The 72,089-nt window shown below is 37.4% G+C and overlaps 4 protein-coding genes across 5 annotated transcripts in view; 1 reads left to right on the top strand and 3 right to left on the bottom strand.

Moving 5' to 3' along the window:
• LOC149839284 (uncharacterized) overlaps positions 1 to 1,651 on the bottom strand; it is a 4,129-nt gene extending 2,478 nt beyond the window's left edge. The window contains exon 1 of the mRNA XM_090004068.1: positions 780 to 1,651. Coding sequence (XP_089860194.1) covers positions 780 to 1,506 — 727 coding nt within the window. The 5' untranslated portion in view covers positions 1,507 to 1,651. The remainder of the gene's footprint in view (positions 1 to 779) is intronic.
• Positions 1,652 to 16,125: 14,474 nt separating this feature from the next.
• Positions 16,126 to 38,797, bottom strand: LOC149839283 (double-stranded RNA-binding protein 2-like). Of its 2 annotated transcripts, XM_090004066.1 has the most exons (5): positions 38,716 to 38,797; positions 37,585 to 37,685; positions 36,843 to 37,090; positions 24,625 to 24,844; positions 16,126 to 17,690 (listed from the first exon to the last, which is right to left on the bottom strand). In XM_090004066.1, exons 3-5 carry the CDS (start codon positions 37,086 to 37,088, stop codon positions 16,333 to 16,335), a joined length of 1,824 nt encoding a protein of 607 aa, XP_089860192.1. In that variant the 5' UTR covers positions 37,089 to 37,090; positions 37,585 to 37,685; positions 38,716 to 38,797; the 3' UTR covers positions 16,126 to 16,332. The 2 variants fall into 2 exon arrangements, with proteins under 2 accessions (XP_089860192.1, XP_089860193.1); XM_090004067.1 differs by lacking the exon at positions 37,585 to 37,685 and having other exon boundaries at positions 38,716 to 38,788.
• A 6,657-nt stretch (positions 38,798 to 45,454) lies between these two features.
• LOC149839282 (uncharacterized) lies at positions 45,455 to 50,269 on the bottom strand. The gene is made up of 3 exons (XM_090004064.1): positions 50,127 to 50,269; positions 48,414 to 48,523; positions 45,455 to 45,821 (listed from the first exon to the last, which is right to left on the bottom strand). Exons 1-3 carry the CDS (start codon positions 50,224 to 50,226, stop codon positions 45,582 to 45,584), a joined length of 450 nt encoding a protein of 149 aa, XP_089860190.1. The 5' UTR covers positions 50,227 to 50,269; the 3' UTR covers positions 45,455 to 45,581.
• Positions 50,270 to 51,899: 1,630 nt separating this feature from the next.
• LOC149839281 (agamous-like MADS-box protein AGL61) lies at positions 51,900 to 52,481 on the top strand. Its single transcript, XM_090003962.1, has one exon. It carries the CDS (start codon positions 51,900 to 51,902, stop codon positions 52,479 to 52,481), a length of 582 nt encoding a protein of 193 aa, XP_089860088.1.
• Positions 52,482 to 72,089: the final 19,608 nt, after the last annotated feature.

Raw genomic sequence — 72,089 nt, 5'->3', positions numbered from 1 at the left:
TTTAAGCTGTTTTTTATATTTATTAAAAAATAGCCTATTCAAGTCAGTATCGTATCAATTTTCTGACAGATCCGATACTGACAACACTGGTTTGACCAATAAATTACAAATGATCAATTAGATCCCACACAAAAATATAAGTTCCAACAACCAGATTCTGACACCTTGACGAGTTACTTATAAACATCTTACATTTTTCATTTCAGTTCACCATTTTGAACATGTTCAATTAATAATTTGACATAAAAGGAAGAAAATCACAGAACACGTGAGGGAGAATCAGCTCCCAGCTTCTCGGTTCCACAAAAGGCAAAAGTAGTCGTTATTGGAGTTAGATAACGGAAACTTCATAACAATCCAGAGACACTGAATGAAAGGGTTTCTATAGATCCTAAAATCACAGCAAGTTTTAAATCCCAAAAATAGTGACAGATATAAGAAACCAACCCCATAATTCCAATCATCCACTTACGCATGCAATCCTAGTCACAACTTCCAAAATCAAATATATAACGAAGCCAGTATCACCAATGATAAGTAGCAAACACTCATCAGCCTAAAACCAAAAATTGCATCAAAGACTAACCAAAACCCTACATGACGATCAAACAACCGGAACTCTAATACACCATCAATTCAAAAACAAGCTCACCCTTCTCACCATAATATACCGTCAATTCAAAAAACAAGCGCATCTTTCTCACCAAAAACTAAACTAGAAACGACTAGCAAATAAGGAGAACAACACTAACAAAGGAAATTTACAAATCAATCGATACCTTCCACCTCCATCATCCCTGCGCCAGAATCGCCCCAAAACAACGCACGGGCATCTTCCTCCTCCTCGTCGAACTCATCTCCATACCCATACTCCACATCTCCCCTATACCCCGGCTCGCTCCCATACCCGGACTCATTGCTCTGCGGATCAATCACACCTTGAGACGGACAATTCGAAGAGCAAAAATTCTCCCCACCACCAAGGAGCTCCTTCCCCTCCCTCCTGTAAGAGCCCTTCGGCTCGTCCGAAACCCAATTGGCATCGCGATTGAAGAACAGCTCGCCGCTCGAATCGGTCCCGACCAAGACGTGGAAATCTGACGCAGAGGCGGCGGCGACCGCCGCCCAGCTCCGATCGCCGCTGCTGCGCCCGGACACGGACCGCGATCCCCGGCGCTTCCGCTTCCACGGGCGGCGGAAACCCAGCACCATCTTCTTCCCCTGCTGGTTGGGCTCGTTGTCCTCCATGAGAGTCAGGTTGGGGATCTCTAGGAACTCCATATGGGCCGAAATTGAAGGACGGGGGTTCATGGGTCGATCGGATAGGCACTGTTTCTTGGTGGGGAGGGCGAGAAACGCATTTGGGGCATCGGGTTTCTGCTTTCTCGTGGCGTTGGTGGAAGATTTGGGGTTCCGGGGATCGGAAGAGAGGAAGAAGGGCCTCCAACTACTGAGTTTCAGGGTGCAGGACTCCAAGGAATGGCGGGAGAAGGGCTTGTATGTCATGATGCCGAAGATGGTGATGACGATGAAGATGACGCAGATAAATTTCTTGTAGACATATTGAAGGGGTAGAGCTTCAAGGGAGGAAGAAAAAAAAAGACTAGGTAACAAGAAAAACAAGAGCTTTGCCTTTGTGAGTTGCCAAATAGGAAGCTACCAGGAGCAAGAGGGTGAGGGGGCGTTGAATAAATAAATAAATGAGTAGTTTTTTTTCCTTATACCGACTCACTTTTTACCTGATATATCTCTTCTCAAAGTTCTTAATAAAGACAAATTTTTTTTCAGACAATGCTCAAACGGGGATCGGTTGTGATTTACTGTTAAATTCAGTTACTTAATCCGAGTTAATATCTTAAAATGTTGAAAAATGTTTTTCATTGCTTTTATTTTTCCACTGAGCTCAGTTAGGGTAGTTATGTTAGTCTTTTATGTTTCAAAGGGAAATCATGTGTCTTTGTAGTTGCAGCTAACGGTTTGTTTTGATGAAACTTAACCAAAAGTTCTTATTTGACGATTTTCAGAAAAAGTTGGATTTATATTAGAAATTTCAGAAAAGATGATACTTGACATGGATTATCATTCCAAGGGTGGGTATTTATCAGGAAATTACCCTAAATAAATATCCGCAAGTGGGGGCCACGCGTCACGGGGGTAATGTCGCCTATTGTTTTTCATTTTTTAAGTTTTTTTTTATAAGTATCTAACATTTGAGATGGGATCTACGTAGTTTGTTCAGTGGGTATTGACTTTTAGAATGCCTGATTATAACACAAGCAGGTTTTTCAAAAGCTTCAAAAATCAGTAACCCACAATTAGAGCTGGGAAATCAGATGAGCTTCTCGTGGCTCCGCTCATGTTTGGCTTGTAAAGAGCTCGTTCGAACTCACGAAATAGGCTTCATGAATTCGATCATGAACCACCAATGTAAGCTTTGGATGGGCGCATCATTTATTAATAGTAAATATATTTTATATCTAGAATGAAGATAAATTGAAGTGTTTGGCCTGCAAGCAATAAGTTCAAAGTTCAAATCTTTTGCTTATAAGTTTTATTTTGTAAATGAGTTAGTTTGAGCTTGATTTAGTAGGTTTAGGGTTAAAATTTATTGTTTTTGGCTTTTATAAAAAATATACATTTCTTGTAAATAAGCATGCTCATGTTCATATGCTCTGCTCGGCTCGAGACAAGAAACAAGTCAAGCTTGAACACCTTCTGTTCGGTTTGTTTTGCTGGCTTACCAGCCCTATCCACAATGTACTACATTTTCTGTAATTCACGTATTTTTCATTGAAAAGACACAAATCTAAGAGCTGATATTTACCAAATGTACCACGTTGGACACATAGGAAGCGACCTGACATCAAGGATCATGACCAAATTTAGTCCACCGTGAATTTTGCGGTGAGAATTTTTTTTACACGGTATACACACATCGGTCATCATTTTATCCAATTAAAAGGAGTCACAGGTAGGTCGGTTTTGGTTAGGACCCAGGTGGAACCCCCGATTTCAGGTCTGGTATTGGGTCTGGACTCGGGTCTAATCGGACACACCATAAGAGAAATCATATGCAGACCCGATAAGAACTACATGAACCATACCCGGGTCATACTCAGTAAAGTAATATTTTTTATCATTTTTACAATGAAGAATTGAAGGTCTTAATGGAAACTTGGGCTGGGCCTGAGTCTGGTATAAAATTTCACAAACTATAACAGGCTTCATGTATTAATCGGACCTTTAAGTCCTGACCCAGGTCTTAATGGGGTCTTCTTATTTATACCCTATAGGGTTTGGTACTGGTCAGGTCTAGGTAAACCTGACCCGTTGACACCCCTAGAGGTAGGGATGTAAATGTGCGAAACCTGATACTTGACCTGAATCCAAGTTTATTAAGCGAGTTTGGTTTAAGTTTTACATTCAAACCCGAACCCGGATTCAACTAAAAATCCAACCCGATCAAGTGTAAATACCGAGTTTTAAGCTAGTAAGATCCAGGTTTGGTTTATCTTTTCCAATCCAAATCAGTATTGGAATCTGATTTAGCCAAACCCAACTAAATCGGACTTGGTAATGCCTAGATCTGACCCAAATCCTATCAAGGGATCTGCCAAATCACAGATTGGCATTCTCACCATCCACAATGTACACAAGGAGATGAAGCAATGGACGGTGAAGATGTCAAGTCATTTTAAACAGCTCTCGGTCACAAGCCTTAGGATTATGCTTTCAATAAAAGAACATCCTTTTTAAAAAATAAACAAGAGCAACCCCATCTAGTTTTATACTTACATTACATAGGGGTGTCAACGGGTAGGGTTTGACCCGGACTCGACCGGTACCAAACCTTATACGGGTTAAGGTTTAGTGATAAATAAAAAGGTTCGATTAGAATCTGGGTTGGACCTGAAGGGACCGATTAATATATGAAGTCAGGTATCGTTTGTAAAATTTCATACCAGACCCGGGGCCTACCTGAGTTCTAACTAAGATCCATAACTTTTCAATGTAAAATGACAAAATTTATTATTTTATTGGGTATGATCCGGGTCTGGTTCATGTAATACTTGTGGGATCCAGGCATGGTTTCTCTTATGGTGGGTCAGATTAAACTTGGGTCCGAACCCGATACCATAATCTCAAATCAGGTATGGGTCTGGTTTCACTTTGGTTTGAACCTGACCCGTTGACACCCCTAACAGTACATAAAATCTGTTTTTTAACATTGCTCAAGAAAAATGCATTTTACTTCTATTGACTGAATACATTCTCGGTTCATAGGTGAACCGGTTTCTTTAAAAAAATGAAAAAAAATGAATGGAATCAGATGACACGTGTTATTTGAAAATAAATTTTTTTTAACTCTTTAAAAGAATATTAAAAAAAACTAAATTGAATTGGCCCTTTTAGAATCTTCGATTTGAATAACATTGATTCATGCACAGATTTACATTAGGCCCTGTTTGGAATCTCGGGGTCCATGGTAGGTGGAGAAGGAAATATGGAATCCACAAATCCTGATTTGATACTTCCCACTTGCTTGTTTGGGAGCACCATCAAAATTTCAGCACTTACCAAATTCATTTTGAAGTTATTTGGGAGGATGTGTGGATTTCATAGTTACCTTTTCATATATATGTTTCCAATTTTCCGTTTTTAAGAGGTTAGATTTGAGTCTCAAAAAAGGATGTGGATCCATACATAAAACAGAAAATACCATATTCTCATATAAAACAAAAAACATAAAAACAACAAAAATTATAAAAAAAAACCCTCCAGGAGAGAGGTTTTTTAGAGGATGAAGAAGCAAACATAGAATTACCAGCACAAATGGATCATTCATCCATTGATATCAAAACCTGGATAAATTTAGCAAATAACAAAAATGTTTTCCATTTTACGTGCCTCCTCCCTTTGTAATCCTATGAAAAAAAACTACAGTTATCAAAGCCTTTCAAATAGCATTCTTTCATGAAAAATAATTTTCCCTTGTAATACCCGCAAAATTTTTAGAATTTTGAAATAAATAAAGTGGGATCATTCTGGTACATTCAGCATAATTAATTGTCATTTTTTGACAAATTAATTAGCCATTGTTTATCGATTTAAATTCTCCATTATTTATCGATAATATTTTGGGTTTTTATTAAGTTATTTGACATTTAATTATGATTTATGAGGTTTTTAAAACATACTTGGGTTTGGATCTTATGAGGCAATTCACGAGGATCACCCCCCATGAAATCCAGTTCAAAATATTTGATTTAAACATATAGGATTCACTGGATCTTAAAATTTAATTGGTTTGGATCTAAAGAGACTGAATTAATAAACTAATATGATAGGGATTCATATCCATTTGCTTGGACCTGGTCCAAGTTAAAATTTTAAATTCGAATCTAGGAGGAGATCCAGATAAATCAATACATAGGATTGGGATTTGGATACATTAAGTGGATCCAATCTAAATCAAGTTTGAACCCAAGGGAGATCCAAAGTGATAAACCCATTAGTTTTGAAATTGGATCCATTTAACAGACCCAATTCAAAATAAATAAATACATTATATATATATATATATATATATAGAGAGAGAGAGAGAGAGAGACCTAATAACTCGTCTTAATAAAGATGACTACTGGTATAAGACATATACAAATATGTTAAATCGTCTTAATAAAGATGACCTAATAACTCATTCATATCTTATACTTACTTTGGAGGGGATATGTAGTACAAACTTCAATGGACACTATTATTAATTAGCATGCTCCTCAAGTGGCAATGACTCAATGTCCCCGGTCATCAGAGTTAGGAGGTTAGATCTAGCATAAATTTGTTCTAGGTTAGTAGTTTCGCACAACTTCTCCATAATGCATATGATGCATCTTAACTATTATGTATATCTTTTGGAAATTCTTTCTTGGTTATTGCATCGTCTCATTTAGGTATCATTTCAACTAGTCATACGAGGTATTAAAATGCATGAAATAATAAATCCTCATGCGGTCTCAAACTAACTCATCAACTTTTCTTCTGTGTATTTGTAGAGAGAGTAATTATTGAAACAAAAAATGCACATAGTTACCTGAATAGAACATATGCCTTGTTAATGTGAACTATTTTTTGAATGATGATATTTATCTATAGTGAACCATACACAACAACATTTTTGGGACTAGTAAGTTTTATGACAATTATTGATACATACCATGATTTTATTGAATGCATGATTCTTCGTCATATATGTATTAGTTCTTTACAAATATGTGACATTGTTGTAACTATCAGACTGTATGCATTCTGACCCTTTATCATTTCAGATGATGAGTAGACTATTGTTACAGGCGATTAGAAAATGGTGCAGACCAATCAAGGAACCACAATTTTGCTTAGTTTTGTTTCCTGAATGTGCTTGACATTTTGAAATATTACTTGTTAGACAATATTTAATTCAATCATGTTTTAGAATAAAATGTCTTGAAAATTTCATTTCTCTATCTATGAGTGCGAAAATAGACTCAGGTCTAATAAGACTAGGATCCAATTTTTGTTGTCATACACTTCTCTATAACTTGCCTAATGTTCACATAAATTAAACACATGCAAATACATTTGTTAAACTTATTTGATCCAAAGCATGGTTGGCAGTAAATAAGCAATGATAAACACATCTATAAGTTCACTAACTTAAATCCTTTGGAACAATTTTTTCCTTGTACTTTTGTTTTAACTTTAAAAAATGATCAATTACAAAAGTTTTCAGTTTTTTCCTAAAAAATTTCAAGTTAGAAATTTTGGGTTATGGTATTCACAATCTTCAATCTAAAACTCACAAGAATAATTCTTCACAAAATTTTCTGTGAAATATGTATAAATCAAAATAAATCTAAAGAAAAAAGAAAAAATGTGTTACCCAAAAAATGCACAGAAATTTCACACTAAACCAACAAAAAATCTATCAAAAATCTATAACCCCCACAATATAATACAAAATACCCCAAAAAGTTGAAAATCCAAGAGAGATAGAGAGAGTACCACCAAAATCTAACACCCACCTTCCTGCGTGAACACAACACTAAAACAGGGAACAATTCCATATTGAACTCCCCTCTTCTTCACTGAAATAATGGACTCTGACAATAAGAAATCCCAACAATTGTCCTCCTCCCTTGCTTTTCTGAAGATGGTGTAGAAGAAGATGAAACAATACCACACAAAGACAAGCAATCGGAAGCGATGGACGTCATTTTCCTCTTATGGTGACAACAAAAAACCAAACGAGAAGAGAATTAACGTAGAGAACGGTTGGGTGTGTGAAAATAGGGAAGGAAGGAGGGAGTTATTGTGGGAAATGGGGATGGCATCAGAAGAAAAGGGAATGTCGGTGTGGGCATCAACGTAGGTTTCATCGATTACCACCTATCCATGCTTTGGTTTTTCCCACTCCAGTTCCACGATTCAACTTTTTTCCCTCTTCCCAAACAGAGGGTTTTGGTGCGGATTCCATGAATACATTCTAGCGCCCTCCAGTCAGGAGATCCCAAACAGGGCCTTCAATTATTCTAGAGGGCTTTCACTTGAACATGTGTAAGTTATTGATCGATTAAAGCCAATCTTCCATTAGTAGGCATTCCTAACATGACTACACACCCTAATATGGTTTTTCTTGCATGCACAAATTGAGGTTCAATTTTCATGGGTGTTATCCCCCCTTGCAATGCCGAAGTCGATGGCTCTTTGGGGTCAAGGGGTGCCCCCTGGTTTACACCCCTTTGGGATGGTTTTTCTGTTAATATGAAAAAACTACAGTAAAATCAGTGTGCTCAACAAGATCTCTCTTTTAGATAGTGGTATAATCTACAACAATAGTGCTTAATTTCTAATTCTCAAAACTTAAACATTATTTCTTGTTGGATATTTTATATGTCATTACATAACTTTTTAATGAAACCTATGGATAATCAAGTTTGGTTTTGATTATGTTAATGAATTTTTATTTTGGTATATATTGCATGCAACTATGACTTATACATGATCTTATCTTGGTTTTACTGGTTTTGATTGCAGGATGAGCTCATTTGAAAACTTATATAAGTTGTATCAATTTTGATAAAAAAAAACCAACCTCAAGACTTTGGATTTACTGTCATTGATGTCTCACAATTCGAGTTAGGGGTGTAAACCTGAGTAAGCATGGGTGATGCAATGTATCATATTCCTTTTCTATAGTAGAGTCTCTTTAAGATGAGACCCTCAAGAGATAGACCTACTCACACTGACAATATGGAGAAATCACCTGAGGACCTGATAGAGATCGTGAAGTATGCAACATACATGTTTGCAATAGACTTCACATTGTTTCTTTGCCAATTAGGCAATTTTATATGCACGAGATATGTTACCATACTGAGAGGCAATGGTTGATAACCACACTCGTAGTAGCCTTTGAGATAGGATTACTTATATGAACTTTGGTCTTAAAAAATCAATGTTTATATTGGCACCATTTATCTATGTACCGAGTGAGCAAAGTTTTTTTATGCTCACAACGGTAATTAGTTTGAACGTATTATATTGAGGCTAGACCTCTAATACGTCTTTCAATATGGTCATAGTTAATATACTAGCAAATATGTATATGTTAAGGGAAAGTCGTGAGTTGCAAAACAACTTTTTTTATATAAATCTTGTTTTTGAGACATGTTTATAATTATTATGTTTCTTAAATTTTGTTTTAGTATCCATAAAATTTCTATAACTTTTATAGACTTGGTTTAATAAAAAATATTATCTAATGAGAGATGACCTTGTCAATTAAGAAAGTATGAGTAAAGGTTGGCATCAAGTGTGACTTATTTCTTCATATGAGAATAGAATCTTATATTATATAAATAAAAGGTCTCACCCTTGGAATAAGCAATGGAGAAATCCTTCTCGGTAGCCTTATGATATGTAACCAAGAGGCAAGCTCAAGTCCACCCCATTGAGTGTGTTCCTAAACTTTGAGTGGACACAAAAACTTATGTATAATTATCTTTTAATAGTGGTTCAAGTTAAAATAAGTTGTTCTAGCCTTATACTTTATTGTTCAATTAACGTAGACTTGAAAGCTTCGAATGGTGAAAGGTATAATTTTTTTTCTTCTTCTAGATGTTATTATTAATTAATAGTTATTCAAATTCATGGTTGGAACTTATAATATATTTGCGTTGGATTATAACCCAAAATCGGATAGCACTTGACATAGTTTGCGGAAGCCATAACTTCACAACTGTATATCAGAATTCAATGACATTTTATGAGTTGGAAAGCTTATTTAGCTCTCTTTTAAATTCTGTATTTTAAAGCCAAAAGAAAATTTATCATTTTTCATGTCTGAAATTGCATAACACTCAAATGGTTTTTGTTGTTGGCAGATTCAGTTGCTTATTTAAATAAACTTGATCTTAACTAAAATCATGTTGATTATAATTATATGTTTATTTTTAATTTCAAGTATTGATTATTTAAAATTTAATCCATCTAGATATGCTTAAATATTTTAATTAATTATTTATGTTTTTATATACTAATTTAAAACAATGATTTGGTCATAAAGTTTTTATTTGCATATTTAAATTGATGCATCATATGAATTATGTATAAAATTGTATAGTTTATCTCATTACTATAATTATTTTAAATTAATACAACAACTACGCCTTCATCCCAAAACAATTGGTGCCGGCGATATGAACCAAAAAAGAAAATCATTCTGGGTCTTCCACATGAATCCTTCTCCTCCAATCATTTCTATCCAATGTCATGTCCTCGGTGAGGTTCAAAGCATTCATATCCTTTCCTATCACCTCCATCCATGTCTTCCTAGGCCTACCCCGACCTCTTTTAACTAAAATATTTTCCTATTTCTCCATCCTTCTAACTGGAGCATCATTAGGCCTTCGCCGAATATGTCCAAACCACCGTAAACGATTCTCTCTCATCTTATTTTCAATGGGTGCAACGCCTACCTTCTTACGTATCTCCTCGTTCTGAATCTTATCTTTTATTGTATTTCCACACATCCATCTCAGCATACGCATCTCAGCTACACTCATTTTTTGAACATGATGTCTCTTGGCAGCCCAACATTCTGTACTATATAGTAAAGCGGGCCTAATAGTCGTCCTATAAAACTTTTCCTTCAACCGCAATGGCATTCTATGATAGCACAACACTCCAGTTGCACTTTTCCATTTCATCCACCCAACCTTTATCCTATGATTTACATCTCCACCAATTTCTCCATACTTTTGAATGATAGATCCCAAATATTTGAAACAATCATCCACCAGCATTTCTTGCTCACCAAGCTTCACTACACTCTCATCCCTACTTCATTGCTTACTAAACCGACATTCCATGTATTCTGTCTAACTCTTACTCAACTTAAAACCTCTTGCTTCTAATGTCTATCTCCATAATTCTAACTTAGCATTAACCCCAGCTCTAGACTCATCAATCAAAACAATATCATCAACAAACAACATACACCACGACACATTTTCTTGAATTGATCTCGTAAGCTCATCCATCACTATAGCAAATAGGAAAGGGCTTAAAGCAGATCCTTGATGTAACCCAACCGTTATAGGAAAATTGGTTGTCACCCCTCCACAAGTGCGGACATTGGTTACTACTCCTTCATATATATCTTTAATTATACTAATGTACTTGAGAGAAACACTTTTCTTCATCATTGTCCACCAGAGAACGTCTCTAGGTACTCTATCGTATGACTTCTCCAAATCAATAAAAACCATATGCAAATCTTTGTTCCTCTCTCTATTTCTCTCAATAAGTTGTCTAAGAAGATGTATAGCTTCCATAGTTGATCTTCCAGGCATAAAACCAAATTGATTCTCCGATATCATGACAACCTTCCTCAACCTAGACTCAATCACCCTCTCCCAAAGTTTCATAGTATGACTCATGAGTTTTATACCACGATAGTTTATGCAATCTTGTATATCACTCTTATTCTTATATAGAGGCACCAAAGTACTCTTCCTCCACTCATTAGGCATCTTATTTGTCCGCCAAATCTTGTTAAAAAGATTTGTCAACCATTCTAAATCTTTTTCTCTCAAGTATTTTTAAGCCTCGATAGGTATACCATCTGGGCCAATTGCCCTTCCTAATTTCATTTTCTTCAAAGCCTCTGCAATTTCTTTTTTTTGAATCTTGCGCACGAAGTCACGATTCATCTCATGAAAAAGAATGGAGAAGTCTCCAAGATCCTGAGCATGACTTTCATTAAATAGCTTATCAAAATAATCTTTCCATCTCTCCTCATCTTTGACTAAAACCCTTTGTGTTTCATCTTTGATACAAAAATAAAAAAAGATGTAATTGTTTTTCAAAACAAAATAATGAAATTATGCACTTAATTGCAAAGCCACAATGATGTGATTCCCCCAAATCCAGTCTCTCTATCTCTAATGAAAAGCATCACATTTTCATCATGAAATCAGCATAGTAAAAAATATTTTTCAGTATCTTTTATATAATTCATATTTTTATTTATATTCCTATTTAATGTAGGTATATGTTTATACAAGCCAACAATTTCCCATGTTTTATTTTTCAAAATCCAACTAGATTTTCTTGAGGATGAGATTTGTGACATTGGCTTATTATTGAAATGTAAAGTAAAAGATTACCCCTATATCAAAATGGTACTATGAGGAAACAATTTTTACCAAGTTAATTATATAATAATATATGCTTTGTTTTTTTCAGTCAGAAACATATCAAAGGACATAGACCCGAGCAGTTAGTGTAGTTGGACCGAGCTTCGGCTGTCAAAAGGGCAGTTGGGGTTTGATTCCCGTGAACGTTATCTCCCTTGCGTAAGCCGAAGCCGATGGCTCCTTGGGGTCGAGGGGTGTGCCTGCGTTTACGCCTCTCAGGGGTGATTTATGATCCTTATGAAAAAAAAACATAAGGAGGCGAGGCGTGGGCATGGGCTAATGGAGATGGGTTACTGGAATATGTGGGGCACTTTTCTGCCTCTTAACAATAGAAATTAGTTCAACCAAGGGGTGGCTCTGCTTGTCTGACAGGAGCAGTTACTGCATGTCACCTTGTGTTAAGATGCTGCAAGTTCGAATCCCAATGGTATGGTTGTATAACTGGTAGGGGTCGGACTAACCCCAGCTCTGTCTAAAAAATAGAAAGACTTTATAATTCATGAAAGAGAAAAAGATTGGCATCATAGTCACAATGTGGTTATCAGGATTTTATCGACAAAGGAAAATCTCACAATAAATAAAAAAAAAATCTATTTGTCAAGAAAATCTCCAAAAAAAAATGGCATATTAAAATTTTCTAGCGACAGAGGTGAAAAGCTTTACGCGAATATAGACAATATCTAACATAAAAAAATACATAAATATATAAATTTGCATTAATAAAGGAATAATTCCATGATGAGAACACGATATTTTGAAAATATTGCATTTTTTAGATTATTTTGTTTTTTTAATCTCGCAATAAAATCATAAGATTTTAAAAAGCATGGCTGATTGATCACAATAAAATCATAAGATTTTAAAAAGAGTGCCAATAACTCAAACACAACAGAGTAACACAATATAACAACCCACGTGATGACCACACCTAGGGATTAAACGGGTCAGACTCTGGCCGGATCTAGGCATTACCGAGTCCGACCTAATTGGATTCAAAGTCAGATGGAATTAGATAAAACCGAATCCAGATCCGACTAGCATAAAATCCAATATTTACACTTAAATCATATTCATATTCCAATTTGGATTTTAGTCAGACTTGGTCTCAGATTCGGATGCAAAGCTCAATACCGAGTCTGAATCCGATTATTAATTGGATCTGGATTTGGCTACTGAATCTGATTAATCGAATTCAAGTAGAATGTGGGGTTACTCCAACCCAATGACATCCCTAACCACACTACTCATTGTTCCAGTCGTTACTGCTCATTTTTAGTTTCTTTTTAAACTAGTTGGACCAGGCTGGATCATATCCTTAGATGTGGCTCCTAATTCCAAAACCACAGGACCAAAGTATGGTTAATTTGCTAAAATTTTCTATATTTTCTTTTTCCCTTTTCTCTTTTTTATTTTCCAAAATGTAACCAGTAACTGCCTAACTGGACATCTTCATCAACAAATACCACTATGACTCCCAAGTTCCACTGGGCTTTAGCTCCCATAGAAATGTCTAAATCAAAACTCAGGTATGGTCTGGGTGTGGTATAAAATTTTACAAACTATACCTGGGTCCATGTATTACTCGGACCTCCAGGTCTGGACCCAGGTCTTAATCGGGCCTTATTATTTATCACCATACCCAGACCCTATAGGGTTCGCTTCGGGTCGGGTCCGGGTAAACCAGGCCCTTGAGTCACAAACATGTCTCGGATCAGACCCAGTCAAGGTGACCCACTGGTTAACCTATTCATGGCCAATCAAACATAAATCCCAAAGTTCCCACATTGTCGTGTTCGGTTCTATCATATTCAGGTTGTGATCATTCCAACCAACAAAAGGAGGCCATGACTCGTCAAACCAAAGAACAATAAAATCCAAAGAGAGAGATTTCCAAATAGGTAGCCATATTTTGGCCTATAAGGAACTAGCTCTGATTAACTAAACAGAGAGTCATCCAATATCTATAGTGAAAATAAACTCCCCCTCTTCCACAATAACACAAGGGTTAAAAAACACGGCGTTAAAACACACATTGCATATGCATCTTAACCATGAGGGTAACGTTTAAATGCATCTTAATCATGTGGTCAATATTGGATTAGTAAAACACGGTTCCCTGTTCACCATTGATTCCTGAAATGGATGGTGAGATGAGGTGAAACATTGGCCTATGCTTCAATGCTTCGCTTCATACAAAGAGGGTAGTATATCATAAAAAATGTCAAAACTTACTGTATAAATTGGATTTACTTCCATGATCATAATAAGTGGTCTTGAATCTTGCCTTAGAAGCGACAAACTTCATATCCACTGACATTTTAAGATGACCAACATGTCACCGTATCAGTAGATACAGGGACAGTTTCACACTTTGGGAGACAAATCCCTTAACATCTTAAGCAGCTTCAGAACAAGAAAATAATTGGATGATATATGCAATATCGAATTAAGCAGTGCAACAGCCAAGTCATATAGACAATAAAGAGGGACATGACGGACTTAACATCTCTTCTCATATACCCCTAAATTTAGGCATTGTTTCTAAAAAAAGTGGACCTTCAACTACACATCAGAAAATCTCCAGACAAGAAATTGCCAAATTCTGCTTCTAGAGTCTCCAATATCTGGAGATTTTTGGATGAGTAGCTGAAGGCCCACCTTAACACACACACCACATATTAGTCTCTCTCTCTCTCTCTCTCTCTCTCTCTCTCTCTCTCGTAAGACAAAAGTCATTAAAAAAAACCTACCAACCTCTCTTTAGTGACTAATTGACTGACCTATTGACTGGACAACTGGATATTAATCGAACCCAGCTGGTGATTCAAGTGTAGAACATGCCCCCACTAGTGAACCGCACTCTTTCAGCACTCACCCCGAAAATGACTTCCATCGTGCTACCATAACAGACGCTTGAATCAAAACCAACTAGAGGCTCTTTGGTCAGATTTGCCTGTTTTACCTGACTTATTTCCTATAAAAGAGATTCTTACAATACCAACAATGTTCCTAGACTAACTAAACCAACATGGAACTAACCGACAAAAGAGGAATGAATTCCATAATCATTCTCAATAAAGTGGGTCCCACCAATGAGAAGAGCTCAACCACCACCACCACCAGAGCAGGCGCTGCTCCAACTGAGCAGAAAAGTCCTCTTAACAACATGACTCTGTGATACTGATATGCCTTACCAACAAAAGAAAGACAGCAATGCTAACCACAGAAATGTTGAGGGCACTCCCTTCAGGAAAAGCACATCATAGCTGGTCCCACCCAAGCCAATGGAAGCTAGAAAGACTACCGCATTTACAGAGAGGGTTTTTACGCTCTTACTTGACTGACCCATAAATATATCTTGAGAGAGAGAAATGTGTAAGTTCCAGACAATTAATCTCCCAGACCCCTTTAAAAAATATATTTATATCTTGAGAGAAATGTGTAAGTTCCAGACCATTAATCTCCCAGACCCTTTTAAAAAATATATTTACATGTAATTTTTACTAAATCTAATTGCATAGATGTGACTTCAATCAAGAATTTTTGTTAAACTTAATCAATCCAAAGCATGATTCGTAGTAAATAAGCAATGATAAACACATCTACAGGGATTAAGCATTAAACACGCAAATAAGTTTTTTAAAGGGGCTTGGGACAGTTTGGGAGATAAATGGTCTGGAACTTGCACATCTCTCTCTCTCTCTCTCTCTCTATATATATATATATATATATATATATATATATATATATATATGTGTGTGTGTGTGTGTGTGTGTGTGTGTGTGTGTGTCAAAACTCACAGGTTCAAGCTGTTTTCACTCAATCTGACTCTCCAGATGTGTTCAGCATAGTCAATTTGTTTCAGAACGACCCTTGGATCATGTTTTTTACACAAAAAAGTACCGCTTTTAAGTGATCAATTTTTTGGCTCATTTACGATCGTTGATTTTTGAATCACCAAAAACACCTGTACTCTTACCAGATTTCAGTGATTTAAAAGATGATTCCCACCAAACAGACTAATAAGCCATATCTATAAAGTTAAATTCACTTGAGAAAACATGAGCAATAAGACATTGCCCTTGATACCGTATGCATATATGTACCAGAGACATTATATATATATATAGAGAGAGAGAGGGGGGAAAATACAAAAACGAATAAAGAATTGGAAAACCTCAAAAGATCCCTAGGTCAGCCTAAGAACCTAGTATGGCCTATGTTTCCAATTCTGAACTGAATCTGCCAATTTCTAACCAGAAGATGACACGTCACAAAAAATAAAATAACATTAAAAAAACATTAAATCATTTTTAAAAATAAGCTGAATCAGCTTGGTTTCATACCGTTTTCTGGCCAATATGATATGAATCGGCCAATTCGCAACAATACTGACAACATTGAGTATGGCACAAACTAAAGGGTAAGGCTTCAAGATGCTACTAAGTGGAAAGAATTTGGCAACTAGAGTCTGAACGGGCAATGACTACAAACCAACAAGACACAAAAAGATGAATATGTGGAATAGCAGAGAAATGAAGATAAATGCTATAAAGAAAACAATAAAAAGAACTGATACAGAGTTTAATATTGATTATATCTGAAGCTTACCAAGCTCAGAATTTACTGCTGAGATGCTCTCTGGCTCAGCAGTTTTTTTTCCACCGGAAGATAACAGTTGTTCATCGTTTAACTTTCTCAACATATTGACAGGTGGTGCTGAACAAACTGGTGTCACAGATCGGATCTGAACAGCTGGGGACATGAAATTAACAGAAGGAACTTGATTACCTAGACCTTCTGCCCTGGGCTTCGATGAACATACTGGAATGGCTGATCTTATTGTCACAGGAGCAGCCATTGCATAAGGGCGTCTGAAACCTCTGATCCCTGCTAAAGAACCCACCTGCACTGGCTGGCAAGGTCCAAGATTAGATGGTATTGAGTTATACAAGTGTGGACTATGTGTTGGAATATGCCTTGGGCCCAAATTTCTTGTTCTAAACCCAGGACCCCTACATACACTCTCTGTATCTTGCAGAACAACCGAAGAATCTGTTGAACTACCATGTGCCCAATCGAACTGCTCCTTTCGACTCATCTCTCTTTGAATTTCCCGACTTTTTGAATGAATGTGCAATTCCTTAGGGAAAGAGTTACTGTGCATGGAAGATGGGCATGAACCTAATGTTCCTGACCTTAAGCTGGCAACCCCAGATTCCATATCTGAACCACCATCCTTATGAGTCTCAGCTTCTGTTTCCAGAGTTTTTGGCTCTATATGAGAATCATTTGAAACATGAGACCGGTTTACATTGAATGCATGGAACTTTGGGGCCCTCGAACTGAAATCCATATTCGGCCCACTTGAAACTGTTTCCTTCTCTGAAGAACCACCATGAAGCCATTGCTTATCTTCCATCTGGTTTTCATCAGGTATCTCCCGTATTGTAACTCGAGGCCTGTTTCTGACATGAACAGGAATGGGTACGCTAGAGGAATAAAAAGGGGAACAAGGTGCACAAGGCCCTGGTTCTTGTTCAATTGAAGAGAAAAATTGTAAATCATTTGAAGGGAACATAGACTGTATGATCCTAGGACTTGGAACCGGAGGTGGTCCTGGAAGGGCTAATAGGCGAATTTGCTGCTGCTGCTGCTGTTGCCACATTTGGAACATAGCAACTTCTGGAGAGAAGTTGGTATAAGACCATCTTTGATAGGGCAGGGGATAAAAGGATACAGAGCCAGACAGATTCTTATCTCTTGGACCAGACATGGGTTTCCTTCTTCCACGCTGCGTGTCATGTTGTGATGGATGTTTGTTTCCATCTGGGGGTTGCAAACTAGCTAATACACGAGCAATCGTCACCTGTTCTTGTTCCTCACTGGATTCAGACTCCAATGATGGAGATAACGAAGACGATGATGAGGAAGAAGAACCCGCATGTGGCACTACAAGCAATAAAATAAAATAAATTAAAACCACAAAACTAATATATTCACCATGAGAACAAATCAGCAGCTTTCACCAGACTAAGTAAAACAGTTCTTGGAAAGCTCGCATAGTATTTACTGCTTTTTTAGGAAACAGAAAACTGGAAAAAAAGGCATTTGAAAAAAAAAGTTTTTGCCCTTTAAGGAAATGAGTCTTCAATTACGAACAAGAATGTCCTCCAATAGATACAAAATGAACAAGCATAAAAGTGAACCACAAAGGGCACACTCAAAGAAGGCTCCCACGATATAACAAATTATTATTTTATTAATATCAAGTATGCAAAAAATATATCAAACAGTGGGGAGAAATCCCCTATTTATATACACAAAGAGGGAGAGAAGAGAGAGAAATAATGGGCAAGAGAGAGGCATCTCTATCAGTTAGACTAGATCTGATGGCTAGATTTTTAGCCTTGAGACCACAAAGGGCACACTCACAAAACCCACTAAGGGCACACACAAATAAGGCTCCCACAATATAACAAATTTATATCTTATTAAAATCATGCAAAAAACATAACAAGCAATGGGGAGAGATCCCCCTATTTATATACACAAAGAGGGAGAGAAGAGAGAAATAATGGGCAAGAGATAGGCATCTCTATCTGGTAGACTAGATCTAACGGAAAGAGGCATCGCTATCCGTTAGACTACATCTAACAACTAGATTTTTATCGGTTAGACCTTGGTCAACCTTGGTTGACTAGATTAAATACAAAAAGAAAAAGGAAAAATAGAATATATATGTATATGTAAGTATATAGTATTGCACATATATAAATATACATATATATATATATATAATGTATTTACATTTTAATACTCTCCCTCAAACTTATACTATAATGATCGAAAGTTTGCTTAAAAGAAAGTGAAACCTAAGAGCTGAGAGAGGTTTGGTAAAAAAAAATTTGTTAGTTGGTACTTTGATGTAACATGGGGAAGATTAATATTGTCATGTAGATACTCTTCTCGTACAAAGCGACAATCCATCTCGATACGTTTGATGTGCTCGTGAAAAGTATGGATGTTGGCAATGCATATCACACTTTTATTGTCACAACACATTTTTGAGGCTTGTGTTTAATTGAATTTCCATATCTGCTAGCAAACAACTTAGCCAGACCACTTTCATAGAGGTAGCCATGACCCAGTATTCAGCTAATGTAGATGAAAAAGACAAAAAAAGGCCTCTAGAGATAGAAGTGTTAATGTATCTAATAATTTATAGCACGGCTCCCATGTAAACAGAAGTTGGAACGTGAAACTGATTTGTTATGTATACAACGTGTGCTATATCAGGTCTAGTAATGGAAAGGTAAGAGAGTGCCCCAGGAGGTGAGTCCATGTATGCTTCAACTAAACTTTCATTAAGGAAAGCATCATTGACATTCATCAGATATATAACCTAGCTTCTAGTAGGTGTTACTACCATGGTTGTCAGTTGAGGAAGCCGGAGCGGGAAGCGAGGCACTTTCAAAAATTTAGGAAGCGGGAAGCGTGGGACTACTTAGAAGCGAGTCACGAACCATCTCGGAAGCGACCTAGGAAGCGAATCGGAAGCGACCTAGGAAGCGAGGGGGAAGCGAAAAAAGAAAAAAAAATAAAAAATAAAATGGAAAAAAGAGGGAAGCATGGGGGAAGCGAGGGGAAGCGCGCTTCCCAAAAAAAGGGGATGCTTCCCCACGCATTTCGGAAGCGCGATATTTCGCGCTTCCGAAGCACGTATCGGGGAAGCACGCTTCCCCTACTATAGGGGCGCTTCCGGTAACTCTGGTTACTACTACTAATGTCCTAATAGTGGTCATCCTAGCAATGAAAGCAAAAGTTTTCTTATAATCTATACCATATTCTTGGGAATATCCTTTGACAACTAATCTAGCTTTATACGTTTTTAAGGTCCCATCAATCTTGGTTTGTACCTTATATACTCATATACAACCTATGTCACATAGGTGTGGGTGCGGATGCAGTGATGCGATACTTTAAAAAAACTTGGGTGTGGGGGTGCGGGGAGCATTATATATAATTTTTAACAGTTTTAAGTTAGCACTATGTGTATTTGTGTGCATTTATGTATTTATATAATATAATATAGATAAAAATTGACTTTATTAGGGTTAACTGAATCTACTTTTGGATAGAAATGAACCTCAGTGTGGTTGACTTCACCTAACATAAAGAAAGTTGTGGCCAAGTGTCGCACCCACTTTGGGTGCGGGTGCGGTGCCCTGTTAGAAGAGTCTGTGTGACATGGTATACAACCTATAGGTTTCTTGACCTGTGGAATGTCTTGAAGTGTCCAAATGTTTGATTCCTCTAATGCTTCTAACTCTACCTTCATGGCTTCTTATCACTCAAAAAGTTCTTTGGCTTGAGCATAGGTCGAGGGATCTACATAAGAATAAATTAACAGGATGAAAAAGAGTCATAGACTCATAGGCAATTTTTTTTGGTATCCTTGAGGCTCTAAATGATTTTCTTGATTGCACTTCATGTTGGTTTTTTATATCAAAATATTTCTCAAGTGCACATAACGGTTTAGGGACACTACGTCAAGAATACTACAAGTAATTTTTGTCAGCATGAGATTGCTCTTCACTAATCACATCTTTTACAACTTCATTATTATTATCAAGATCAAACTCACAATCACAATCATCAACACCTTGCTTTGAAGTTACTTTCTTATATTTTTCACCATAAAAAAAATTCTAAGAACGTCATATTTCTTGAAACAAATAATTTTTCAGTTTTAGGGTCATAACACCTATAACCTTTTTGGTTATCAATATATCCAAAAAAATACAAGGAATGGCTCTAGGCGAGAACTTATTATTTTTATGGGTAAAAATAAAACATTTGCAATAAAAAATTCTCAAACTAAAATAATCAAGAATATAAAAAAAATCAACAAGAGAGAGATTTTGTAAAAATGAAGATGCCATTCTGTTTATAAGATGCACAAGGGTTAAAACAACTTCACCCCAAAAAACCTTAAGAATGGCAATAAGTTCTTGCAGTTTCTATAATATGCCTATGTTTTTTCAGCTAATTCATTTTGTTGTGGTGTGTATGAGCAAGATCTTTGATGTATAATACCATATATAGGTTAAGATATTATGTAAATTCCTTTTATAAAAATTTTCCCCTTGAATCAGTACAAAAAATAGAAATGTTTTTGTCAAACCTATTTTTGACTAAATTATGAAAGTTTTGAAAATGTAAGAAAACTTTAGATTTATGTTCAAGGAAGTAGATCCAAGTATATCTAAAAAAGTCATCAACAAAAATCACATAATATGTATATCCACCTTTTGACATAATTGGTATCAGATCCCAAACATCAGAATGAACTCACTCAAGTGGTCTAGTAGAGACAAAAGTTCTTTCATAAAAAGGTAATTTTTTCATCTTACCAAGAATACAATAATTACAAGTAAAATTATCAATGTTACAAAAAAAAATCAATTTTGAAAAATATGAAACTTTGGATACATTTGGATGTCCTAATCTTTTAAGACTAAATATAATTTTTAGACATTACAACAAAATGTATTCTTGGGCATCTCCAAAAAGTTCATGTAGTAGAGGCCTTATTCTCTATGGTCTTTCCCAATCAGCTTCTCTAATTAGCGATCCTGCACCCAACAACCATTCGATAAGAAGAAGATATTACAACCATGTCCGACATTTGTGAAACAGATACAACAAACAACAACAACTACGCCTTCATCCCAAAACAATTGGGGTCGGCGATATGAACCAAAAAAGAAAATCATTCTGGGTCTTCCACATGAATCCTTCTCCTCCAATCATTTCTATCCAATGCCATGTCCTCGGTGAGGTTAAAAGCATTCATATCATTTCCTATCATCTCCATCCAAGTCTTCCTAGGCCTACCCCGATCTCTTTTAACTAATATATTTTCCCATTTCTCCATCCTTCTAACTGGAGCATCATTAGGCCTACGCCGAATATGTCCAAACCACCGTAAACGATTCTCTCTCATCTTATTTTCAATGGGTGCAACGCTTACCTTCTTACGTATCTCCTCGTTCCGAATCTTATCTTTATTGTATTTTCACACATCCATCTAAGTATACGCATCTCAGCATCCGGCATTTGTGAAACAGATAAGAGATTTAAATATAGCTTAGGAATATATCAAATTTTTGGAATTGAAATCCTTTTAGAGTTTTGAAAGGTTTTTTCAAGATTTCTTATTCCTTTGATTTCAAGGGATGTACCATCAACAGTAAAAATATTAGGCACACTTGAGTTAGTTCATTGTTCGGATAAAATATTAAAATTTGGGGTCATGTCAAACGATGCACCGGAATCAAGAAGCCAAGAAAACTTACTGGGGCTGAAGTAGGATGAGACTACGGCTACAGTTGAAGAAGAAGACCCTCTAAAAAGAGGCTAGAGAACTTCTAAGACAAGGACTTGGCTATTCCAATGGATGAGTCTTGAGAGTTGTTAATGTCCTTATTCTCTTGAGGTGATTCAACCGTAGGCACTTTCTTTTCCATATAATTCTCCCTTCTTCTTAGCTTAAGACACATAGGTTTAATATATCCCGGATCATGGCAATAATGACAAATAATTTTTCTTTTGTTGTCATACTCATTGCCTTATCACCAATGAGGTGGTTTGTATGTGCGAGTGTAGCTACCCGACCTAGATACGGCTAAAACAAATTCTTCATCATTCTTGAGTGAATGTTTCTCCAACCTATTATCCCCTATGCTTAGTTCTTCTATAGTATCAACAATATAGGGGGGGTTTCCTCTATGTAAAAGAGTCGATTTAGTGGATTCAAATTCAAGCCTTAGCACATTTACAAATTGGTAAAAATGCTCCATATCAATTTGTTTTTGTCAGAGCTCAATGTCTTTGGTTCAAGGAGAGCCAACTCTTCCCAAAGTTTCGGATAACTCATTATAGTATTCCCTAATGCTTTTGTCTTCTTAGGTCATGGTCTGAACTTTGTCTTGTAAATTGCACACACATGCAATATCCTTAAGGGAATACATATTTTTGAGGGATTCCCAAGCATTGCTAGCATGCTCAAATTTTGCAAGACTAGAGATTTTTTAATATCAACACTATTAATGAACCAAGACATTATCTTGGCAATGTCTCATTCTCCACTCTTTTCATTTTTTTCATGTCCGGATATAACTTTGGTTCTTTCTCCATCCAAAAGAGAAACTTTCTTTCCATTTTCTACTTTGGTGTGAATTAACTTAGGTTCTGGATCGAATCCATCAACTAACCCCCACAACCCCTTGCCCCAAATGTGAGATTTCATAATAGAAGACCACATCACATAATTAGTATTGTTAAGTTTGATGGGCATGATGGTGACCTTTTCCTTATCATCCATGATTACAAAAAAGAATATAGGAGAGTGAGATAGAAAGAAAGATAAGAGAGAGAATGAGCATGGCCACTTGAGCACCACAAACACTTTGAGCACCACGAACACCCCACCATGAACACTTTGAGAAGCGATCCACGAGCACCGAAACAAAGAGTCAAGTTAATCTTCAAAGAGAGATACACAAACACGAACACATGAGCATGTAGTTGTTAATCACCAACGATCAAGATCACTATGGCTATGATACCATGTAAGGAAATGAGATCCTTTAACTATGAACAAGAATGTCCACCAATAGATACAAAATGGACAAGCACACAAGTAAAGCACAAAGGACACACTCATAAAACCCACAAAGGGCACACACAAAAAAGGCTCTCACAATATAACAAATTTATATTTTGTTAATATCAAGTATGCAAAAAGCATACCAAATAATAGGGAGATCCCCTACTTATATACACAAAGAGGGAGAGGAGAGAGAAATAATGGACAAGAGAGAGGCTCTCTAGTCATTAGATCTAGTCTAACGGCTAGAACAGGGTTACTGAAAGCATCTTCCCCGAAGCACGTTTCGGAGGCACTTTCAAAACGTGCTGGAAAGCACCAAAAATTTTGGAAAGTTTGCTTCCCCTTCTTTTTTCCTTCTTGTTTTTCTTTTTTTTTCTGTTTTCACTTCCCCCTCACTTCTGGTCCGCTTCTCTTCTCGCTTCCGAGATGATTCCTGGTTTGCTTCTAAATCGTCCCGCGCTTCCTAAAATTTTGGAAGTGTCTCGCTTCCCGCTTCTGCTTCCTGAATCGCTTCTCACCTCCGCTTCCCCGACTGGCAACTCTGGGCTAAAAATACTAGCCATTAGACCTTGGTCAACCTAGAGTTGTCAGTCGGGGGGAGCGAGAAGCGAAGCACTTCCAAAATTTTAAGAAGCAGGAAGCGCGGGACGACTTAGAAACGAATCAGGAATCGTCTTGAAAGCGAAAATAGAAGTGAACCGTAAGCGACCTAGGAAGCAAGGAAAAGCAAAAAAGGGAAAAAATAAAGAAAAACAAGAAAAAAATAAAAAAAAAGTGAAGCAAGCTTTCTATTAATGGGGAAGCAAGCTTTCCAAATTTTTTTGGAGCTTCCCAACACATTTGGTTGACTAGATTAAATACAAAAAAGAAAAGAAAAAAGAAAAGGAAAAATAGAATATATATACACATATATATACGTATATGTATGCATACGTGCATAGTATTGCATATGTATAAACATACATATATATACAATGTATTTACATTTTAACAGCCCTTTCCATCATGGAACTGACTTCTAATAAAATAGGCTGCCTGTTTAAACTTCAGAGAAACCAATTTCACTACCGCTAAATTGCTTCCAGAATTAACAATCTAAAACAAATATCAGTTTCCCAGGCTTAGGAAGTTAAGACCTCGGAAAATTTTAGCAGAGAATTTGGAATAATTACAACTTTCAGTATAATATAAGAAATAGAGATTGCTTACATTGTTTAAGTGCTGACCAAAAAGCCATTGCAGCATTCTTTTGAGCTTGCTTCTTAGTCTTGGCAGGGTCTCCTGTAAAGCTCATTCCAGCAAGCTCAACTGTGCAGGAGAAGACTGGCATGTGGCCTGGTCCAGATCGCACAGTGGTATAAACTGGCAAATTTAGACCAGCTCTGTGCGCTGTTTCTTGGAGCAAATTCTTGTATACTCCAGTCTCATCCTACAAATTGAACAGCTAGATCAAAATAATTAGCAGCAAAACTATCACAAACTCATTGAGAAACAAGTGGTCTAACAGTCACACAAACGATTCATAAATGCAGTGACCAAGATTCAAAACTAAGTAATATGTCAACGGATATAATCAAAATAATTAGAGTTAGGAAAGGATGAGGCAAGCCTGCCAATTTGCCCAAATGATGGCAAAATGATCAGTTCAATACAATGAAAAAAATTAACATCAATCCTCAGTATAGATATCCACATAGCCACTATTCAACTAAGAAAAAGAAAGAAGCATTAGCAATACAGGACCTATGCAATTTTCTCAGTAGTAGGTTCAACCAGCTGGTTCAAAATGCATCAGCACCAAAATACCCCCAGAATGCCCATTATTATGAATTGAATCTCCATTAAGGATATCTTCATCATTTAAAACATAATGTCATCTGAGGAAAGAGGAAGTGGATCCAATCTGCAATACAAAAAACTTGCAACATAATGATGTTCTCTTTTAGGCACTAACTTTTCAAGTTTCAATTATTTAAGTAACTATTTCACTTATTTATTTATCCTCTGAAGCAGAAAGTAGGTTAAATGATAGTCCAATTAACCAAATAATTTTGTCACTTCCAAGGGCCACGTGACATTAAATTACTGACTCAACAGTTAAAACACATGGGGCACAACAGCTACAACTGTCATCTTCCAATTAAATTTCATCACACAAGATTTGTCAATCTCAGTGTGTGTATGAATCTGAGCGCACACGTCTACAATACCTACATATTACATATATATATTGCATGCATAAATATCATAGCCATCAACATCAGTCTTGGCACTATCATGGAGAGGCAACTTCTCAGGATAATATAGGATTTTCTATAAGTCATAGGCTTAGTTGTCAAAGGTGGCACCTAGGCAGCAACAAGGAGCCGCCTAGGCAGGCTAGGCACATGGCCACCACCTAGGCTTATGGGTCTAGGTGGTAGGTAGGGGTGTCAACGGGTCCGGTTTATGTGGACCCGACCCGGACCAAACCTTATAGGGTCATGGTATGGTGACAAATAAGAAGACCCGATTAACACCCGGGTCCGGAACCGGAGGTCCGATTAATACATGGACTCAAGTATAGTTTGTGAAATTTTATACCAGACCCAACCCAACCCTAGTTCCGATTAAGACCCGCAAATTTTCAATGTAAAAATGATTAAAAAATTATTATTTTACAAGGTATGGTCCAGGTCTGCTTCATGTAGTTCTTATCGGGTTCAGGTATGGTTTCTCTTATAGTAGACCCGATTTGACCCGAGTTCGGATCCGATACCATACCCGAAAATCTGATCCAAGTCTGGTTCCACTTGGGTCTGAACCAAACCAACCCGTTGACACCCCTAGTGGTAGGGCCCTGTTTTTCCACCTAGGCTGCGCCTGGGCTGTCCCGGCCTAAGCTGCAAGGACATGGTCATCATTTTTTTTATTTTTTTGTCTTCTTCCTTTCTTTTGTTTTCTTCTTCCTCCCGCCCCCAAAAGCTTTCTTTTTTGTTCTTTTTATTTTCTTCTTCTTTTGATTTTTATTTTTCCTTTTTTTCTTCTCTTCTTCTTCTCCCTCATTCTTTCACCCCTTTGCCTTCTCTTCTTCTTTTCCCTTTTTTTTCTTTTTCTTTGTCTTTTTATTCCTTCTTAATTTTTTTTTCTTCCTTCTCTCGCCCCTCCACTCTCTTCCTTTTTTTTCTTCCTTTTTCTCCCTTTTTTATTTTTTCCTTCTTTTTTATTTTTGTTGTTTATATGTATGCATGTGTTTTTGACACACACACATATATAAAATTTGTTTCTTCAGTTTTATATATATATATATATATATGAGAACGGGGTTCATCATGTCCCCTTTTTCTTTACATCATCGTTAAGACCCTCCAAATATCAAAGTTTTACGTATTTTATGCTCAATTTGAACCAATATGTTTATCAATACTTATTTTATTGAGAAACAAGCTTTGTTTCAAATTGATTTGAAGTAAAAATGTGAACATTTTATCATGCAATTTTAGTATGATATGAACCGATGTTTTTTTTTACCTCTTTAAAATACACATCTGAGCATAAACATGTTTAATCAATTACATGTTTTCTATTCAGAAACAATCATAAACACATCTAATGGTTCAAATCGAGCATAAAACATCTAAAAACTATGATTTTTTAGGGCCCTAACAGTGACCTAACAAAATAGGGGCAGGATAATCCCATGTTTTGGTGTATGTTCAATATTATGCAATTTCATGAATTTTACATGTTACACTGAATTACACACTCCATCCATATTTACAATCGTATGTTTGTCAATAAATTTAACCATTTATAGTAATATTTTTGTTTTTCTTGATGTTTTATTTTTTTTGTCCCCGCCTAGGCCCCGACTAGTCCCTTTAGGGGTTTTCCGCCCAGTTCGACTAGCGCTTTTGACAACTAAGGTCATAGGAAAATATCTGTGTTCAAAAATAAAAATAAAAGAATAATAAATTTTTTATAAAAGAATAGATTTGTTAGCACACACTCATATATGGGTTAATAACTTACTATTTGGTGCTATTGAAGGCATGTAACTTTTGAGCATCAATCACATTCTTTTCATATGTTTTTTATTTCTTTTGTAGTTGAGTCCTTATGGATATGATTTTGAATCATGTGACAGTGACATGTAAGCCCTTTTTTTAAGGGCTTAAAAAATCAATGACCCACAGTGCACTAAAATTTCATGATTAAAAAATTATATTTTTAGATCGAAATAACACGATCCAAGGTTTGATCTTTAGCAAACAAATCATGCTGAACACATCCATGTAGTCAAATTGAGTCAATAAAGCTTGACCTAAGATTTCCAGTTCAATAGCTTTGTGCCTTCAATAGCACCAAATATTAATGCTATATATATATATATATAAGTCAACAAATTTCACAATTTTGAATTTATCACATTTTTAAACTCTATCACATTGATATGGCCATACTAACATAATACTGTCCAAGAAATTCAATTACTTTGTATTTTCCATGTTTAAATATTATTAATTAGTAGAGTTTTTCAATCTATCATATTTATAGTTTTCTGAATAAAAGGCTTTAAAAATGTGATAAATTAAAAATATCACAATATTTCATGACTATGATACACAAAAAGAATTTCCAATGAAAAAATCACTACAAGCTTATGTCACATGGATGGGTGTGTACCAGTATCTTGCAAGCACATGCTTTTCAAAAGAGGGTGAGGGGCACCGCTATGTGCAAGGGTGCTTGAAGTGAGGGATATATATATATATATATATATATATATATATATATATATATATGTCACATGGGTGCAGGTACAACACGGGTGCAGAGCAATTTCAAAAATTTTGGACACGGGGACACGACTATATATATATGTATATATATTTTTAAATATATATATAACAATAATAAGACTCGGTCAAAGTTGTACCCATTAGGGGACACGGCTATATATATATATATTTTAAATATATAAAAAGATCAATTTTTTTTTTGTTTTTATACGTCTTTTGCCCTAAAATGGATAAAAATAGACTCGGTCAAAGTTGACCGAGTCCAAAATGTGGACGGACTCGGCCCCGGTGCGTTGACCGTGTCCACCCGATGTCTGAAGCCGCACCCGTGTCGGGGCATGTCGACGCGGGTGCGTTGACCTTATAGCCGAGTCTGTGTGACTTATATATATATATATATATATATATGGCCACTGTTATATGTTAACTGGAAATATGTGAACTAGGCATTTTGGACACTTTTTGCAAATCCAACCCTGCAGATGTATTCGGCATGGTCCATTTGCTAGGAATCAACTGTTGGATCATGTATTTTCAATAAAAAAATGTAATTTTTGGATGCTTGAATATTTATGAAAATTCTGAGCCATTGATTTTCAAGCCTTAAAATATCCTTTTTATGCATCATAATTGGATGATCTAGGAGTCGGTTTCTATAAAATCAAGCATCTAGATTACATCTCGGCTCATACTCATGTTTCACATATTCTAGTTGCCCTAATATATATATATATATATATATGTGGAGAGAGATGAGTAGTTCCCATACCATTTATGTCCCAAACTGTCCTAGCCCCTCTTTGGATTGAATCGATTTAACAAAAATCCCTAATTTTATTCAATTAAGTTTTTGGTGTAATATGAATCGTTAAACTTTAGTGCTTTATAAAACACATCTAAACATGAAAATGCTTAATCAATTACATGATTTCTACTAAATAAACTATATAAATCACATATAAAGGTTTGGATTAAGCAAAAAAAGACATGCAACCAAGTTTTCTAAAGGGGTCTGGGATGGCCTCTCTCTCTCTCTCTCTCTCTCTCCCTCTCTCTCTCTCTCTCTCTCTCTATATATATATATATATATACATATATAAAAATCTTGGGCTCAAAAATATAAAATATAACAAAAATAAGTAAAAAAATCATGTTTAGACAAAAAATACATAAATTATATAACTATAAGGAATAAGTAAAAAATGCAAAAGACAGAAGAAAACATATTTAAAATGTAAAAAATAAATAAAAACAGTAAAACTAATTGATAATATCGCGATATTATCAAATTGGCAATATTTTTTTAAAATCACGATATTTTACCTATATTATCGTTTGCTGAATTTATAGTGATAATATCATGATATTTTGAAAATATCGCCAATATCTATGACTGATATATATAGCTCCGATACCATGCTTGTAAAGCTCAAGGTTATACAGACACCCAATAGAGGAACAAAATTATCCCAATATCCACCTACATTCAGTAGGAAAACAAACATAAAATAGAGAGGGTACAAAGACACCAAAAACTAAAAACTCCCTGCGGATGATTAATTCATTTAATAGGTTGTGCAGGTATTGCTTGTTAAACTTGACATGATTAAGTTCAAGAATATTTGTTACAATGTTTGTAACCCTCTCGACACTGACTTGCAATCTGTCATTTCGATGAGCAAGAGCGGGAGAAGGGCAGAAATACACCCTTTCCAGATACCGCATATTTCAAGTTTTACCAAGGAAAAGATTTTGTTTTCCAGGGCAAGGGGGTCATTCCATAGAAGTTCGTTCAACACACTGCCCACCCATTCATTATTTTCATCGTGTTGCAAATAGGAAAACAGTAGATTAAGGGAAGGAATGCAGTCAGAGTGGACGGCCCAAACTTGATTGAAAACCTCATTGGTCAAAACTAAAACACCTAACATCTTCTTTGTATGAAGAAGAATGTTAACCTCTTTCTCACGCATTTTATTTCATGTCTCGTTAATTCTTTCATTTAGCAAAGAGTTGAGAAAAACTTTCTCCCTCGCTGGCCCTCCGTGCATGACCAAAGCTGCCATCTTCAAGGCCGCCTTACCTTACTTATGCAGCTAGGGTTGGCAGCAAAATGCCGTCTTCGAGATCCAACCAATCTTTAGGAACAAAGAGAAGCTCGACAGAGGTAGCACGACTGACCGCAATTGCATGCGGGCATCTGCAAGGAAGGTTGGAAGATCCAATTTCGTTTAGTACGAGATTGTTGAACACCTCACAGTGCGTACACCTCTCGCCTATCGAAGTTTTGTTCAAGAACCTCGTACGAGAACTTGTTAGAGTAGGATTTCCCACGGCGCAGCAGTTCCACCATCCCAACTTAGCTACATGGCACTGCTATTGGCATAACAACCAATACACTATAGGTTGGCCCAACCCATCCTCTTGTACTAGGGTTGTCGCCTAGCAGTTCCCTTTAACACCAACGGTAGATAGGAACCAAACTGTCTCACGACATTCTAAACTCAACTCACGTACCACTTAAATCGGTTGTCTAAATTATACCAACTCTCTGAACCAAATAATGATTTTTGGACAGAGAAATTTATTTTCGGATTACTACCTTTATTTGATGAAAAGGTGATGCAGAGCAGGCCCAGGCATCACTGACCCAACAACACCCAGGCATTGTTTCGGGTCCGGGTCCGGACCCGAGACCCAGATCCAAACTGAAGCCCTTTAAATAAGTTGCCTAGGGTTTTGTGAGAAAGGCAGAGAATGTTGAAACTTCCAGCAGTTTTCCCCTTTGCCTATTACTTGTTTTCCCCTTCTTGGTTTGAGGTCATTTCCTTCCTGCAGATTTTCCCTTTACATTTATTCTTTTTGTCATTACGTCTTTGTTGTTTCTGTTTTCCCCTTTTTTGTTATTGCCTTCCGTTGTCAATTCATTAGTTAATGAAATAAAGCATAAAGCAGTCTGTGTATCCCACAGAGACTTTTCATTTCATATTAACTGTGTATCCCACGACTGGAGAAGTCGTGTTTCTGCGTCATTACTTGTTGCCGTCGGTGCCTTGAAGACACATCCTACGACAACACTCGTTAGCAGCACAGTGCTCAGTTCCTCCTTTGCACCAACGACCGTTCAACCTTAATCCCCTCTCTCGCTGCATCAAAATGGTATCAGAGCACCGGGTATCCTCCGTCGCTGGCAGCATGCTGCCAAATGTGAGGAACGATCCGGTAACCGAAAAGGAGCAGGAGGACGCCGGTAGGAAAGATCAAATGTCACGTATGATGGAGATGATGACCCAAATGAACAAAGATCTGCTACGTGTCAGCCGGAACGTGGTCAGCATGTCGAAACGACTCGATGGGGTCGAAACTCGGATCGCGGTCATCGAGTCGCGGATGGAGCCGTACACGGTGACTACACGTCAAAGGGGTTCGGGAGTGGCCGACGATACTGTCGTCCTCATTGAAGGTGCGACAGTCGACCCAGATCAGCCGATGCATCCTCAGTCGATGTACGTTCAGCCTGTACAAGACAAAGGTCCGAATTCGGCTCTCCCTCCCCACTCCGATTTGCCTCCTCCGCTCCAGACGAATCAGAGGATCCACGCAGCAATGATTGGATTCTCAGCAATAGAACCTGAAATACCGACTGCCTTGTTTCTCAAGGAAGCTGCCTATGGTTCTGCTGGGCATACATATCACGAACTGTCAAAATATCACAGCTTCAAGACTTGGTATGAAGGGGCTTTGTCTCTTGAACTCTCAAATAACCATTCTAATCAGCGAATTATACATCGAAAAGTTGCATGGATTTTTGGAAAATGGGTTTCAGAGATCAAAGGCGGCTTAAGGAAACCAGTGTGGTATGCTTTGATTATCTTGCTCCAGGATAACGATCTAGCAGTTGAACTTGCAACAATTTGGTCGTTGTATTCCCTTATTGATGATGATAACTATTACGAACTAGGTCCTTCTGGTTGTTGTCAAATGTGTTGGAGTCTGTGTTTCAAGTTGTTTGGAGCGGTGCAAATGTTTGAATTGAAGGTGGTAGTTTCAAACTTGGTATCTTTGATCGTTGAACATCTTGGTGATAGAATCAATCCATTTGCAAATGGGCTGGCTAAGTTTTTTCATAAGTTATGGGGTGAATCAGCTGATGAATTTTTTTTTTCTGGAGGACAATATGCAACTATGGGGAGCCACAGTGATTCAAGCGACTTTAATGGCACTGCAGCTAGTAGATCTCTTTACATACCTTGTGGCGATTATGGGAAGGAGTTTCGATCACTTACAAGTTGCAAAGAATATTGTTGAGCGCTACATTATCTTAGGCGGAATGTATTTTTTTAAATGTTCATGCCCAAAACTTGGCCAAACTGATGACAACAAGTCGTCGGAGCCGACTTCTTCCCAACCCGGGGAGAATGATGCAGAGCAGGCCCAGGCATCACTGACCCAACAACACCCAGGCATTGTTTCGGGTCCGGGTCCGGACCCGAGACCCGGATCCAAACTGAAGCCCTTTAAATAAGTTGCCTAGGGTTTCGTGAGAAAGGCAGAGAACGTTGAAACTTCCAACAGTTTTCCCCTTTGCCTATTACTTGTTTTCCCCTTCTTGGTTTGAGGTCATTTCCTTCCTGCAGATTTTCCCTTTACATTTATTCTTTTTGTCATTACGTCTTTGTTGTTTCTGTTTTCTCCTTTTTGTTATTGCCTTCAGTTGTCAATTCATTAGTTAATGAAATAAAGCATAAAGCATAAAGCAGTCTGTGTATCCCACAGAGACTTTTCATTTCATATTAACTGTGTATCCCACGACTGGAGAAGTCGTGTTTCTGCGTCATTACTTGTTGTCGTCGGTGCCTTGAAGACACATCCTACGACAACACTCGTTAGCAGCACAGTGCTCAGTTCCTCCTTTGCACCAACGACCGTTCAACCTTAATCCCCTCTCTCGCTGCATCAAAAGGTGAGAACCCAATTGAGAAGTGAAGCTATAGTGAACATTTTATACATCAAAGCTACAGGCTGGGCCTGCAGCATTGCTGCTCACCACTACCCATCTCACTGATCCTCAAGATGGGCAGTACCCACCATTCTACCGGTTGCATACTGCCGATAACACCCAAACGTAAAAACAAGAAAAAAGAAAAGTGACAATCAACATACCTCTCTCTCTCTCTATGATCTTACTGCCCTTCTGCCCTAAAGTCCCCCACACATTCGTTGTTTACGCCTTCTACTGCTTGAGCATGGATGCCTCCTTGAGGCTACTTGAAAATAGCCACAACTTGCAGTATGGTTGGCCTCCTCCATGGTCGACCATAGAGGCGCTAGAAAGAGATCCTGAGATGCTGCAGCAGCTCCAACCCAGCCCTTTGCCCTCAATGTCAGGTTAAAAATCTCGTTCTTGAGCTTGGCATGCTGCTTCAACTTCATCCACCCCATTAGGTTGCAACCAAAATCCAACAAGTCTGTCGGTAGGGATGGCAGTGGTCCGGGGGGAAACAGGGATCCATCCAAACCTATGTCACATGGGTGCGGGGGTGCGGCAAAATATATATATATATATATATATATATATATATATATATATATATATATATATATATATATAATTTGTGCAGGGGAGGGGTTGAGCCCCCTTCCTGCGCCCTCTTTGTGTAGGAGAGGGGTCGAGCTGATGAGTTGTGGAGTTTGATTCAGAGTTTTTGCCCTTGCAGAAAGGGGGGTCCGGGGGCTCCCCCCCCGGCACGGGTCCCGCTGTGCATTCAGCGGGCGGGGGTCGCTGGGGGGCAGCGCCCCTTAGAAGAAAAAAAAATATATAAATTGGACACAAATGACCCTGGGTGCGGTCAACGCACCCAGGGTCAGGTTGACTACACCGGGTGCCGCACCCGCGTCGCATCGACGTGGGTGCGGCACCCGGTTTGCCGAGTCCCTGTGACATAGATCCAAACCCACTCCATTTGGGGCAGGGATGGAGGGAATGAAATGGAGAATGGACCAGGGATGGAGGATGAAAATCAAAACCCAACCCGCCCCCATTCCCGTTATTAAAGTTACTAATATACCCTTAATATTTTATAAAATAACATTTAGATTCCTTATATATATACATATATATAAGCCTATGTTCTTAGCCAATAGCAATTGTGAAGACTAGAAATGCAAGTGTCTACCACGGGGCTCGCTCACATGCATGGCTTTTCAGTGTTTAAGAATATATTGATGAGTGATGGACTTCAAGGGCAGAGACAAGGCTAGGGGCGGTGATGGGGATTTTACCCATGGGGCGGGGGTGGAGGTCCAAAATTCACCCCACCACGGGGATGGAGGGCAAATTTTTGAGAGGGGTGGGAGTGCAGAACTTGTCCCCCGCACCCACCCTGGTCCACTGTCATCCCTATTTGTTGGTTCCCTCCTTCTGAGCAACTCTAGCAACACCACCAAAAAGGTTTACATGTTGCCCTTGGTGCTTCACTAGAAGTTCGGAAGCTCTGTAGTGCTCAAGTGGGTGTTGGTGGCACTCAGCAGCCTTTTCATCTCAAAGTTTAACCACCTTACCCTAGGGTTCTCAGAACATCTTGTTGCTTGACTTCATGTCTCTGTGGATGATGATGGGGAAGCAGCTATGATGGAGGAAGGTGAGCCCCCCTTCAGCTAAGGCGACGACCTTCCCCTAGCCAGTCGAGCTTGATTCTGCTCTTACGATTATGGAGGACATGGTCCAAGCTCCCATGTTTCATGTACTGGCAAACACGAAACCTATCTTTCCTGGACCCTTACCTTGCAGTAGCCCACGATGGAGACCATAATCGAGTGCTTGATCATGTTGATGGTCTCTATCTCTGTAGTTAATTCACGTCAACTCTAGCCATTCATGTGGATGAACTTATTGCTTGCGATGATACTATCATGCTTGAAGTTATTGCAGCGTCAACCAGGTCTCTAAAGGTGAGCCTCAGAAGGGGCTTCTCGATCTCAAAGGTGACGAGGTTGATGCTAAGAGCCTCATAAATGTCCCTAATGAACTTCCGCTCCTCCTTAATGATTAGCCTCCTCCCTCCTCCATAGCTTATGGTTCTTGATGGTTATGACCACCAGGCCAGAATGCAGAAAAGGAAGAAGAGGGGACCTATCACCATGCTCCCCACTAGTGATTCAAGGCAAGCCAACGTCACAATTGGAAGCGAGAAAATGGTAGGAAAAATGCAAGTGGAAAAGAAAAAGTGACAACTTTTCCATCCATTCCAAACAAGAGAAATTTTCTGAAAGAAAAGTTTTTCTAAAAACTCAAATTTTTTATAGAAAAAATTCCTCCACTTCGGAGGGTAGAGGAATTTTTCATATCAAAAGTTTTTTTGCATTAGAGCAACGCCGCACTTTCAAAAATTTCATTCTATCGACTACCACTATGCTGCCTTCCTCCATCTTCATCTTCCTTCAGTGCACCTCTCTCTCTCTCTCTCTCTCTCTCTCTCTCTCTCTGAAAGGGGGTCTGATTGACCCCCTTCTCCCTATCTTCCTTCAATAGAGGGAGAGTTTCCAATCCTAATTTTCTTATTACACACAAACAAGTGGAAAATTTTCATTTAGAAAAGTTTTCATAGGAAAAAAATTCTTATGAGGTTTTTTCTTGCTTCCAAACGTGGCCTTAAAGATCTATTTTTATCCCTCACTCTCAACTGTTCCCTTGGACCACTTATTCTTGGAACCTAAAGCAAAGGATGTTAGCACAATAATCTATACCATTTTCCAACTTCCAATTACATTATTGCTCGCCAAATTATTACATATGCACAACTATCAACCTTCACTTGTGACACTTCCCTTTAGTTTTTATAAGCTTAAATCAATCTGTTTTTTAAGAATAGATTATTTACAAACTTATGCAGATTCCAACTTGCTCAATTCAGCAAATTCAGAATGAAGTATCTCAAACCACATTTTTTCTTGTCATAGATGTTATTTTGACTATATAATGGCATTAACAATAATTCCTTATCATTTTTGTCTTCGTCTTGTTTCGATGTACATATTGTGCAGTATTTGGTAAATACTACCCCATGTTCATTCATTAATTTTTTTTTTATTTATAACCCAAAGAAATGGCACCCGGCACGAAGACCTGGTCGCGCTGGCTCAGCCTGCCATACCTACGGTCGTCGTGCTGGCTGCGTAAAACTCCGAGGCTATGACCCCTGTCCCTGGGGCCTATGCTACGCATTGTCTTGCGCAGAGAGGTGATGCCCATGGGAATCAAACCTTGACAGACCATCTAGCAGCCAAGGCCCCATCCCCACTACGCCAAACCCCCCTTGGGGACATGTTGATTCATTGTTTACTAAAGAATAAATGGAATGTCCAGCCCAAATCAAGTGTCTTAGGTTGGGCTTTCACAGACAGCTGATAAATTCTACTAGAACCCCATAGATATTAAAAAATTAAAATATCTGGGTATGAAATTAGCTTTTCCTATGCAATTCATAAAGTCTATCAAGATCAGGCAAAGTTTTTCCTGGTCATTTCAGAATCTTCACATCCAAGAAACACTAGCATTTTTTACTTGCAACAATCTAAGATAAATAGTACACAACATTGATCAAGAGCATGGAGATGTAGTAAATGGACCGGGGAAAAAAGACATACCAAAACTCTAGCAGCTAGTGATCTAGAAGGTCCCGTCCTTGAAAGAGTGCTGAGTGCCACCTCAGCAGCAGCATGCTCAGCTTGTCTCAGAGTAGTGCAAAAGGTAGGACTTTCAAAGATCTCACCACTAAAGTTAACAGTAGCTTTGAACCGAGGTGCATGATCTGGTCCTTCTCGGATACAAGAATAAGATGGTAGATTGAAACAACTTCTCTGAGCTAACTCCTGCAACTGGTTTTTATACATGCCTGCAGAAAGCATTCCATTGATAAAAGAATGGGAGAAAATAATGGGTAAAAAGAGCATAAATTAAAAAAACACAAGAAAAGGCATGAAAAGTAAAAGCATGGTTACTTCTCCACATATAAGAAAGAAAATGATCCTGAATCTTTCACATTCTAGCCGCACTGAGCACTCTAGTTTTCTAGTAACATTATAGCCCATCTTATGTAATAAAAATAATTTTGTAGAAATTCCCTCCTCAAAATCCAGAAATGGTAAATAACCATCACTTGTTGCAATAAGCACCATCCTAAATGGAAAAATATAATCTTCCATCAGAAAAAATTCCCAGCTTTTGAGATTTTCTTTTCAAAGAGCAGTAATGAAAAAGAAAAAGCATGAAGTTAAGGTAAAGCATTTCGTAAATAGCACTGAATAATAACTCATCAATAATGCAAATAGCAGTACCAGCATTTTCTCCAAACAAGTAAAGCCAAAAAAAATTTGTTGGAGCACCTACCTATATACTGGAAATTCAATAACTAGTTGAAGAATAAATGACTCGAATCGTTAACTCTCCAAATAAATATATTATTAAGAATCCAGAGGCTGGAGAAATTCCTGCATCACAAGGACACCTCACATCAAAAAATATCTAACGTACTGCCACAAGTTCACAAAATTCAATTCAAACTTGCAAAACCACTAGCAAATAGCCTAAAATGAAACAAGTCTACACTTAAAACAACTATGACGAATGAAGCAATGCTGAAAGTCTCGCACCCTATACTAAGAAAACAATGAGTAAGCCTTCCCCTAGTTACAATCCAACAGCAACCATTCTCGTGTCAAAAGAAAAACTTCACAAAGCAAGCAACAGCGAACACCTCCTTGGGCATAGTTAAAAAATGACGACAAATCCCGCCATTTAACAAGCCAAACAGATGCAACTATCACGGAACACTTCCAAATTCTTCGAACTAACAAGCAATTTCAATCTGAACTCCACAAATGTTCTCATTTTCAGTACGGAAACCCCTCCAACACCCTAAAATTTCACGGGAGCTTTAACCAATAACGTGGCAGATACAAATTCTCCAGAAATGCACAAGCTCACCAAATTCACTACGAACCAAACCGAATATGGAAAAGGAAGCGCCTTACAAACAAACTACAAAACCGCAATTCGACCTCTACATTTTGTTCTACCACCCCAATTCATCAATGACACCATAATACGGAATCGACATAAGAAAATGCAAGACGAAAGAATCGAAATTTGTTATAAAAAAAGGGGGAAAGACGCTCACACTTTCGTCTCACTAACCTCAATCCAAAATCCATTTTCATCGATATGAAGACCCTAATTTTAAGAAAGAAATCATATTCCAACACCCAATCAATCAATTAGGGCAAAACCACCATAAAAAAAAACCCAAAAAATCAACAAAAACATTAAACAAATATAGACACTTGCGTACAAAAAAGAAACGATTGAACCTAAAATCATCGCCAAAAAAAAGTGAAAAAAAAAATCGGCATTAAAAGGAGTACATTTTAGTAACCCTAACCATGGTTTCCTCTCTGCACAAAGAGTGAGAGAAGGAGAGAAGAAGAAACCCTAGTTTCATAGGGTGTTCGGAAAACCCACCGATTAGGCCGGAAAATTCCGATAGAACGCCGGAAATCGGCCGAATCTCGCCGGAGAAACACGTTGCTCCGCGTCCACGCAGACGATGGAAGAGCAGAAACAGTGGAAGTTTTTCGGCTGTCAATTTTATCCGGTCTCAATTACCATGATGCCCTCAGAATCTTCAGATATTACTGTTCTGTGGTTCCCATTCTTGCCCTTGTCTTCCTTTGATATCCCAATATGGCAACTTGTCCAGACTGCAAGAGCATTTTGGTGTTTCGGGTCAGGATAAGGAACCGGGTTTGGACCCTTATATGCCAAGCCCCAACCACACCATGGGCTTGGGTCGCTCGCACCTATGTCGACGAAATGGTCCTCATTAGAGTTCGCGACGTTTGTTGCAAGGATGACCAATGATCTAGTTTGAAGCAACGTGCTAGATCCTTCTAGACATTTACTTTCTTATATGGGTCGTTTGGTCCGTGGTTCTAGTGTGTGGATATAAACAGGTTTGTTTTGAATCTCAACCCATGATATCCCAATGAACAATGTCATTCACTAGGCTTTGACAAAGCTCTTCATGATCCAATTGTTGAGTTTCTGCATTTGAATTTAGAAGAAAGTACCAATTTTATTATCAGCCCATAGTTACTAAGCGACTCAAAACCAGTCACAAATATCGCGAGAAATTGCTTGGAAGTTTAAAATGGCAATTTCTCGATAGATTTTTCAAAATATCGAGAGATTTATGAAAAACATAAATACCTTTAAACATGATATTTATGTTTTAAATGGTTATTTATCGCGAAAAGGCTTTGTGTTTTTATTTTTAAATATTTTTTATTAATATTTTTAAAATTTTAATTTATTTCTTATTGTCAAGATTTTGCCAAAAAAAATGTGAGATTTATGAAAAAAATTTAAATTCTCACAAGTTTGTAGAAGCTCACTTTCCAAGCAAGTTTCTTCAAAATCATAAAACCACAAAATTTTTTGCCATTTTGGAGAAAATGTGTACGAACAAAACACCAATAATTAACAAACTCAACCAACTGAGGCTTCGCTTGTCTGATAAGAGCAGCTAGTGCACGTCACCTTGTGTTGGGACATTGCATGTTCAAAACCCACTGGTAAAGTTGTATAATTAGTAAGGTTTGCCTAACCCCATATTGCCTTTAAAAAAATATATAACAAACTCCTTGACCCATCCCTTATAAATAAATAAGTTTGGCTCCATATGTCACTTATTGCATTTGGCCTCAACTAGATTAATCTAGTTCATTGCTTAACTTTTTCAAGGAATTTTAGTGGAATTAAATTCTTGTCATTAGCTTTATCCCAACTACTAGGGATGGCAGGGAAAAATGGGGCCTCACCCTGCATTGCCCCGTTTGGACCAGGGATGGAGGACATGAAAGGATGGAGGCAGGGATGGACTTACACCTTCTCCTGCCCTGTCTTCGATTCCGGTTAGTAAAATGCTAAAATTGTCTTTTGGGATGATAGTAGATTGAGAGAAAACGAAGTCGTGTCCCGCCTTTTCCCGTTTGGACCGGAGATGGAGGCAGGGATGGAGGTTAAAATAAAAAACTAGTGTGAGGATGGATGGCAGAATTTTGAGACGGGACGGAGGTGGAGACCTTGTCCTCCGCCCCTGCCCCGATCTACTACCATCCCCATCAACTACATGAGGTCGGCTTTGCAGGTACTAGTTTTTTATTAGCGTCTAAGTAAAATTATAATCTAATTCCACTAAATTCCTATTTGAGGTAAGAAACAACCTAGGGATTTTGTGAGATTTAGCAAAAATGTCTTTCAATTCCATTTAATTCCCCAAATCCAAACACGTCCACAAGAACATGATTGCCTTTTAACACACTTAGCTCCTAAGCATTGCCTCCAAGAGGGACCATGCAACAATTTAAACTTAACAATAGCACGGAGGTTACATTAATAATAAAGGAATTTTGAGCAATTAACAAAAAGCCACCAAACTTATCAACCACAAGGCAAGGCCATTATGAGTGTGTGTCCTAGTGACATAGCGGACACAACCTAGGCGTACAATCATTATTTTAATAATTTTAGTAATATGTTAATATTTTAAAAAATTACCAATAAAAAATGCATTTTATTATTAAAATATCAAAAACATATTTTATTAATTTAAAAAAATTATCCACATATCGTATATTATGAGAAATGATTTGTTCATGTACCCACGAATCTTTGTGGCATAGTCTCTATCAAACAAACCATGTTAATACACTAATGACATCCCATTGACTGGGCGAAATTTGCAATCACAATTTCAAGCTACATAGTGGTACAATAGGTAGTAGAATATATATATATATATATATATATATATATATATATATATATATATATATATATATATATAGAGAGAGAGAGAGAGAGAGAGAGAGAGAGAGAGAGAGAGTAACGGGTATGTGCTAAACTCATTTGGTGCTAAACCCCATGTTAAATGAGCTTTTGAGCTTCTCTAGTGCTTTTATGTGGTTCCCGCCCTATAAATGTATTGGGCAAGCTTGATTTACTAAGAATTCACAATTGGATCATGTGTTTTGGGTGAAAAAAAATGATATTTGAAGCCTTGAAATTTTACAAAGATTTTGGACCGTTGATTTTTTGAACTTTATAATAACCCATTCATGTGTTAGAATCAAACGATTCAAAAGCTGCTCCCCATAATTTAAAAAGTAAATTAAAATAAACCCAAAAAACCCATTTAGCACCAAATGGGTTTAACACGACCCATTACTCTATATATCATATACAAAAAAGCATAAGAGGAGTTAGTGTTAATTGTCATATAAGAGATAAAGACAATATTGCCATTATATACATTAAAATGAATTAATACGAAGTAAGAGGCTGATTGTAATTAACTCAATATTAGACAGTTTTTTCGTAAATTCTAAAACTTATGCTATTTTGGATTTGTTTCAACTTTTGCGGTGCCCGCGCGCTTGGAAAAGAGAAAGCGTTAATATCGTAATTACTAGCAAAGTTGAGGGCACAGATCGTCCCTAGTCTACTTAGACCTCGCAACACACGTGTACAAGCCACTCGCTTAGCACGTGCGCAACTTAATATTTTGAGAGGCTTTAAATGGCAGAGCTGCCAGGTTTCCCGTCCTTATTCGCGAATGCAAAATGACTAGAAAACCCCCAAATCTTTTCCAGTATGACCAGGTAGACCCCACGCGGCGGTGCACGTAGCCGTGCTAGTTTGCACGCAACGCCAGAGCAGGCACGTGTGCATGTGGTTTCTTGCCACTTTGATACAGAAAACAATGCCACAAGTCACGGTAAAATAATAAAAAATTTTAGGCATATATAAGATTTAAAAAGTTTATAAAAAAATATAAAATACAAATTTAAAATTTACAAAATATAACAAGTGAAAAACCTTTGAACGGAGAGGAAGCTGGGGTTAGTCAGACCCCTGTTAGTTATACAACCATATACCATTGGGTTTTGAACTTGCAACGCCCCAACACAAGGTGACCTGCACTAGCTGAACCTGCTAGACAAGTGGAGCCCCGTTGACATCTTGGTACCGTTAAAGTCGTGATATTTTTGCGCCGGCAGGTTGCATCCCGTCGCTTCCACTGATCAGCCCTTCGTAAGTAAGGGTGTCAACGGGTCAGGTTTGGTTCAGACCCAGGTGAAACCAGACTTGTCTCCGATTTTTGGGTATGGTATCGGGTCTAGACTCAGGTCTAATCGAACCCACTATAAGAGAAACCATACCCAGACTCGATAAGAAATACCCAGTAAAATACTATTTTTTATTATTTTTACATTAAAAAATTATGAGTCTTAATCGGAATTTGGGTCGAGCCCAGGTATGGTATAAAATTTCACAAATTATACTCGGATCCATGTATTAATCGAGCCTTCAAGTCTAGACACGGATCTTAATTGGGTCTTATTATTAATCACCATACCTGGACCCTATAGGGTTTGGTATGGGTCGGTCCAGGTTTAAACCAACCTATTGACACACTTATCTGAAAGGCATAGGCCTCGATTGACTATCCGAGGTTTACTCCAAAGGAAGACAAGCCCATTAAATAGTTCGCATCCTAGGAAGGTTCCTCAACATAAAATCATGTTATTTTTAAAAATAAATGATATTATGATAATCAACATAAATTTGTCAAGGTTTTATCTTTATATAGAATGACAAAGATAGCGAACTGAACATATTAGGCTCCATTTCTCAATCTGCCCCGTCCTTCTCTATAGGTTTTAAGTGTTTTATGATAGATCTAAGCTGTTACATGTGTTTAGCATGATAAATTTAGTGGGAATCGACTCTTGGATCATGTTCTTTCAATAAAAAACATGATTTTATGAGCCACAAAAATCTGATACCTTTGTAGCCATTGATTTTGGATCACCGTAAAAACTTGTATATAGGTCAGATTTCGGTGATCCAAAATCTAGTTCCCACTAACAAAACCTATAGATCACATCTAATGTGTTAGACGTGGAAAAAAATACTTAAAACTATGATTTTTGAAGGTGCCTAACGAGACCTATTGAAAAAAGGAGCCATGCAATATATATATATATATATATATATATATATATATATATATATATATATATATATATATATAGAGAGAGAGAGAGAGAGAGAGAGAGAGAGAGAGAGAGAGAGAGGTAATACTATTCCTAAGCATCTCTTCCATCTGCATATCCCAATTCCGTTCATGTTGTTATTGGTTTTCACCCCTTGTCTCTATCATATCTCATTTATCTCTCGTCAAGTATGCAAACGCAATAGAATACCCTTTGCCTGTCAAGACCAAATGAATGGAAGCTCAGATTATTATAGACCGGAAACTCATATTGAAACAAAAATGCCCCACGCCCGCTCAACTCATCCAACCCGGAAGCCCTAACGGACCCTCCAGCTGATTTCCGTAAAGTTGATCAAGTAGTATGGACCTCATATATTTTCACCCGAATGAGGGATTAATGAAATTGGCTCATATTACGAGAATTATAGATAAGGTAGTACAGATATCATTATGGAAGAAGTTGATCATTGAAATGATAATGGAAGAAGCACAAGCACACAATTCTTTTGAAAGATCGAAATCCTCAAAAGAGGTTTATGGGCTTATATGGTTACTTGTACCTATTTTGACTCTTGTATTGGGAATCACAATAGGAGTATTAGTGATTGTGTGGCTAGAAAGACAAATAGAAGCCGGGATACAACCACGAATTGGTCCTGAGTATGCCGGTCCCTTGGAGATTCTTTAAGCTCTAGTTGATGGGGTCAAACTACTTTTCAAATAAGATCTTCTTTCGCCTAAAGGAGATATTAGTTTATTTAGTGTCCCCCAATGAAAACCCCTCACAAGCCTTCCTAATGACATTTTATTAGATATTTGTTGTTTTTTTTCAAAATTCCGACCATACAAATGTGATATATATGTTTGTTTTTACAGGAATCAGTTGTTCGAACATTTGATTCCGATGCATGATTTATAAGTTTCAAATCAACGGCATACAATTTTCATAAATTTTTGAGGCTCCAAATATCATTTTTTTCTATCCAAAATTCATGATCCAAGTGTTGATGAATATGGTAAAAAAAAAACACCAAAAATTTTTCATTGAAAAGTTTTGGAGGGTTTTCATTCTCCTATATATATAGGAATATAGGAAAAATATATGGTGGTTGTGCACTTAACACATTTTTTTTGAAAGGCAAGCCAGGGTTTGGCAGACCCCTACCAGATATCTCTTAAGCCCCATGTGACAGAGGGATTCGAACCAGATTGAGATTGTGTCACTCAACTTTACTCCTAAATCTCAGATTGAGATTGCAATTCTCAATCGACGTACCTATCAACAAGATATTGTGATCACTTGCCTCATTTAGAAATATGAAACTATCAAGAGCTCTGATCCACCCCCACAGGACGATTGGAATCTCAGTCCAATCGGTTCTCTGCCCTAAATGCTCTTGAGAAGGAGGACCTTCCTCATAAGGATCAAATGTCCTCCCCTGGGGGGCTAAAAAAGGTGCATTCCAGTCCCAGCTAGTGCCATCCCCTGTGAGTGATGGGAAGGAAGGCGACCTGGGGTGCGCTCAATAGTAGCTCTATTTTTCGTTCCTAGAGTATACGACGAGATTTGGATTGGATGTAAAAAAATTCACTAAAAAAAGGTACAGATTTAATGCATTAATTATTATTTAAAATTTTGCTGATTAACCAAGATCAGCCAAAGAACCAACTCCTTTCTATTTAACCACAGGGTTACACGCTAACAACAGCTCATTTAGAGTTGGTATCAACCATGAACCAGGTGGGGGTCAAATGAGATAGCTGGATGGTTAGGTGACACTATCATAATCGAGGGATTTCAGGTTCAAATCCAGCAGTAGTTATCCCTGAGCTTGCCTATCAAAAAAGAAAAAGTAACTCCCAGTCCCATCTAGTGTTGTATGTGGTGAACTAGCTTGAGAAATGCAAATGCATTGACTCGCTAATTTCATCTTCATTAGATGGAGCTACGCATTAAAAACCCTTAAGTTGTGCCATAAGTAAAGCATATGAAGAAAATGATCCAGTTTTCATTCCCATAAGACGGAATGCGGGTCGGCGACAGGTCAGGATGAAGTGATTCATCAGGATCAAACATGAGCCAATTACTTGGACGGTTTGAAGACCATTCATCACAAATGGAATGAGTTCTGTAAATGATAAGGTAGTAAGAGAACTCCTATAATGCCAAAGGAATACACATTGTGAGCACCCAACCACTGAAGTACAGAACTAAGATTCGAACAACCAACAGTCTAGTAATTTTTGCTATGTTGGAGGCTTTCTATCAAAGATTAAACCTGTATTTCATGATAGGCTGACCCGAACTCGTCCTCTTGAACATTTTATGCTTCAGCTCCATCTTCCGAGATAAGATGTTTTCTTTCTCTGCTTTCTTCGCTTGCCTAATTGCTTCCACCTCCATCATTGCCTTCTCTTCTTCATGTTTCTTCTTCTCATATTCTTCTCTCAAGCTCTGTAGGTTGTTTTTCTTTTTCTGTTTGTTACTCCTGGTTTCATTGCTTTCCTGTGGAACATCCGAAGACTACCATGAACAACAATTACAAAAGAATTGAATAGCAACCAGATCAAGTGATCAGCAGAGATTATGTAAACAGCCAACTGCTTCAGGTTTAATAGCCTGTACCACGAAGCGTCTCTTAGAACTGTTCAGACCACTTGGATAAAGTGGCAGAACCTTCAAGTATTTCTCCAAGTGCAGGAAAGCAGAATGCTGGAAGAAACACACACAAAGGATGCAGCAAGCAAGTAGGACAATCCGACCATGGGAAAGCAAAAAGCAGTGTGGACAGAAGTTTGAGTTTCCAAGGCACTATAGACACCTTCATCTAGAGCTTTGACATTTGCAACCTCATGATTAGACTATTTGAATAGCCCCCCCAGCCGATAAAAATAAATAAATGGACGGCAAATTTTAAAAGAAATAGAAATTCCATAAGGGCACTTGACCTAGGTACTCTGTCATCTACTGCAACTGGAAGTTCCTTATGGTGAATCCTTCACACTGGTGAAAATGGTGGTGGAAGCATACAAACGCAGAGAACCAAAATCAAATGATGCTATTTTTTATGTGGAAGTTTACCATGTAATAGATACAAGAAAATGTTGACAGCTAAGAAGATCAGTTTTGTCTTATCCCCGTGATAAAAGAACAGCTGTGGTTTTGTTTTGTTGCGTGCTTGCCAGTGACTAAAATTTGTCAAATGATTTCCATTTTACGTTAGAACCACACTTTTATATTGAAGAAAATTGCAAGTGTAACATTTTCCAATCTGTGACACTATTCTTGCATCTCTGTTTCAACATAGCTGTTTGATGCCCTTGCACTCTTCCCAAGTTTTGTGTGTGCTAGAATTAAAAGTTTGATCCACAAGCCATTAATATATCAGACTGCGAAGTTGGCACTCATCACATGCAAAAAGAAAGGTTTCCTAAGCAAGAGAAGATCGCTGTAGCATAAATGCTCTTAGTGGTTCATCTGTGTCAATGACAAAAGCCAAATAAACCTTATAGAAAGCTAGTCCATTAGTTTATTGAGCAAACACAAAAGATTGAAAGCTACAAAAGAAAGCAGCTTCTGGTGCCACTGAAGGATATTTAAATAAAAAAAACATAAAATTGATTGAGTCGCTGCTATAAAGCAGGACCACAGCTAAAAAGCCTAAAATGAAATAAATACATTAAAACATCAGGAGAGAACTTCAATCTCCGACTGTAAGACTATATCTGGAGCCTGCATGTTAGCTTGGCTTCATCTATGTTATCCTAAAGACTTTCTGATATGTCAGACAATTGCATGTTGCAACCAATCTGTACATAGCATATATGATGTACTGGCAGCTGGAGCATTTAAAAGTGACGCTAGAGAAGTAATTGGATCACCACATTTGACCACCAAGAATCCGAATCACACTAGAAAGGCTTGCCTGATAGGAGATGCATGAGAGACAAACTCTCAACTGGTGGATTTCTCGGATCAAAGAAGTAATGGTCTAAATGTTTAGTCTAGAAAGGCAGATTCTGCTGGAGTATGGCACTACTCTTTTTATTCGTTTTTGTTGGTTTTGTTACCCATCTTGGCACCATACTGCACCAATTTTTCTTATGAACTAAAATGGCCAGCTGTAATTTGTCACAATTAGCATTATAACTTTATAAGCAAGATATCGGTCTATTTATGAAAAATTCTGTTATTCCATGTCTTATTTGAAATCTCCTAAGGGTCATCCTCCATCTTGACTACCAAAGAAAAATAAAGAGCGGAAAAAGAAAACCATTAAACATACAGCTGAAGGAGGAAAAACTAGAGCAGTGTTTCATGGTGTAACCAGGGGATACCACAAACATAAAAGGTTTGTTCAGGACAGCAATTATGCTTCTCGAATGCTTAATGAGTTGGACAACACGAATCACAAAATGAGTAGTAGTGTCAGTATTTCTTTATGGTCGGATATTGTGCATGTTCTTGTATATCTGCAAGAGACAGCTTTTAAATGAATTTCCTTAGTACTTCTTGCACAACCTCTTCCGTAGTAAGGCACAACAATTAGGTGCCTATCATGACTTGCATATGAAAAAATGATAACCAACTGGACTGTCGAGGAAGCTGATTTCAGTGCCCTGCCACTTACACTCCTTCAGCTATCAAATTACATGCATGAAATACCTTTAGAAAGAAACAAAAGATGACCCCGTACCTCGGCAAGAAAACCTAGTCTTACATGAACTTTCAAAGTACTTGGCCTCACTCACAAAACAAAACTATCTGATTGTGTCATCATTCATATAGAAAGAAATGTTGATCGAACAGACTCTTCAGAGAAGCTGATTTTCTAAGTGCTAATACATAACACTGATACACAATAGGAATGTGCAGCATAGACGTGCATGTGCGTGCATGCATTGACTAAGGTTGCTCAATGAAACAAGTGTATGCACTCGGGAAAGATATCATTTTAGCCTATCAAAAACACCAATTAAGAGAATGTCAAACTGCCTTGGACCAGGCTAGTTGATTGTAACTGATACTCGATGTCTATGTTTATATTCTACTAGGGAAGCACAAGCCAAGAACAAATTAAAAAGGACCAAATATTACCTCAGAGACAAAATCAATTTTTGTCTGACCACCTTCATGATTAGTTTGTTGTTTTAGCTTCTTGTACTTCTTTATGCATTTGGCATTTTTATAGAATTCTCTTTGCTTTTCTGAAATTGTAAGAAATTCATGAATCAGTTTCCGATTACTTGGCAACAAGTAACCTGAGCATATGATCATGTGAAATACATGCACAGACAGATAAATACTTAGAAGGCTAAAGCTTCATAGCTGGATTAGTGAAGTCACATTAACTTCATGTAAGAGTGCATGCAAGTGAATGTGCATGTGAAAAAACATTCTAACAATCATGTTTAAGGTTTTAGTTTTTTCTTTTTTTGCAATCTCAGCAAAGGTAATGAACGGGAGAAAAAAAACTGAACAAATATTAAAAAAGGAAGTTTGGATTTTTAAGGATTTGACGCAACATTTGAAAATGTTCACAACAATACCCTGAAAACATGTGATAATATTGTGATAAATTCAAGTTCACTGACATTTTGAAGGCATTGAAACATTCACATGATATTATTTTGAAAGATCCTGATAAAATTTTGTTGATTTGTATATAGGAAGAATACCTTAAAAAATGGTTTAAAAAGTTAGAAGAATAAAAACAAAATATGTAGAACACGAGTTGGCTACCGAGCAAAACCAATTGTGTTTATCCAGGTGAGACAAGAGGATCACATGGAAAGATTATCGTGAATGCATTCTTTAAAATGAAATGAATGCAACGAGTCATGTTTCTTGTTTTCAACGTCCAATTTCATAAATCAAGTTAGAATTCAACGCACCAAAGCAACCAGCTACCAAACTATGCACACAAAATTTAGGTAGTTCTCCGTCCAGTACCAACAAGCACAAAGCAACACTAGCAAGAACAAATAGATACAACAATTAACAAGAAGTAAAATTCAATTCGTGGCAGCCTAGTCCCTTAAAAGTTTAAAACCACAAGGAATAGTGAAGTTTTTTGCTGCCCTTTCACTATATCCCGCTACTAAGAAAGCGGTTCACTTCTTAAAATATCCTATGTATGTAGGTGTGAACAGGGGAAGAGGTCAGATTTTGTCCCAATCCGAGCAAGAGAAACAATAGTCTACAACACTTCCGCAGCAGATATAAACTAGCAAGTGCCACGCATAATGGGATATGTTAACATCATATCATTCAAGTTACCAACAAAGAAGAAACAATTTGGTTCACAGCCAATCTTCGGTGAACTTTCTGAAGAGCAAATTTCTCTAAAAAAGTAACAACAATAATGATCAAATAATCCGTCAGATAATCAATATGAACCCCTATAGTCGTATAGAAAGTAGAAAGAACGTCTTTTTCATTCCGTATAGCAATCTTCAAGATAGTGACAATATTGATCACTAGAGCATCAAATTTACTGAGAAACTAAACACCATTGCTCGGATAACCATTCAGCGACTTTGCCAGTATACAAATCTTGAATGATTATTTCAGTTTCTGTTTCATACTTTTGCAAGTGCTGCACAAATTTCAAACAGATGTGCTGCAAAGTTCAATTGGGGACGAGGAATTCCGCTTCTGTTTGCTCACAAACTGTTAACTAAATGATAATTAGACGCCATTAGTGTGTAAGAATCAATATTTCTGGAAAACCCAAATAAGAGATGAATAGAAACTATTGGATGAAAGAGGATGTGTAGATGATTCTCGTTGGAGAGAAGAGGGGCTTACTGATTTGAGCTGGGTTGTAATGGGAGTTGTCAGATTTCTTGTTTGCGAAGGTCTCGAGGGAAAACGGCCTCCCGTCTCTCTTCTTATTTTTCTTCATCATCTTCGTCTTCTTGAACGGTGGTAGCCTCCTTCCGCCTGGTTCGGAACCAGATGCTTCATTGTTCTTGTCGTTGTTGAAGGGGGGGGGGGGGGATGGTGGGGACGCTGCTTCATTCTCTCTCTCTCTCTCTCTAGGGTTTACTGTTCGGGAAACTTCTCAGCAGTGATAATATCGTAATATTACAGGCGTTTTAAATGGAAACTTAGCGGTGTGAATATGGGGATATTTTGGTTTTTGGTTTTTCATTGCCGAAATCTTGGCACAAGTAAACAAATTAAAAATATAAAATGTAAGAAAGAAGAACAAAACTGTTAAATACTAACGAAACACAAAAATGACCAATATTCTGACGATATTCTGCCAACATGAACTTAAATATGCTGATAAAATTATGTTATTCTATAAATTATAATGTTGAAATATCACGATAGTTTGGCCATTTTATAAGGTGACTGAAATATCTGTGATATTTTCGTATCATCGCCACTATTTATGAGAGCGAATCAGGTCAAGGGCACCACCCCTTGGATGCCCGTTCATCCATCTAAGCGTAGGACCTGTACAGGTTGAGATCACGACTTGGGACTATTTTTTTATTGCATATATAATTTAAAAATCACACCTAAATTATTAACAATAATCAAGAACACACCTATTTTTTTTTAATTTGTTAAAAACACACCTAAAAACATGCTGCTTTAATCAAACTCATGCTTTCCAATTAAACGCAAGTTGAGTTTTTAGGATAAATTTACTAATTTACCTTCAATTAGCATAAATTTATGATTTTTTAGGAATTAAGGTATTGATTTGATCTTTTTTAAATGACATAAATATTTAATTAAGGGGTTAAAGTTTTTTTTCTTAAGAATTATCTGATAATAGCATAAATGTTTTAATTTTAAGGGTTCTATCTGCTTTTTTTAGCATAATGCATAATGCATGATGCTTGTTATTTAGTTTATTTTTTTATATAGCATAAATGTTTAATTAAGGCTTTGAGGGTTTTTTCATGTTTTTTAATTAGCATTAGACATGTAATGAATGCTTGGTGTTAGTTAGAATATTAAGGGTTTTGTTTTTTTTAATAAAAGTAAATCTATGAATTTTTTTAGATATTAGGGTATTGGTTTGCATTTTTTCAAATGATGCAAATGCCTAATTACATTTTTTGGGGTTTTTCTTGTTATTTTTTATATGTATATCATGAAGCATGATTCCTTTAATGGATGCTTGATTTTGGTGATTACTTATCAAACCTCTAAATTTATGTTTTTTTTGTTAGAATTTAAGTTTTTTATTTAAATTTTAAATACCATAAATATTTAATTAAACATTTTTATCTTTTTTTTCAATCAAAAGTAAACATGATTTCATAAATGAGCATGCTTGATTCTTGTTAGAATTTTAAGGGTGATATGTTTCTTTTCCGATTAACAATTAACATGAACCATGTTAGAATTTAGGGTTTTGATTTGTTTTTTTCGTGTGCAGTGCCCACTTTAATTTAGATTCTAGTCTCAAATTACAATTAACGAGAAAGAAACTCGTGTGATGGGCAAGAAGAACAGCAGCCAGGATACGTCGGCAAAAAATAGAGCTTCTCCAAGAGGCGCAGCGGTTTGATCAAGAAGGCCGGTGGGCTTTGCATCGTGTTCCGAGCTGAGATCGCCATGATCGTCTTCTCCCCTGCGGGGAAGGCCTTCTCCTACGGCGATCCTTCTGTCGACTCCCTCATCAACCGCTTCCTCCTACGCCCCCACCTCTCCCCCACGGCCGTCATCCAGGAGCTAAACCGCGAGCACGATGACCTCCTGCAGCACATCGACGTCGAGAAGAAGCACCGCGCCCTGCTGCAGAGGCAGCACCGCAGCGAGGCCGGCGGCTGCATCTGCTTCCTCTGCAACACCGACGTCGACGAGATGTCCCTCAATCAACTCCAACTCCAGGAGTTCGTGGCCGCCCTCGAGGAGATGAGATACGCTCTCGCCAAGCGCGCCGAGAACCTCGTGATAATGCAGACCCTGCATCATTCGTTGGGCATCTGTATTGCCAAGAAAAAAATTGCTCCTCTGCCAAAACAAGTGGGAGCAAAAAACTGCAGAGGGGAGAAACACAAAGAAAAAACAAAAACCATACATAAAAACAACCCATGTTCACTTTCGCAGAAAGCGAGAGAACCAGGTCACTTGCATTCGCTGGGGATGGAAGCCGAACAACATCTTCAGAATCAATCTTTCCACATAACCAGATAGAGGGAAAGAAATACAAAAGAGTCAAAATCATGCAGGGTAAGAAAAAGGAAAAGCCACACCAGTGAGGAGGAAAGGTGGTCTTACACCTTCAGCCTTCTCAAATTTTTCTTCATTTGGTACAGAATCTAGACAATCAGAGAGAGAGAGAGAGAGAGTTACACCTTCAGCCTTCTCAATTTTTTCTTCACTTGTCACAGAATCTAGACAATCAGAAAGTATCTCTCTCTCTCTCTCTCTCTCTGGCATTGTTTTTCCTTCTCTTTGTTTTTGGTGTTTCTGCTCTGTATGCTACTCCAATTGTAGTTAGCTCTTGGTTTTAAATTTATAAGTATTTTGGAAAAGACAAAAATTAAGGGTTTTTTTTTTTTGTTGATGTGTCAGGTACTAGGTCGCAGGGACACGCCATTTAGGGTGTGTTTTACAGCAACAGCAATGGACACGCTTGGATACGCTGCTAATATTATTTTAATAATATTTCAATACTTACGATATTTTTTCAATAAAAACACATTTAGCACTATTAAAATATTAAAAAAATAGTTTTTTATTGATTACGAAATTTAAAAAATATGGTGTCGTGTCTTATTTTCTGAAAAATTTTTAAACTTGCAAGTTGAACTCTAATCACATGTCCTCTTATCCATGAATCTTTGTGACATAGGTCAGGAGAGAACCAGAAACAAAAACAAAAGGTAGAGGCTTGCTAGGCCACTATCCTGCCTTTCCCGCCGAAGACGGATCGGTTCAGTGAGTCTTTGTTCTCTGGCTAAAATTTCAGTCGTTTCTATGCCTAATCATTCTCTAATACACTCTGTATTGCATTTGTCTCGAGGATAACTTCTTGTAGAATATGTATATATATATATATATGGAGAGAGAGAGACCGTCCAACCAAAACAAAGTTTAAAATCAACTGATGATACTCGAACTAAGTTTCTTCTTTAATGATCGAGTTTTTCATCAATTGGGCTTTACATGTTGGATTTGTATCATTCATTTAGTGACATGTTTTGGATTATGAATTTTCAATGTTTAGATGTGCTTTTTAAAGCGCTAAAAATCAACGGCCCACAATACTTTGTATTGTAAAGTTTTAAATGCATTGTGAGCTGTTGATTTTTCATGTTTCGAAAAACATACCTATATGTTGTAAAGTCTTGGTGTAAAGCATTTTTTTTTAGGAGTGTAAAGCATATTTCATAATAAATAAATTATAAATAACAAATATATGAGGTCCAATCAATGAGATGCTCAAGCATTCCAACCAAAGGAAGGTTCAAAATATAAAACCAATAGTTATTGGTTTTATATTTTGAACCTTCCTTTGGTTGGACCATCCCCTTCCACACACACACACTATATATATATATATATATATATATATATATATATATATATATATATATATATATAAGAACCAGAAATCTGAACTAATGTATGAACCGCTATTTATATGATTTTTTTGTTTTTTTCTCTTGAATCTAACCATACAAATGTGATCTACATGCTTGGTTTTATAAGAACCCACTCTTAATCATCCGATTTTGATGCATAAACGTGATTTTTTAAGGTTTTAAAATCAATGACTCATAATCTTTATAAATATTCAAGCATTCAAAAATCACATTTTTTTCATCTAAAATACATGATCCAATGGTTGATTCTTAGCAAATTCACCATGCCAAGCACATCCACATGGTTGGATTTACAAAAAAAGTGTTGAAAATGCCACTACAAGAAACCTGTGGATTAGCGACGACCTAAATCCGACGCTAATCCGTCGCTAAACTGTTTAGCGACGGATTAGCGACTGAAAACTTTCATCACGAATTTTTCGACGCTAATCCGTGCCAGAACTTATTCGCCGCTAAGTCCGTCGCTAATTTGCGACGGATATGATCCATCGCGAGTCCTTCGCTATTTTAAATTAGCGATGGATAATATTCATCGCTAATCCGTCGTTAAATTTTTAAAAAAAAAATTAAAAAAAATTGCTTGCTGCTGGCGCGTTCTCCGACAAGGAGCATTTTTTTTTTCCACAGAACCGGCGCGTTCCGGCAGGCTGCGACTTCACGCGGATCCGGGAGAAGCTCCTCTTCAAGTTCCAGGTCTGCCACGAGAACCAACCGAAGAGCTTCACGGCAATGGCGCGTTCCGGGGGGAGCTCCTCTCTTCAAGTTCCAGGTCTGCCACGAGAACCAGCCGAAGAGCTTCACGGCATGGGCACTCAGCTTCAGCTGAGACTCTGCGCGGATCTTCGCGAGCTGCAGGGGGAGGAGCAACGAGTACGACATCTTCGCAACTCCGGCAGGCTCTTCGCGACTTCGCGTGGATCTTCGCGACTCCGGCAGGCTCCAGTGGCTCCCCAACAGCAGCCACCTCTTCGTCGCCACTCTCTTCGACTCCGGCAGGTTGCAGTGGCTCCCCAACGCCTCCTCTTCGTCGCCCCCTTGACGTCTCAGCTCCGACGAAGCCACGACGGCTCCATTTGCGACTTCTCGTGGGGATCGACTCTTTTTGCGTGTCGTCAGTGGAGCTTCGGGGATGGTTTAAATTGAACGGGGGGGGGGGAACAAAGGGCGAAAAATTTTTGAACGGAGGGAGGGAAAATTTCGCGCCTCAGGTGGGACGAAAATTAGCGACGGAATTAGCGAGAGAATTTTTCCGTCCCTAATTCGTCGCTAATTAGCAACGGATTAGGGACGGAAAAATTCCCTCGCTAATTCCGTCGCTAATTAGCATTTTTTTGTAGTGTTTTGGCGACAAAAAAATGTTGTCGCTAATCCCTCGCTAATTAGCGACGGCTTTAGCGACGAAGATATTTCCGTCGCTAATTTTGCAAATATTTCAAACGTTAGCGACAAATAGTTTTCGCTCGCTAATCCGTCGCTAATTGGCGACGGAAAAAATCCGTCGCAAATTTCCGTCGCTAAGTATCATTTTTCTTGTAGTGTGCCCATATTTCTAGTTCTCATTCTAGTTACTATATACATAAGAAATTGAATTACTCAACTATCACTGACAAAGTTATATAATTTAGAAACATGAAAACTTGTGGTTTTCCAATGGTCCAAACTAGTCCTCGCGTAGGGGACACTTACTTGTGTAACACCCAAAGCGGTCCATCCAAGCGTCTTCCTAGGCACTCGTCCACATAAGGGGCAACACCACCCAACGCTGCAACTCTCTTCCAGAGCCAACAAACGTTCCCACAGGAACCAAACCGATGAGCTACGAACCACAACTTTTCAGCACACACAATCCATAGAGGAACTCTCAACTCAAAGGACCAAATCAATGAGCATCTTTGCTCATCATGGGCACCCCGTTAACCCTCAATCTTGAGAGAGAATATAAAAGTTTTAATTGAGTCTCCCATGCCCAAAGGTGCAAATTTATCCAGCCGAATCCAACGTGCATTCTCTGCATGCACAAGGCAAACGCCATGCTCCACCTGTGAGCCTAACGCACAACTGGTAGGAATCTTTAGCTCATCTACGTTCTCTTAAACAACTGAACAACAACCTTACACATTTGCTTATCATCGACAAGATGTCCCATAACATCCTGCTCGGTCAATCACACTCCAGCTGTGCAAAATTATGTAACCAAGATAAACCATCATTGTTCTCTTCGGTGTCGCACACAATGAAAAACAAGGTCTCCTTGAATCTTTCTGCTCTGATGCCAATTTGTCATGGATATAGAATTTTTTGCAAACCCGCAGTGCGCCAGATTGCACAGTCTGAACATCCCAACGGCCACGCCACAACACTTTTCTATGTGCTGAATTATTTTTATTGGCCCTGCGCACCACCTCGTGTGCAGCTACCTAGCGGAAGTTGATCAAGCGCATCTTCAAGTGCTTATTCCATGTAGTCTATGCAGCTTAGTGCATAGTTGTCCCATACCAACTATCACTTTTGAAAGATGCCCAAACTTTGCCTTGGCCTTGTGTGCCATGAAGTGTCTTGCGGCCCCATGCGCACGACATAGCAAAACCCCGCCACTGAAGGGACAAGACCTTGCTGCCTCCAGTCCGAAGACCAGTTGATGATTGAACATCATAGCAAAGAGAACCACCTAGACTCATTCGTCGGTGCCTAGGCATTTACTCGCCTAGCCCCGAGTCACCATACTCGGTTGGAATCATCCAAGGTGATTCCTGGGGGAATTAGCCCTAACCCACATGCACTCCGTGCATCCAACCGCTACGCGTGGGAAACTTCAAGTCGAGAGGTCCATAACAAAATCTCTAAAGGCAACATCCTCTGATCTGTTGGCACTGCATATCCAACCAACGCTCTATGTTTGAGCCACCACCCAAAGGTGCACTAACGCCAATATCGTTGCTTATCGCATGTGGCGCTACCACCGCGCATCACCGATCAAGCCAACGCATATTGCGCGCTGCTACACTCGATGCGTTTACCACTCAGCAGAGCTCCGCACTGCACATGCCTCATTCCGAAGGCTCAGTCCGGGACACTCATAGTGTTGCTGATTATTATCTTAATAATCAGACCACCAATTCCTTCTACCCTTTCGAGTTTTTCAAGTTTGATATGTGAGACACAATCTTACGGTTTATGGTATACCTATGTGTTTGTCTATTCGTTTCATCTTATGTCTTTGTGTTTGTGTGAGTGTGTGGAGAGGGAGGTCTTATTGTGGCAGCCTAACATGCAACTAGCTAGTATTGCAGTTGCATGAAACTGTGTGATGAAGATTACCAGTTGTTGTCATGGAAGTTGTTAAAACTTAACTGTCTTTGAATGAACTTAGCATGGTATTTGACTCTTGGATTTTTCATAAAAACTATTGTTCTTTTCTTTTAGTTGTTATTGGTGTAATTATCTCTACAAAAAGTTATTGGTGTAATTATAAAAAAAGTTATCAGTGTAATTTATAAATATGATTCAGTTTTTTACACAAAGCCCCACCTAACAATGAATTAGATCTCTTAGGGTTCATTTTGTATGATATGACCAAAATGGGAGGATTTCAAGAATTGGTGTTGGTGTTCCCTTGCGCTTAAATGATGTAATTAGTCTACTAAATTAGCTAACTTGATGTGCTAAGGGTCAAATAGTTCTAATTGAATTTCTTAATTGCAATATCGTCCATATATCTGGTGTATCACCTAGAAAGGATGTTTAGGTGACCATACACTAACTTTGTGAAACCATGATGCCATATGTGTATGATCTTTGACATTTGTTTAACCGAATACTTGTTGCTTTTTGACATATTAAATGAATTACTTAATAAGGGGCGAGTGAATGACGTGATGCAAACCCTGCATCATATGTTGGGCATTTGTATTGCCAAGTTTAGAACTGCTCTTCTGGCAGTCATCCTTATCTTCATGCCCCCTCATTGGGATTTCATTGATGCAAGTTGTTTTGATCAAATTGGATTTCATAGATATGATTTGCATCATTAATTTAGTAAATATAGACAGTTAAGTCATCGAATCCGACTTGTGTGTAGGATTTTTTGGTGACTCGTAAATCAATGGTTGACAAAATACAAAAATTTTGTGTTTTAAATACTCATATTTTTTTTCAACCGAAAGTACGATCCAAGGGTTGATTCTTATTAAGTGGACCATGCTGAATTCATCTATGGGTTCAGATATGATAAAAACAATTGCAGTGTAGTGTTTCCATGTAACAAAACTAAAAAAGATCATATTATTTCAAGCATGGTCACTACGGACCCAATGCAGGTTGTTGGGTACCCTTAAAAGTCTGAAAGTGTGGAGGAGGATTATTTGAGCTATGGTGGACTTGGTGAACTGGGATATGTTAGGTGATGGTTCATAGAAAGGTAGTCTTAGTAGTGTGCCAAGCCTATCAAGTGTCTAACAAGAGAATCTAGGTAAATTTTGTGCTATCTTTCTTGGGTGTTGTAATGTGAAATAATGAGACACTAAAAGTTCGATATTTTAAAATTCATTTGCAATATTTTCTTTCCTTTTTTGGGATTTTGGGAGGAAAACCTGCTATAAGAGTTGTGTTTATCTTGACATTTTATTATATTCATTAGTTGCCTTAAAAATATACTAAAATGTTTGAATCCATCCACAGGTTTGTAAATAAGGAAACTATCAGAAATATCTAGTGGATTAATTGCTTTCTAAAATAGTTCAAGAAAAAACTACTGAAAGTTTTTGTAAATTTTGTTTTTTATTTACATATTAATGAATTTGAGGGAGAATTAAAGAATATAAATCCATCATATTTTGAAAAATCTTAAAGAAAGTTATCCATATACTTTGACTCACGATCATGCTGTTGAAAACAAAAAAAATACCAGTATACCAAGTCATATGAAGAAAGGTACGCAGATTTTAGTTACAGGAGATTCACAAATTTGGTTATGCGAACTTTGTGAGGTCCACAAAAACATCATGCAAAAGTACTTTTAAGTGAGACATTGCGAGATCGAGACAACATACCTATATGTTACACGAACCTCATGCAAAGCGTAAAAAGGTACCAAAAAAGTCGGGCATTTGCGATTTTGGGTACGGTGCAGAATTCAGAAATTGTGGGGCATTTTGGAAAACACATCATTTTCTGTATAAATAAAGTAGGGAAAAGGAAAATGAAGGATTCTTCCAATAAGGACTTGAGTGAAAATTCAATAAAAAATATGCACCTTGGTGACATTATTGCAAATTGCACTGATTCTTTCTTCCGCATCTTTAGGCTGTAAAGAATTGATAAAAACCCAGAATTAAACCCTAATCGAGGTCTGAAGACTGGATAATTACCCTAACATAATCCTATTTGAGACACATCAAAGGAGCTAGCATTCATTCTTTTCACGTAGCCACTACCATAACTTTTTGCCCAAACTTTGATCAAGGATTTTATCAAATGTGCCTTTTTGTAGAAGTCGCATTGCCTACTCATTCAATCCACACAGTGACCCCCCCCCCCCCCCCCAAACCAAAAAAAAGGGAAAAAAAATCTTATTAATCAAGCGTGAAATCAACATTAGATGTCTTGCATTTCAGCAGGATAAATAAAAAGTTATTACCCAATGACCAAAAACTCTTGGCTTTCTGATATGTTGTATGAGAAGTGCCCACTTAACCAGAAAAAAATCAGATGACTGAAATTTAACGAGAAATTCAATGATGCAGATATAGAAGAGGTGGTGGAAAAGGTAAGTTCTATGTGGGCAAATTCAGTATATCGGGCCTAAACGCATCAGAGCGACTAATATTTAATAACAAAACTTAGCTATTTATTGAAAGGCCAATAAACTGTGTGAAGAATAGATGGATCTTCACAATGCAGAGACATCTGTAGAAACACCAACACCTACAGAACTTCTTGAACACCACACAAGAGATTACATACAAATAAGGAAATAGTTAAAATTTTCATAAAAAGTACTGTGATATTTTTTTCCAGATTGAAGCCAATATCTATGATGCATGATGATGATGATAACGATGCAAGAAGGCTATTAAAAGATACTTGTGTCATAAGGAATCTGAGAAGGATTTACCAACCCATCCAGGGGTCATAAATCCCTTTGCTTATGCATACCAAGCCTTAACCACGTTTTGGTATGATAGAGAACCTGAAACTCAAGGTAAACTTAATCAACACTAAAATTCAAGGTAAACATAATCAACACTATCACATCATAAGATTGTCTCATGCATTAAAAAAATTCCTAAAAGAAGCTCTCTACATCTAAACTACCATGAAACAAATGTTTGATTATACTACCTATAAAAACAATAACAAGTGATCCTTTCAATCTGTTAACACCAAATCATAGTCCACAAATCAAGGTGTTCAAACAGATTGCATCCCTTAGAAGCATTTAAACAAGCAACAGCCGTAAATAAACAAAAAAAAGACGCATAAGATTAAAAGGATCTAATCAAACAAGTGGGAGCAAAAAAACTGCAGAGGGGAAAAACACAAAGAAAAAACAAAACCCATAGAAAAACAACCCATGTACACTTTCGTAGAAAGCGAGAGAACCAGGTCACTTGCATTCGCAAGGGATGGAAGCCGAACAACATCGACAGAGTCAATCTTTTCACATAACCAAATAGAGGGAAAGAAATACAAAAAGAGTCAAAGTCATGCAGTGTAAGAAAAAGGAAATATAGTAAAAAAGTAAAAAGCCACACCCAGTGAGGAGAAAAGGTGGTCTTTGATTATACTGCATGCTGATTATACTGCTCTTTGATTATACTGCATGCTGCCATCCGAGCTCATTTATTCATATGGCATCCTGCCGATATGAGAAGACTGCCACCGTAACATGAGCAAAGTATTGTTTTTTTTTACTAATGTCAGCATGTTAACTAGGAAGCAGGTTATATGTTACCCCCCCCCCCCCCAACAGGGCAGGTAGCTACATCTCATGTTCGGGGGTCCCAATGAGCACCACATATAAGATCAAGTCCGGCTAGTATCCCCATGTGTGTCCGCATCACATAGCATTAGAATTTGGTGTCGTTGCAAAGACTTAAGTATCCTTTACCGCCATTCTCTTCCTGAAACGGACATAAATGCCCTCAATAATCATCGGTTCGTGAAAAGGACAAAACTGCCCTCCATCATGATCGCGCCAAAATTTTCAGCAAAGTTTGCGTATGTAGGAAGCTTTATCTCTAGGATTTAAAAAGTCCAAACAATCTATTTTCGTCCTAAGCAGAAAAGTCTATCGGAGCATCCGTTGCCTTCATCTGTTGTCGCCGGAGCATCCGTTGCTTTTTTCTGCTACTGCCAGAGCATCTTTTTCCGTCTTATGCGCATACACCACCCTCTCCTCTAACTACGTCATTAAATGAATGAGTTGAGAATAGATAATAGAATGACATATAGTACATTGGAAGAATTGATGCTTATTAGTTGGACGGAATGAAGTTGCCTATATTATAGGTGGCATGGATACTTCTTACTTCTCATCAAGTTTAGTTTTCCTTCATTGTAATATCAAATTATGTATGCCATACACTATTAAGTAATTTCTTGTAATTAATTATCTAATAATTGCCAGAAAAGATGCCAATTCATTTAATTGCTAGAGAATATACAAATTCATTTAATTCCAAGAGAAGATGCAGATTCATTTACTTGTTGCCATAGTGACCAGTCTAGAACACGAAAACGATAGCGGCAAAAAATCTTGTGAAAAAATACTTTTTTTTTCGTGCTTTAGTTGCCAGAATATCAGCAAAAAATAAATAAATAAAAACTCAGAAACAAAAATATGCAAAAAGCGACACATAAAAAAGAAAATAGAATCTGTTTTTCCTGAGCAATAATTTCAAAATATTTCCAGTACAGCTATTTTGACGACCTTGCATCACTATCATTACTTGCAATGCTTGCTCAAATTGAGATCCTTCGTTAATGGTGAAAATGGTTCCTGAATGTTTATTTAGTTCTATATTGCCATGTATTCATCAAATTTTAAACTGTATAACAAAACCCCTACATATCAATGTTTCCCATGAGTGTGTTGTGAATGCTTCTCATTCTTCATGTTTCAGTCAAGTTGGTAACATTTTTATTTTTGCACCATGGATTTAGTTATTGACTTAATTTGTGATCGTCATCATCATATAGGTCTCACCCATCCAAATGTGTTTGTGATTTGCAAGTTCTAGGCCTTTATTTGTTCCTATGCTTTATCATGGTATTGCAAGGAAACTAAAATCAAAAGCATTGCTTTTTGGATGATATTACACCAATGACCTTGCAAGTGAGTGAGATTATCAAATAACAATAGTAACAATCAGCCTCTATGAATATTGTTAGTCATGCCATTAAGAAACTCAATTAGAGCGTCAGTGTTTAACAAGTCATGTCAGTTAAGTACTACCTTAAATTACATTGTCTATGAGCAAGGGAAAAACTTAAGATCGACCAGTTGTTGTGATATCGTCAATGATGCATTTTGTTCCAAATCTTACGGATTGAATGTATAAATACTCCATATTTATGTAAACAAATAAATAAAGAACACCTTCATGAATGTCATCGATCGTGCAATTAAGAAACTCAATCACAACCTGTTGGTCCATAGCAATTCATGTCAGTTAATTGCTAGACTAAATTACATCATTTAGGCAAGAGTGCACCAAGACCAGTTTCTCAAGACTTCCCATCATGGTCATATCCAAGATTAATCACCAAACACATGTTGGACACTAAGTCTAGATGAATTGCCATGAATTTAGATGAACTCTAATGATGCACCCAAAGAGATCTAATTCATTATTAGGCCTAGCTTTATGTCAGAAACTGAATCATATTTCCAAATTATATTGATAACCTTTTTTATAATTATATCAATAACTTTTTTTTAAAGATGATTACACCCATAACAACTAAAAGAAAAGAACAATATTTTTTATAAAAAAATCCAATAGTCAAATACCATGTTAATTCATTCAAAGACAGTTAAATTTTAGCAACTTCCATGACTACAACCGGTAATCTTCATCGCAGAGTTTCAAGCAACTGCAAAACTTGCATGCTAGGCTGCCACAATAAGACTTCCCACACACACTCGCACAAACATAAATACATATAAGATGAAACGAACAGGCAAACACATAAGTATACCATAAACCCTAAGATTGTGACTCACGGATCAAACTTGAAAAACTCAAGAGGATAGAAGGAACTGGTGGTCTGATTACTAAAACAATAATCAGTAGCATTATGAGGCATCGGGGCATGATGGTTAGTGCCTCCCATGAAACCGTTGTTGGTATCGGTGATCGGGATGGTCAACGAAGAATTGTTGTTGTTGTAGACACCCAAGGAAGAGGTAGAAGGAAAAGTGGTAGATGAAGAAGCAACATGAGGAAGAAGTGGAGGTTGGTGGTGGGGGATGACTGTGGCGGGGGTGTTGTTGGTGATGGCCATTCCCATCATGAGGCCCTCAGCGCGCTTGGCGAGAGCGGATCGCATCTCCTCGAGGGCAGCCACGAACTCCTGCAGTTGGTCAAGGGACATCTCGTCGACGTCGATGTCCCAGAGGAAGCTGATGCGGCCGCCGGCCTCGCTGCGGTGCTGCCTCTGCAGCAGATTGTGACGCTTTTTCTCATCCTCGATCTGCTGCAGGAGGTCGTCGTGCTCGCGATTGAGCTCCTGGATGATGGCTGCGCGGCGGCCGTCGGGAGGGGTGGGGGTGTAGGAAGAAGGGTCAAGGAAGCGGCTGATAATGGAGTCGACGGAAGGGTCGCCGTAGGAGAAGGCCTTCCCCGCCGGGGAGAAGACGATGATGGCGATCTCAGCTCCGCACAGGATGCAAAGTTCACCGGCCTTCTTGATCAGACCGTTGCGCCTCTTGGAGAAGCACACTTGTCGCGCCTCTTCGTTGGTTATCTTCTTGATTTCTATCTTTTGCCGACCCATCCTGGACCTACTGCTGCTGGCGTTATTGATGTTGGTGTTGTTCTTGCCCATCGCACCAGTTTCTTTTTCGTTAACTGTAGTTTTTCCGTCAATGGTTAAGCTGTGAACAGGGGCGGAATCAGGAATCTAAACTAAGGTGGGCACAAATGCATAAGAAAAAAACAAATCAAAACCCTAAATTCTAGCAACGATTTATAGATATGTTAATTTAGAAAGCACGTGACACCCCTAAAATTTTAACTAGAATAAGCATGCAAATCATGTTTAATGTTGATTAAAAAAAAGACAAAAATACTTAATTAAATATTTATGGCATTTAAATGCTAAATAAAAAACTTAAATTCTAACAAAAAATCAAAGATTTAAGAGTTTGATAAGTAAACACCAAAATCAAGAATCCATTAAGGGAATCATGCTTAATGATATAAAAACTAACATAAAAAACTCAAAAAATGTAATTAAACATTTGCATCATTTGAAAAAATGCAAACCAATACCCTAATATCTAAAAAATTCATGGATTTAAGTTCAATGAAAAAAACAAAACCCCTAAAATTCTAACTAAAAATGAAACATTCATTACATATCTAATGATAATTAAAAAATATACAAAAAAACTTAATACCCTAATTAAACATTTATGCTATGTAAAAAAATAAACTAAATAAAAAGAACAAAAACCCTAATTAACAAGTATCATACATTATGCTAAAAAAAGCAAATAAAACTCTTAAAATCAAAACATTCATGCTATTATCAGATAATTCCTAAAAAAAAGAACACAAAAAAACTTAAACTCCTAATTAAACACTTATGTCATTTGGAAAAGTCCAAATCAATACCTTAATTCCTAAAAAAATCATAAATTTATGCTATTTGAAAACAAAAACAATTAATTCTCTAACCAAAATGAATCATCCATTACTTGACTCATGCTAATTTAAAAAATAAACAAAAACCTTTAAACCCTAATTAAACATTCATGTTATTTGAAAAATAAACTAAATAAAAAACCTAAACCCTAACAAACATCATACATTATACTAATTGAAAACGATAAATAAAACCTCTAAAATAAAAAAGTTTATGCTATTTTATAATGGCTAAAAAAACATATAAAAAAATAAAACCTTAATTAAACATTTACGATATTTGAAAAAATCAAATCAATACCCTAGATCTTAAAAGATTCATAGATTTATGCTAATTAAAAAAAAACTAATATTCTAATCAAAATCAGGCATTCATGACATGCCTAATGCAAATTAAAAAATACACAAAACCCTAAAACCCTAATAAAAACATTCATGATATTTAAAAAATGGACTAAATAAAAAAACTAAATCCTAACCTAACAAACATCATACCTGCTAATTGAAAAACAATAAAACCCTTAAAATCATAATCCAATTCAAGGAATAATTTGAAAAAGAAAATTGGAAAGAAGAAAAAGAAGAATGCAGTGACGTGCCGCAGTGTGCAGTCATGTGCGGCAGTGTTGAAGAGGCAGCCTGACGCAGGGAGGGGGACGGGGTGCATGCTGCGCGGCGTGGGCCAGCAGTTTCAGAGAGAGAGAGGGGTGCATGCTGCGCGGCGTGGACCAGCGCTCAGGGAGAGAGAGAGAGGACCTGTGTGAACGGCGAATGGCCAGAGGGCAGAGCAGCGGAGGCAATGGCGTCTCAGTCTCGCAGGGAGGGCAGAGGACTGGAGAGAGAGAGGCAAAGGAATCACAGGTGGAGGTCGCTACCACCAAGGGCAGAGGACTGGAGAGAGAGAGAGAGAGATTAGGGCATAAGAAAGAGAGGGAGGCCGATGGGTTTGTTTTTATTGCCCTAAGCAGGGCCTTCTCTTTCCATATTGTTCCTTTTGTTTTTATTACTATTTTTGGTTTTAAATTTCTGCGTCTTCTTTGAGAAACATGTTTCAGAGCTTTGTTCATTGCGTTCTACCTCTAGATTTTGGAGGAATTTGTGTATTTCTGATAGTATATGGATCACTCAATCAAAAGAAAGATGACCTGCAATCAATTTGAGGATCCAACCCAGCAGGGTGCATCCGAACCAGCCCAAATGATAAATTAATCAGATTCGGGTTACTCTGGTCAAGGAAAAAAAATCTCAAACCTAAAAATAATTCAAATACTTGAGTCAGGCTGGGTTAGTTTGGATATCTGACAAAAAAATCACAGCTGAAACCAACCCACATATTATTAGGCCTGGTTTCAGGTCTAGACAAATAATATCCCGGATCTGCAATTTTTATTCCCATACCAGGATATTCAGGTTCTGTTGGGTTCCTGACCCAAACCCAACTCATTGACCGTCCTACTTGCAAAACAGGCTGCATATGAAAATTTTTTATCAATTAATATGAAAATATGTGTATCTAACATTTTTAAAAGATGCATGCTTCAAATGCTCAAAGGCATTTTGGCAACACATGGAAATGGTGTTTCCATCTCAACAGCCTTGTCTGGTAGGAGAAGCTAGTGCACGTCACCTTGTGTTGGGACGTTGCAAGTTCAAATCCCAATGATATCGTTGCATAATAAAAACATTGGCGACTGCCTTTGGGCTTATTCGTACTTTCACCTAGAACCACAAATTGTGTTTTAAGAACCTCCATGTTTGTACATACTGTCATTCTGCAACAAAAATGAAACAAAACCACCAGGTTTCAAAACCAATTTGTGTATTGGATCGCTAGATTTATATGCAAAAGGTTTTTCCAACTCAAAACAACCTTTAAAACTTGAAAATATTTGAGAAATTTTACCTGCTTTAATCAAAATAATACCTCTAGGCTGTTCTCATAATTTTACCTATTGCAAAATGGTCCTTGGATGAAAGTAGAAGAACCATTTTTTGCAAATTAATCTCTACCTTTTTCGCATTTTGCAAAATAATCCTTCATAAGGGCTGAATCATCAATTTACCTGCCCTTAACTGCTATGTCACATGGACACGTACGACCAAGACACACCATCTTTGTGAGATTTCCCATGAGAACGAGCATATAAGGGGACACCACACAAGCACAGTAAGACCTGCCCAAATTTCGGTGTTTTATTTTTCTTTAATTCTCTTTTTTGAAAACACAATGAAAGGTTATTTTTTTCTTTACAACTACTTTTAGACTGCAAGTTTCTAAATCAGGATCCAAACTTCACACAACAATTGCACATATATGCAAACCTTAAAAGTCATTCATTTCACAAAGTATAACTTGTACAAAATGTTTATCAACATTTACAAGTGTACAAAGTCTCGGGTCTATATCCATGAATGTCCAAGAGCTACTCAAATGTCCTTTACTGCCACATTTACCTACCGTTGAGCACTTAAAAAATAATAATAATTGTGAGGTAAGACAACAACACATCTTAGAGTGATCCTACTACTCAATACGAGCGTCAATAGGTAGTAGCATGCAATCACTGGACCATTCAATGGGTGTTTATTCATCTATTTCATTTATAAAACCTATATGGTTATCTTGATACTTGCACCAGAGTTCAGAACCTTTTGTCAAGGCATTCATTTTCCTGAAACCTAGATTTTTAAACTTTATCCCTCTCTCTGAAGTACAACTCTGCCTCTACCTTGAGTATCAGAGTCTAGTGTTCCCTAATCTTCGTGGTAGGGATTGAATCTCTTAGACCCAATTGATAAGAATTTTTCTCACGAGGTTAGTGTGCGCTTGTTGACATCTAACAAGCTAGCTTAAGCCAAAAGAAGATCACGTGAACATAATAAGCATCCATTGTAGCTTGTTATTAAATATCAATCCATATGCATCATGAGTATCCTCTTGATACCATGGGTCAATACTCAAATATGTTCTTGTAACAAGATATCTTTAGGGTTATCACCTTAGGATTTTCAATTGTATGATTGCATATTTTTCTTCTTCTAATCGGTATTACTTTTATTGTAATACTCATAACTGAAAATAATGAGATCTTACATCCCAATGCAACTTATAACATTCAATATGCATCAATATATAAAATTGGTTCATACCTTATTATACAAAGATTAGTCAAAAAACAACTAAATACAATTATTGTAGTTCATATACAACCATCAAACCCCTAAGATTAACATCTCATATCTGAAGCCAAAACACCAAGAAAATCATATTTGGGTACCTCAAGAGTCAACTCATCTGATTAGTTGACTTTGCAATACTCATGAGTCAACTCATAACCTGAAGGGTCAACTCTGCTATTTTTAAGTTGACTCTCAATATTCTTGAGTTACGCATGGCGGTGGAGTTGACTCTTATGTTCATGAGTCAACTCTATGCTTGAAGTGAGTCAACTCACATGTTCAAAAGTTGACTCACTCATCACTTATTGGGTTGACTTTCTATCCCCAAACCCACTGTTTAATCTCAGCCTTCATATTGCACTTCTTAATCTCAACCACCCACTTGTTATAAGAAAGGCTGCATGCAATTTCGATTAAAAGATGATCGTGCTCCAGATGTGTCATTTTATGAAGGTGGGAATTGTATACGTCCAGTATATATGAGTCAGCCCGATTTATAAAATGGAGGTGCCTTTTCTATAATTGTGTGTGTCTCGTCCTTTCAGAAACACTATAAGAAGAAAGAACAAACAAAATTGAATTGGTGCATATCTCCTTCTAGCTTACGAAGTTTGATAGAAAAGGGAGAGTCCAGGAGGGAAAACGTTGGGAAAGTCCTTCAACTTCGTTGTTCTGTATTTCTTTTCTTTCATTTATAATTATTGTTTGCTGTACTCTTATATCTGGCTTGTTTTCGAGATTTGTTAGACTTATGTTCGTCAGTTGTTTGTTGTTGTTTTTATTTGGAGTTAATGTATGCTTCGTTTTTTTACAGTTACAGTTTGTTGTCTTGCATCTGATTTGTTTTCGGAACCTGTTGGACTTTTGTTCACCAGTTGTTTGTTGTCTCTTTGATTTGGAGTTAGCGTAGGCTTCGTTTTATTTTTTTTCGGTGTTGCGTTTCTTTTGTTTGGAGTTAATGTATCGTTTGTTGTTTACGTTTTGGTTTGTGGCCTCCAGCTTATTTCGTTTGGATGGTGTTTTTATTTAGTTCTGCTTCATTAAGTTAATTGTTTATTTCTGAAGAGTTTAGGGGGTTGTTTTGTTTGCTTTCACCAAGCGTGACAAATACCTCGTGATGGGAATGACTATCACCAATATCCCCCCGCCACCGTCGTTCACCACCACCAACCTCAACTGCTTCCTCCTATTGCTTTTTCATCAACCACTTTTTCTTCTACCTCCTCGTCATTAGGTGTCTACAATAATAACAACTCCTTCCTAACCATCCTGATCGCCAATACCAACATCGGTATCAAGGGGGGCGCTAACCCTCATGCCCTCTATGCCTCATAGTGTTGTTGATTATTATTTTAGTAATCAGACCATTGATTTCTTCTACCCTCTCGAGTTCTTCAAGTTTGCCTCGTGAATCATAGTCTTAGGGTTTACAGTATACCTATGTGTTTGCATGCTCGTTTCATCTTATATGTCTATGTGTTTCTGTGAGTGTGTGTAGGGGGGGCTATATATTGTGGTAGCCTAACAAGCAATTAGCTAGCATTGCAATTGCATGAAACTATGCGATGAAGATTACTAATTGTGGGCATGAATGTTGCTAAAACTTAATTGTCCTCGAATGAATTAACATGGTATTTGATTATTGAATTTTTCATAACAACTATTACTTTTTCTTTTAGTTGTTATTGGCGTAATTATGTCTAAAAAAAAGTTATTAGTGTAATTATCAAAAAAGTTGTTATCAGTGTAATTTGAAAATATGATTCGATTTCTGATACAAAGCTAGGCTCAACAATGAATTAGATTTCTCAGAGTGCATCTAATCAAATTCATGACAATTCATCTAGACGTAATTAGTGTCCAACATGTGTTTGATGATTAATTAATCTTGGATATGACCAAGATGGGAAGTCTTGAGAAACTGGTCTTGGTGCACTCTTGCCTAAATGATGTAATTTAGGCTAACAATTAACTGACATGACTTGCTATGGACCAACAGGTTGTGATTGAGTTTCTTAATTGCACGAGGGACGACATTCATGAAGGTGTCTTTATTTATTTGTTTTACATAAATATGGAGTATTTATACATTCAATCCGTAAGATTTGGAACAAAATCCATCATTGCTACGTGTTATTCGAACGTAAATGCTGCACGATATCACTACAACTGGTCGATCTTAAGTTTTTCGCCTTGCTCATAGGCAATGTAATTTAAGGTAGTACTTAACTGACAAACTCTAATTGAGTTTCTTAATGGCATGGCTGACAATATTCATAATAAAGGCTGATTGTTACTATTATTATTTGATAATCTCATTGACTTGCAAGCTCATTGCTGTAAAGACCCAATAATCTCATTCACTTGCAAGCTCATTGGTGTAAAGACCCAAGTCCCCCTTGCCCACCAAGGAATTGGGATCAGGGGAAATCACATTGCATTTGTGCAAAGTTGACTTTCACTAAATATATGATATTTATATGACCAAAATGGGAGGATTTCAAGAATTGGTGTTGGTGTTCCCTTGCCCTCAAATGATGTAATTAGTCTAATAAATTAGTTAACCTGATGTGCTAAGGCTCAAATAGTTCTAATTGAATTTCTTAATGGCGAGATCGGCCATATCCCTGGTGTATCACCTAGAAAGAATGTTTAGGTGACCATACGCTAACATTCCGTATGTTACTTTGTGAAACCATGATGCCATATGTGTATGATCTTTGACATTTGTTTAGCCTAATACTTGTTGTTTTTTTGACACATTAAAAGAAATTCTTAATATGTATTTTCCACTCTGATGGGGGTGCTCACTTTGCTAGGGGGCGAGTGAATGAGGTGATGCAAACCCTGCATCATACGTTGGGCATCTGTATTGCCAACTTTAGAACTGCTCATTTGGCAGTCATCCTTATCTTCAGGCCTCCTAATTGGGATTTCATTGATGCAAGTTGTTTTGATCAAATTGGACTCCATAGATGTGATTTACGTCATTATTTTAGTGAAATCGACAGTTAAGTCATCGTAATCCGACTTGTGTGCAGGATTTTTTGGTGACTCCTAAATCAATGGCTAACAAAATACAACATTTTTGTTTTAAAAAAACATATTTTTTCAACGTAAAAGTACGAACCAAGGATTGATTCTTATTAAGTCAACCATGCTGAATGCATCTATGGGTTCAGATTTGATAAAAAAAATTGCATCCATAAGATTTAAGAGGGGTATGAAGATTGGGGATGAGAGGAACTGAACTGCTTGCTCCAAGTGCAGTGTTTCCATGTAACAAAATCATATTATTTCAAGCATGGTCACTACAGACCCAATGCAGGTTGTTGGGTGCCCTTAAAAGTTCGATCGAGTGGAGGATTATTTGAGCAATGGTGGACTTGGTGATGGTTCATAAAAAAGTAGTCTTAGTAGTGTACCTACATTAGGACTGCACCCCCCCCCCCCACACACACACGCCTTCCAGACCTAAGAATTTAAAACTTATATTGGAGCCTTTATCTGGCTGCTCCCAACATAGGTAAAAAAAAAATCCTGATCCCCTAAGAATTTGTTTTGGCTTATGTATGGCCCCCTAGTAAAAGTTTATGAGTCCGTCCCTGTGTGCCAAGCCTATCAAGTGTCTAACAAGAGAATCTAGGTAAATTTTGTGCTACTTTTTGGGTGTTGTGATAATCATTATTACAGTAATGTGAAATAAGACACTAAGAGTTTGATATTTTAAAATTCATTTGCAAAATTTTCTTTCCTTTTTGAGATTTTTGGGAGAAAAACCTGCTATAAGAGTTGTGTTTGTCTTGACATTTTATTATATTCATTAGTTACCTTAAAAAAAAAGATACTATAATGTTTGAATCCATCCACATGTTTGTAAATTAGGAAACTATCAAAAATATTTATAGTGGATTAATTGCTTTCTAAAATAGTTCAAGAAAAATTAGTGAAAGTTTTTTGTAAAATTGTTTTCTATTTACATATTAATGAATTTTAGGGAGGAGTGATAAAGAATATAAATCCATCATATTTTGAAAAATCTTAAAGAATGTTATCCATATACTTTGACTCATAATCATGTTTTTGAAAACAAAAAAGAAAATTAACATTATATCAAGCCATATGCAAACAACAATATTGGA

Source organism: Nuphar pumila, chromosome 4, assembly GCF_984573655.1.
Source record: "Nuphar pumila chromosome 4, dmNupPumi1.hap1.1, whole genome shotgun sequence".
Taxonomy (NCBI): domain Eukaryota; kingdom Viridiplantae; phylum Streptophyta; class Magnoliopsida; order Nymphaeales; family Nymphaeaceae; genus Nuphar; species Nuphar pumila.
Note: the sequence above shows the minus strand (reverse complement) of the source record. Positions and strands in the feature narration are given on the sequence as shown.

What these genes read in the sequence shown, in the direction of transcription:
- LOC149839283 (XM_090004066.1), bottom strand. Translation starts at nt 37,088, where the DNA reads ATGTATAAAAACCAGTTGCAGGAGTTAGCTCAGAGAAGTTGTTTCAAT. An exon ending in CACTAGCTGCTAGAGTTTTG is followed by an intron (nt 24,845 to 36,842) that starts GTATGTCTTTTT and finishes TTCAATTTGTAG; the next exon opens with GATGAGACTGGAGTATACAA. An exon ending in TTGGTCAGCACTTAAACAAT is followed by an intron (nt 17,691 to 24,624) that starts GTAAGCAATCTC and finishes TATTGCTTGTAG; the next exon opens with TGCCACATGCGGGTTCTTCT.
- LOC149839282 (XM_090004064.1), bottom strand. Translation starts at nt 50,226, where the DNA reads ATGATGAAGAAAAATAAGAAGAGAGACGGGAGGCCGTTTTCCCTCGAG. An exon ending in TTACAACCCAGCTCAAATCA is followed by an intron (nt 48,524 to 50,126) that starts GTAAGCCCCTCT and finishes TTACAATTTCAG; the next exon opens with AAAAGCAAAGAGAATTCTAT. An exon ending in AAATTGATTTTGTCTCTGAG is followed by an intron (nt 45,822 to 48,413) that starts GTAATATTTGGT and finishes GATGTTCCACAG; the next exon opens with GAAAGCAATGAAACCAGGAG.
- LOC149839281 (XM_090003962.1), top strand. Translation starts at nt 51,900, where the DNA reads ATGATCGTCTTCTCCCCTGCGGGGAAGGCCTTCTCCTACGGCGATCCT.